This window comes from Triticum aestivum, chromosome 2B (assembly GCF_018294505.1).
Source record: "Triticum aestivum cultivar Chinese Spring chromosome 2B, IWGSC CS RefSeq v2.1, whole genome shotgun sequence".
Taxonomy (NCBI): domain Eukaryota; kingdom Viridiplantae; phylum Streptophyta; class Magnoliopsida; order Poales; family Poaceae; genus Triticum; species Triticum aestivum.
This window is the reverse complement of record NC_057798.1, coordinates 801,089,461-801,161,549: the sequence shown is the minus strand read 5'-3', so window position 1 is coordinate 801,161,549 and position 72,089 is coordinate 801,089,461. Positions and strand designations below refer to the sequence as shown.

The 72,089-nt window shown below is 47.1% G+C and overlaps 1 pseudogene; it reads right to left on the bottom strand.

Moving 5' to 3' along the window:
* Positions 1-16,548: 16,548 nt before the first annotated feature.
* LOC123039723 (receptor kinase-like protein Xa21) lies at positions 16,549-57,511 on the bottom strand (annotated as a pseudogene).
* Between the last annotated feature and the right edge of the window lie 14,578 nt (positions 57,512-72,089).

Here is a 72,089-nt window from a genome sequence, read left to right as displayed (position 1 = left end):
CCGCGACCCTCTTTGCTGTCTATGTTTGCCGTCAGCCGGCTGACGGCAAACTCTTTGCCGTCTGTACTCGCTAGACGGCAAACTAGCTGATTCCTGTAGTGATGACTGATCTGCGCCAGTGTCGAAAGGGCGAAGGGAGCGGGCTTGATCAGCTTCGGCTTGACAGCCAGCTTGAGCATGGCCATGCAGTCTCCAAAGGAGGCCATGTGGGGGTGCAGGAAGGCCCTGAAGGCCCTATCTGCCATCCCGTCTCCCCGCTCCGAGCGGGCCAAGGAAGGCCTAGGGCGGGCGTGGCCTTGCCGAGGCAGAGTGGGAGGGAGCGACCTGCCGACGCCCTCCTCCACTGGCCAGACGGCTGTGGCGGTGCGGTGGGAGCACCTAGCGAGCGGGCCACGTCCCAGATTTCGTTGATGGTGATGTCAGCATAGATGTCGTTGCCGTCCACACGGTGGAAGGTGAGGTGGTGAGAGATGTGATGAAGTGCTTCCACCTTGATGAGAGCAAAGATGCAGGAAAACTCGCTGCCGTGAAGGCAAGCATGCTCCACACGGAAAAGGTTGGCGAAGCCGGTGATGCTCGCCGCCACTCCCCGCCTGTTCCACAGCTCCAACGGTAGCTTCTCCAGCGAGATGCTCACCACATGGCGATAGGAGAAAGAGAAAGCCTTGTCGTTGTGTTGTGAGGCAGGACCCAGACCATGCGATTACCCAGGCATATGGGGTTAGCCCGCATGGTGGCGACCATCTCGGACTCCCACTTGAACACCACAAAGACGGTGCCCACGGCACTGCCGGTGAACCGGATGGCCGAGATACCGAGGTGGTGGCGGAAGACACGTTTGAGCCAAGGCAGGTAAGCAGGCCTGGGAGGGGTGATGTTGACGAGGCAGACGAGAGAGTTCTGGTCAGAGACCATAGGGTAGTGGACGTCGAGGGAGGTTGGGCGGCCATGCACAACCGGCTCCATAGCCATGGAAGGGTGCGGCTGAGAGCTAGCAGCAGGCACAGGGGTGCTGGGGTGAGCAGGAGGGTCAAGAGCAGAAGCAGGTGAATGAAGGCTAGCGCCAGAGACCCCAAAATTTAAAGAGGTGGGACGATTGTTGGAGGAGTGGCACAAGAAGCGTAAAGGGCATTGAAACCTAAGATGGGCAACCGAGCGGCAACGCCAGCAAATAACCGGATCCCGGCAATCCTGCCGGTGGTGACTATAGGAGAGGCTGAAGGAAATATGCCCTAGAGGCAATAATAAAGTTATTATTTATTTCCTTATTTCATGATAAATGTTTATTATTCATGCTAGAATTGTATTAACCGGAAACATAATACATGTGTGAATACATAGACAAACATAGTGTCACTAGTATGCCTCTACTTGACTAGCTCGTGAATCAAAGATGGTTAAGTTTCCTAGCCATGGACAAAAGAGTTGTCATTTGATTAACGGGATCACAACATTAGGAGAATGATGTGATTGACTTGACCCATTCCATTAGCTTAGCACTTGATTGTTTAGTATGTTGCTATTGCTTTCTTCATGACTTATACAAAGTTCCTACAACTATGAGATTATGCAACTCCCGTTTATCGGAGAAACACTTTGGGGGCTACCAAACGTCACAACGTAACTGGGTGATTATAAAGGTGCTCTACAGGTGTCTCCAAAGGTACATGTTGAGTTGGCATAATACGAGATTAGGTTTTGTCACTCCGATTGTCGGAGAGGTATCTCTGGGCCCTCTCGGTAATGCACATCACTATAAGCCTTGCAAGCAATGTAGCTAATGAGTTAGTTACGGAATGATGCATTACGTAACGAGTAAAGAGACTTGCCGGTAACGAGATTGAACTAGGTATTGGATACCGACGATCGAATCTCGGGCAAGTAACATGCCGATGACAAAGGGAAAAAAGTATGTTGTTATGCGGTTTGACCGCTAAAGATCTTCGTAGAATATGTAGGAGCCAATATGGGCATCCAGGTTCCGCTATTGGTTATTGACCAAGAATAGTTGTAGATCATGTCTACATAGTTCTCGAACCCGTAGGGTCCGCACACTTAAGGTTTCGATGACAGTTATATTATGAGTTTATGAGTTTTGATGTACCGAAGGAGTTCGAAGTCCCGGATGAGATCGGAGACATGACGAGGAGTCTCGAAATGGTCGAGACGTAAAGATCGATATATTGGCCGACTATATTCGGAGTTCGAAAAGGTTCCGAGTGATTCGGGTATTTTTCGGAGTACCGGAGAGTTACGGAAATTCGCCGGGGAGTATATGGGCCTTATTGGGCCATACGGGAATTGAGGAGAGAGGCCGAAAGGAAGGAGGCGCGCAGCCCCCCTCTGGTCTGAATTGGACAAGGGGTGCAGCCCCTCTTTCCTTCCTCCTCTCCCCCTCTTTCCCCCTTCTCCTACTCCAACAAGGAAGGAGGGAGTCCTACTCCCGGTGGTTGTAGGACTCCCCTTTGCGCGCCCCTCCTAGGCCGGCCGCCCCCTCCCCCCTTGCTCCTTTATATACGGGGGAAGGGGGGCACCTCTAGACACGACAACAGAAGTTGATCTACGGATCGTTCCTTAGCCGTGTGCGGTGCCCCCCTCCACCATATTCCACCTCGGTCATATCGTCGTGGAGTTTAGGCGAAGCCCTGCGCCGGTAGAACATCATCATCGTCACCACGCCGTCGTGCTGACGGAACTCATCCCCGACACTTTGCTGGATCGGAGTCCGGGGATCGTCATCGAGCTGAACGTGTGCTGAACTTGGAGGTGCCGTACGTTCGGTACTTGGATCGGTCGGATCGTGAATACGTACGACTACATCAACCGCGTTGTCATAACGCTTCCGCTTACGGTCTACGAGGGTACGTGGACAATACTCTCCCCTCTCGTTGCTATGCATCACCATGATCTTGCGTGTCCGTAGGAAATTTTTTGAAATTACTACGTTCCCCAACAGTGGAATCCGAGCCTAGGTTTTATGCGTTGATGTTATATGCACGAGTAGAACACAAGTGAGTTGTGGGTGATACAAGTCATACTGCTTACCAGCATGTCATACTTTGGTTCGGCGGTATTGTGAGATGAAGCGGCCCAGACCGACATTACGCATACGCTTACGCGAGACTGGTTTCACCGTTACGAGCACTTGTGCTTAAAGGTGGCTGGCGGGTGTCTGTCTCTCTCACTTTAGTTGAATCGAGTGTGGCTACGCCCGGTCCTTGCAAAGCTTAAAACAGCACGAACTTGACGAACTATCGTTGTGGTTTTGATGCGTAGGTAAGAACGGTTCTTGCTCAGCCCGTAGCAGCCACGTAAAATTTGCAACAACAAAGTAGAGGACGTCTAACTTGTTTTTGCAGGGCATGTTGTGATGTGATATGGTCAAGACGTGATGAGATATAAGTTGTTGGATGAGATGATCATGTTTTGTTGAAGTTATCGGCAACTGGCAGAAGCCCTATGGTTGTCTCTTTGTTGCATAAGATGCAAGTACCAAATAATTGCTTTACTTTATCGCTATGCGATAGCAATAGTTGCAAGAGCAATAGTTGGCGAGACGACCATGTGACGACACATTGATATAGATCAAGATGATGAAGATCATGGTGTCGTGCCGATAACGATAGAGATCATGACAATACTTTGGAGATGGAGATCAAAGGCGCAAGATGATCATGGCCATATCATGTCACATATTTTGATTGCATATGATGTTTATCTATTATACATCTTATTCTGTTTTGTTTGACGGTAGCATTTTAAGATGATCTCTCACTAATTATCAAGATGTGTTCTCCCCGAGTATGCACCGTTGTGAAAGTTCTTCGTGCCGAGACACCACGTGATGATCGGCTGTGATAGGCTCTACGTTCAAATACAACGGGTGCAAAACAGTTGCACACGCGGAATACTCGGGTTAAACTTGACGAGCCTAGCATATACAGATATGGCCTCGGAACACGGAGACCGAAAGGTCGAGCGTGAATCATATAGTAGATATGATCAACATAATGATGTTCACCATTGAAACTACTCCATCTCACGTGATGATCGGACATGGTTTAGTTGATTTGGATCACGTGATCACTTAGATGACTAGAGAGATGTCTGTCTAAGTGAGAGTTCTTAAGTACTATGATTAATTAAACTTAAATTTATCATGAACTTAGTCCTGGTAGTATTTTGCAAATTATGTTGTAGATCAATAGCTTGCATTGTTGCTTTCATATGTTTATTTTGATATGTTCCTAGAGAAAATTGTGTTGAAAGATGTTAGTAGCAATAATGCGGATTGGATCCGTGATCTGAGGTTTATCCTCATTGCTGCACAGAAGAATTATGTCCTTAATGCACCGCTAGGTGACAGACCTATTGCAGGAGCAGATGCAGACGTTATGAACGTTTGGCTAGCTCAATATGATGACTACTTGATAGTTTAGTGCACCATGCTTAACGGCTTAGAATCGGGACTTCAAAGATGTTTTGAACATCATGGACCATATGAGATGTTCCAGGAGTTGAAGTTAATATTTCAAGCAAATACCCGAGTTGAGAGGTATGAAGTCTCCAACAAGTTCTATAGCTAAAAGATGGATGAGAATCGCTCAACTAGTGAGCATGTGCTCAGATTGTCTGGGTACTTCAATTGCTTGAATCAAGTGGGAGTTAATCTTCCAGATAAGATAGTGATTGACAGAATTCTCTAGTCACGACCACCAAGTTAGTAGAACTTCGGGATGAACTATAATGCAAGGGATGACGAAAACGATTCCCGAGCTCTTCGTGATGCTGAAATCGACGAAGGTAGAAATCAAAAAAGAGCATCAAGTGTTGATGATTGACAAGACCACTAGTTTCAAGAAAAGGGCAAAGGGAAAGAAAGGGAACTTCAAGCAGAATGGCAAGCAAGTTGTCACTCCCGCGAAGAAGCCCAAAGCTGGACCAAAGCCTGAAACTGAGTGATTATACTGCAAAGGAAATGGTCACTAGAAGCGGAAATGCCTTGAATATTTGGTGGATAAGAAGGATGGCATAGTGAACAAGGGTATATTTGATATACATGTTATTGATGTGTACCTTACTAGTGTTTATAGTAACCCCTGAGTATTTGATACTTGTTCGGTTGCTAAGATTAGTAACTCGAAACAGGAGTTACAGAACAAACAGAAACTAGTTGAGGGTGAAGTGACGATGTGTGTTGGAAGTGGTTCCAAGATTGATATGATCATCATCGCACACTCCCTATACTTTCGAGATTAGTGTTGAACCTAAATAAATGTTATTTGGTGTTTGCGTTGAGCATGAATATGATTTGATCATGTTTATTGCAATACGGTTATTCATTTAAAATCATAGAATAATTGTTGTTCTGTTTAAATGAATAAAACCTTTGATGGTCATACACCCAATGAAAATAGTTTGTTGGATCTCGATCGTAGTGATACACATATTCATAATATTGATGCCAAAAGATGCAAAGTTGATAATGATAGTGCAACTTATTTGTGGCACTGCCGTTTGGGTCATATCGGTGTAAAGTGCATGAAGAAACTCCATAAAGATGGATTTTCGGAATCACTTGGTTATGAATCATTTGATGCTTGCGAACCGTGCCTTTTGGGCAAGATGACTAAAACTCCGTTCTTCGAAACAATGGAACGAGCAACAAACTTGTTGGAAATAATACATACTGATGTATGCAGACCAATGAGTATTAAGGCTCGTGGTGAGTACCGTTATTTTCTGACCTTCACAGATGATTTAAGCAGATATGGGTATATCTACTTGATGAAACATAAGTCTGAAATAGTTGAAAGGTTCAAAGAATTTCAGAGTGAAGTGGAAAATCATCGTAACAAGAAAATAAAGTTTCTGCGATCTGATCGTGGAGATGAATATTTGAGTTATGAGTTTGGTCTTCAATTAAAACAATGTGGAATAGTTTCACAACTCACGCCACCTGGAACACCACAATGTTATGGTGTGTCCGAACATCGTAACCGCACTTTATTGGATATGGTGCGATCTATCATGTCACTAATTGATTTACCATTGTTGTTTTGGGGTTATGCATTAGAGACAGTTGCATTCACGTTAAAAGGGCACCATCTAAATCCGTTGAGACGACACCATATGAACTGTGGTTTAGCAAGAAACCCAAGTTGTCATTTCTTAAAGTTTGGGGCTGTGATGCTTATGTGAAAAAAGTTTCATCCTGATAAGCTCAAACCCAAATCGGAGAAGTGCGTCTTCATAGAATACCCAAAGGAAACTGTTGGGTACACCTTCTATCACAAATCCGAACGCAAGACATTCGTTGCTGAGAATGGATCCTTTCCAGAGAAGGAGCTTCTCTCGAAAGAAGTGAGTGGGAGGAAAGTAGAACTTGATAAGGTAATTGTACCTTCTCCCTTATTGGAAAGTAGTTCATCACAGAAATCTGTTCATGTGACTACTACACCAATTAGTGAGGAAGCTAATGATGATGATCATGTAACTTCAGATCAAGTTACTACCGAACCTCGTAGGTCAACCAGAGTGAGATCCGCACGAGAGTGGTACGGTAATCCCATTCTGGAGGTCATGTTACTTGACCATGACGAACCTACGAACTATGAGGAAGCGATGATGAGCCCAGATTCCGCAAAATGGTTTGAGGCCATGAAATCTGAGATATGATCCATGTATGAGAACAAAGTATGGACTTTGATGGATTTGCCCGATGATCGGCAAACCATAGAAAATAAATGGATCCTCAAGAGGAAGACGGACGTTGATAGTAGTGTTACTATCTACAAAGCTCGACTTGTCAAAAAAGGTTTTTGACAAGTTCAAAGTGTTGACTACGTTGAGAGTTTCTCACTCGTATCTATGCTTAAGTCTGCCTGAATCATGTTAGCAATTGCCGCATTTTTATGAAATCTGGCAAATGGATAGACAAAACTGCATTCCTTAATGGATTTATTTAAGAAGAGTTGTATATGATGCAACCAGAAGGTTTTGTCAATCCTAAAGGTGTTAACAAAATGTGCAAGCTCCAGCGATCCATCTATGGACTGGTGCAAGCATCTCGGAGTTAGAATATACGCTTTGATGAGTTGACCAAATCATATAGTTTTATACAGACTTGCGGTGAAGCATGTATTTACAAGAAAGTGAGTGGGAGCACTAAAGCATTTCTGATAAGTATATGTGAATGACATATTGTTGATCGGAAATAATGTAGAATTATTCTGCAAAGCATAAAGGAGAGTTTGAAAGGAGTTTTTTCAAAGAAAGACCTCGGTGAAGCTGCTTACATATTGAGCATCAAGATCTATAGAGATAGATCAAAGACGCTTGAAAAGTTTTTTCAATGAGTACATACCTTGACAAGATTTTAAAGTAGTTCAAAATGGAACAGTCAAAGGAAGAGTTTCTTGCCTGTGTTACAAGGTGTGAAATTGAGTAAGACTCAAATCCTGACCATAGCAGAAAATAGAAAGAGAATGAAAGTCATTCCCTATGCTTCAGTCATAGGTTCTATAAAAGTATGCCATGCTATGGACCAGACCTATTGTATACTCTGCCCTGGTTTGGCAAGGGAGTACAATAGTGATCTAGGAGTAGATCACTGGACATTGGTCAAAATTATCCTTAGTGGAATAAGGATATGTTTCTCGATTATGGAGGTGACAAAAGGTTCATCGTAAAGGGTTACGTCGATACAAGTTTTAGCACTGATCCAGATGACTAAGTCTTAATCTGGATACATATTGAAAGTGGGAGCAATTAGCTAGAGTAGCTCCGTGCAGAGCATTGTAGACATAGAATATTTGCAAAATACATACAGCTCTGAATGTGACAGACCCGTTGACTAAACTTCTCTCATGAGCAAAACATGATCATACCTTAGTACTCTTTGGGTGTTAATCACATAGCCATGTGAACTAGATTATTGACTCTAGTAAACCCTTTGGGCGTTGATCACATGACGATGTGAACTATGGGTATTAATCACATACAGATGTGAATATTGGTGTTAAATCACATGGTGATGTGAACTAGATTATTGACTCTAGTGCAAGTGGGAGACTGAAGGAAATATGCCCTAGAGGCAATAATAAAGTTAATATTTATTTCTTTATTTCATGATAAATTTTTATTATGCATGCTAGAATTGTATTAACCGGAAACATAATACATGTGTGAATACATAGACAAACATAGTGTCACTAGTATGCCTCTACTTGACTAGCTCATGAATCAAAGATGGTTAAGTTTCCTAGCCATGGACAAAAGAGTTGTCATTTGATTAATGGGATCACAACATTAGGAGAATGATGTGATTGACTTGACCCATTCCGTTAGCTTAGCACTTGATCGTTTAGTATGTTGCTATTGCTTTCTTCATGACTTATACAAAGTTCCTACAACTATGAGATTATGCAACTCCCGTTTACCGGAGGAACACTTTGGGTGCTACCAAACGTCACAACGTAACTGCGTGATTATAAAGGTGCTCTACAGGTGTCTCCAAAGGTACATATTGAGTTGGCATAATTCGAGATTAGGTTTTGTCACTCCGATTGTCGGAGAGGTATCTCTGGGCCCTCTCGGTATTGCACATCACTATAAGCCTTGCAAGCAATGTAGCTAATGAGTTAGTTACGGAATGATGCATTACGTAACGAGTAAAGAGACTTGCCGGTAACGAGATTGAACTAGGTATTGGATACCGACGATCGAATCTCGGGCAAGTAACATGCCGATGACAAAGGGAACAAAGTATGTTGTTATGCGGTTTGACCGATAAAGATCTTCGTAGAATATGTAGGAGCCAATATGGGCATCCAGGTTCCGCTATTGGTTATTGACCAAGAATAGTTCTAGGTCATGTCTACATAGTTCTCGAACCCGTAGGGTCCGCACGCTTAAGGTTTCGATGACAGTTATATTATGAGTTTATGAGTTTTGATGTACCGAAGGAGTTCGAAGTCCCGGATGAGATCGGGGACAAGACGAGGAGTCTCGAAATGGTCGAGACGTAAAGATCGATATATTGGACGACTATATTCGGAGTTCGGAAAGGTTCCGAGTGATTCGGGTATTTTTCGGAGTACCGGAGAGTTACGGGAATTCGCCGGGGAGTATATGGGCCTTATTGGGCCATACGGGAATTGAGGAGAGAGGACAAAAGGAAGGAGGCGCGCAGCCCCCCTCTGGTCCGAATTGGACAAGGGGTGCAGCCCCTCTTTCCTTCCTCCTCTCCCCCTCTTTCCCCCTTCTCCTACTCCAACAAGGAAGGAGGGCCGGGAGTAGGACTCCCCTTGGCGCGCCCCTCCTAGGCCGGCCGCCCCCTTCCCCCTTGCTCCTTTATATACGGGGGCAGGGGGCACCTCTAGACACGACAACAGAAGTTGATCTACGGATCGTTCCTTAGCCGTGTGCGGTGCCCCCCTCCACCATATTCCACCTTGGTCATATCGTCGCGGAGTTTAGGCGAAGCCCTACGCCGGTAGAACATCATCATCATCACCACGCCGTCGTGCTGACGGAACTCATCCCTGACACTTTGCTGGATCGGAGTCCGGGGATCGTCATCGAGATGAACGTGTGCTGAACTCGGAGTTGCCATACGTTCGGTACTTGGATCGGTCGGATTGTGAAGACGTACGACTACATCAACCGCATTGTCATAACGCTTCCACTTACGGTCTACGAGGGTACGTGGACAATACTCTCCCCTCTCGTTGCTATGCATCACCATGATCTTGCGTGTGCGTAGGAATTTTTTTGAAATTACTACGTTCCCGCCTGTGCAGATCTTTGGGCTTACCATATCTGAAAAGCAGATTTGGTGCGGCCCGCGAGGCGCCAGGAGATGAAAGCCTACACACAGGAGAGAGCAAAGCCTCCTTGTAGGGGGGCGTAGAATTGCACAAATGGGGAGGTAGGCTGGGAGCGAGAGAGGTCAGTCGAAAAGTTACAAACGGGCTCGGCGAGATCAGAGCTTTGAACGCCCAACGATTGGCCAGAAGACGGCGGCGCCAAGGCGTTGGGGGCAATTAAGGGGGGGGGGAGCCATCAGAAAATCGAGTAATTTCGGGTGACGCGCTGCATGAGGCGGAGCGGCCCGCATGCAAGCCAACACCAAGCCTCTCAGAAACCTGGGCATGCGCGGGCGGGGGCAATCGATTGGCCACCCCCCTGGGCCGAGCGGGACATGCACAGACAAGGCCCCAGGACTGACGGCAGGAGCGCGTTAGTGCGCCAAGCTTGGCGACGTGCATCAGAGCGTGCATAGCGGGATACACGCAACACATCATGACAGGAAGAAGGATCTAAGCTAGAAAGAGACATGCTAACGGTGATGATACCCGACCTTCAGGAATCGGGGAGCACAATCTCCTTGGTGATGCACTCGTGTGCCACCTGGAAAAGGAAAACGCCACGCTGGCACGGCTTGACACAGTAGCCATTGGCGAAACCGCCAAACCAGCTGACCAAGAGGGAGGCGAAAGCCCTAGATGAGAGCAGGATGCCTTCGTTGAGAACGACGGCGAGCACGCCGGCGGGCCTGCTGCGGCCAGCCACCGCAGCGACGGTGCCACTGTCGTACCTTGCCAGCATGGCACTCTCGAAAGAACAACCATCCATGGAACTAGCTTCAGACGAGAGGGCGGCCAATGAACCAGGGGGGACTAGTGCAGGTTGCTAATGCATCAAGGAGTGGGACAATGGAATGCATCAAGGGAAGGGGTTGTGGCTCTGTCTACACCAAAGAGGAAACTAACCTGGGTGTCAGCTGTACCTGTGCAACGAAACCAGAAGCTCATATAATTCACGGCAAAACCCCTAGTTGCACGGCGAAACTCCAGAGAGGGTGGCTGTTGTGCCCGGGGTGGCACACGACAGGAGGGTGAATGCCGCGCCCGCGCAGGCAGTGGCGATGCGGTGGCCGCTGGTGCCAGAGTGGCAGTCAGCGGAGGAGCTCACGCAGCACCAGCCTCACCAGCAGGAGGAGCTCACCAAGCCGCCACGGCAAAACCCCTAGCTGCACGGCGGACCTCCAGAGAGGGTGGCTGCCGTGCCCGGGGTGGCACACGACAGGAGGGTGGACTCCGCGCCCGCGCGGGCAGCGGCAGTCAGCGGAGGAGCTCACTAAGCTGGTGCCGAAGCTTAGGATAATAATTTATAGTAGGACCTCATGAACAAAAAATAAATCGCAGGCATATAAGAAAAGAAAATGGAGAGTAGAATTAATAGTAGACGCTGGGGGCAAATGGAGACGATGTGAAATGTGCGGCCGATGTAAATATTATGTCAGTTTCATTGATGCCTACAGTCGCTTTATGTGGCTTTATCTTCTCAAAAACAAAGCTGATGTGTTTAATGTGTTTTTACAATTTCAATTGCATGTTGAGAGACTTCTACAACATAAGATCATTCATGTTCAGTCTGATTGGGGGGGGGGGGGGGGGGGTGAACACTGCAACCTCAATTCTTTCTTTAATAAGATTGGGATATCTCATCGTGTTTCTTGCCCACATACACATCAGCAGAATGGTACCATTGAGCGCAAGCACCGTCACATAGTTGAAGCTGGCTTTACACTTCTTGCTCATGCCTCCGTGCCGTTCCGGTTTTGGAGTGATGCTTTTACCACTGCTTGTTTCTTGATTAATCGAACTCCTACTCGAGTATTAAAAATGAAGACACCACTTGAACTGTTGTTTAATGAACTTCCTGACTATACTTTCCTCAAAGTTTTTGGTTGTGCTTATTGGCCGCACCTTCGGCCCTACAACAGTCGCAAGCTTGAGTTTCGCTCCAAAACGTGCATCTTCCTTGGTTATAGTGCTCTTCACAAAGGCTACAAATGTCTCCATGTTCCTACAAGTAGAGTCTATATCTCCCGTGATGTCGTGTTCGACGAAAATCTGTTTCCTTTTTCGAATATGCCATCTTCCCCAACGTTGTCATCACCCACTAATATCTCTTGTATTTCGCCTGATCAACTTGAGGATGTTGCATATTCGCCTGTGCTATTACCTAACCACGGTGCAGGTACTGGGCGTGGCGCTCGCCTCGAGCTCCTTGACACACAGGAGTCGCCCGAACTTGCTTCTGCTGACTGCGACGTCGATCGCTGCATGGGACATGCAGTGGGCGCACGTCCCGAGGCCGCCTCCTCGGTTCCTTCTGGCCCAGCCGCTACGGCGCCCGACCGGTCGGCTGGCACTGGGCCTCCCATGCCTCCCGCCTCTCTGATGCGGTCCCCACCGCCCACGTCACCACCGCCTGCCTCGCCGGGTTCCGCTTCCCCGCCTGGGTCGGACTCACCAGCGTCTGCCTCACCTTCGGCCTCGCCGCTCGGGAGTCCGTCTCCTGCGTCATCGCCTGTATCTGCTGACACGGTAGCTGATGAACCACCTCCAGCTCCTGTGGTTCTTCGGCCGCATACACGTAGCCGGAGTGGTATTCACCGGCCCAAGGTACGCAAAGATGGCACTGTTGCATGGATTGCTGCTTGCATGGCTCAAGCGCAGTCTGATCCTACTGTGGAACCCCGAGACTATCATGCAGCGATGAGTATTCCTCACTGGCGTGCTGCTATGGACCTCGAGATTCAGGCTCTTCGTCATAATGGCACCTGGCAGTTGGTCTCTCCCCGTCCAGGTATCAACGTCATTGATTTTAAATGGGTTTTTAAGGTCAGACGATATGCAGATGGTTCTATTGAGCGGTACAAGGCTTGGCTGGTTGCTAAGGGCTTCAAGCAACGGTATGGTCTTGACTACGAGGATACCTTCAGTCCAGTTGTGAAGCCAACCACTATTCGACTGCTTCTGTCGCTAGCTGTCACACGAGGTTGGTCCCTTCGTCAGTTGGATGTTCAAAATGCGTTTCTGCATGGCGTTCTTCAAGAAGAGGTCTACATGCGTCACCCCCCTGGGTTTGTTGACCCTGATCGCCCTCAGCATCTCTGTCGCTTGGTGAAAGCGCTCTATGGTCTCAAACAGGCGCCTCGTGCTTGGTATGCTCGCCTGGGTTCTGCACTTCGCGCTCATGGATTTGTGCCATCCACTGCTGATACTTCACTGTTTATTCTTCAGCGCCCGGAAGTCACTATGTATATTCTGGTCTATGTTGATGATATCATCCTTGTCAGCTCCTCTGTTGCGGCGACTGATCGTTTGATTCTGGCTCTCAGTTCTGATTTTGCTGTCAAGGATCTAGGTAAACTTCACTATTTTCTTGGCCTGGAAGTCACATATCCACCAGATGGTCTTGCTCTATCTCAGCAGAAGTACTCTCGGGATCTCTTGCGGCGTGCTGGCATGTTGGAGTGCAAGGCTGCTACTACTCCCATGTCCTCTACTGAGATTATTTCTGCCACTGATGGGACTCTCCTCTCCGCTGATGATGCTACAAAGTACAGAAGTCTTGTTGGGGCTCTGCGGTACCTTACCATCACACGGCCCGATCTTTCATATGCAGTTAACCGTGTCTGTCGGTATCTTCATGCCCCTCGAGAGCCTCACTTGACTGCCGTCAAGCGTATTCTGCATTATGTTCGCTCTACTGCCTCTTATGGACTTCATCTTCGGTCGGCGCCCTCTAGTATGCTCTCGGTCTTCAGTGATGCGGACTGGGCTGGTAACCCAGATGACCGGCGATCCACGGGGGGATATGCAGTATTCTCTGGTCCTAATCTGATCGCCTGGAGTGTTCGGAAGCAGGCTCCAGTTTCTCGAAGTAGCACTGAAGCTGAGTACAAGGCAATTGCTGATGCCACTGCTGAGCTTATTTGGGTCCAGTCCCTTCTTTGAGAATTGAAGATCTCTCATAGTCAGCCTCCTATTCTTTGGTGTGACAACATCGGCGCTACATACCTCTCATCGAATCCGGTATTTCATGCCCGAATGAAACACATCGAAGTTGATTATCATTTTATGAGAGAACGCGTTGCACAGAAGTTCCTGCAGATCAAGTTCATCTCCTCCAAGGATCAACTTGCTGATGTCTTCACCAAACCGTTGTCTCTTCCTTTGTTCACAGGCTGTAGACGCAATCTTAACTTACTGAGTACCCCAGACCACAGTTAAGATTAAGGGAGGGTGTTAGACTGTATATTGTACGACAACTGTATTTGTATCTGTATTGTACCTTTTGGTAGATAGGCCACGCACCAGATGCGTTGAGCCAGTTTCCACCAAATCATAGTTTAACAGTGAGCGAGCTCCGTCGGCCCATGCGACCACTGGCGCGAGGGTGAGTGAGCTCCGAAGATCTCGTCCGCGCGGCCTCCCTTCGTGCTTCCTTCTCAGGCGAGCCCGCTCGGCGCGGCTTTCCCACTCCCTTCAGCGCGGTGTCTCCATCCAAACATAGGTGCATACAGTGATCTCGTCTCGTACTTCATTTTGAATCCGTGTGAAGAATCGGTTGCCTCCTTGCCTTGATCCGTGGTTTGTGATTGATGTACTCCGATCTGATCTGAATTTGTGAGGTAGAGTACGTTATACGTAAGTATTAATCGGTTTGATTCATTGGCGCTTGCAGCCGTGGAGTATGTAGGCGTGACCATTTACATCAGAGAAAAAGTTCACATTACAACTCTGAACTAACCACTCGGTTTGATATTCAACCCTGAACTTCAAAGCCGGTCGACCTACACCCCCAACTAACCACACGGGTCTGAATTCAACCCTCCTCTTGGTTTTGACTCAGTCAAGTGGTTTTGACCGCGTTGACTGTTGACTAAGCACCGCCATGTCACCTTTTCACACGTCCTTGCATGTGGGAGCCATACAGGAAATAAAAAAAAATCCCCTCACTCTCTCTCTGGCCTCTGCTCGGCCGCCTCTGTGCGCCTCCCACATCCTCCAGCACCGATAGCTCGCTGCTTCCCCTCCGTCGGTGGTCGTTAAGAGGCCCGGTGCCCCTCGCTCATAGTATGTGCCTAATCGACCAACGAGACAACCAACGTTCATCCCCTTTCTACACACGACATGACAACAGAGCGAAGAGCTCCTCCTGTCCACCCGGAACGACGACGCGCAACAGGCGGGGACTTAGACTACAAGAGTGACGGTGCTCGCCACATTGAAGGACACTGCTGGCCGCCACCGTGGCCTCTGAAAGCATGGCGAGCGTCCGTCCCAGGCACGTGACGGCATCGCATAGAGGCAGCTAGGATGCGGCGAAGCAATATCCTCAGGAGCTTGATCTTGGCCATCTGCCCGTTGCTTCCCTGGTGGCTAGAGCCGATGGCGGCACAGGGCGGGGCGATGCCCTCCGGAGCGCACCGCCTGGTCTCTTCATGGTCATCGGCCATGAGTCCGTCACTCCTCTGCTCAAGGCGGGCATAGCTTGGTCCCGACCATCGGCCGGCTCAAGCACACCGCAGCACGGCCGTGCCCTGTTGGTAGCCAACAGACGAAGCGCGGCGTCCAGCAGTGCCTTGCAGCACTATGCCGACGTCCTGCAATGGCATTACGCGGTGCGGCACCACGGGAAGGATGACGTCGCTCCGCAGGGATCTAGGGGATGCACCATCGCTCGCGGCTCGCCACGGGAAGGGCGTCAGAGAGCTGCAGAAGCAGTGGAGGTGGGGAGGCGCATGGCCGGCGGCTGTGGGAGGCGCGCTGCCCCTCTGTCTTCGGTTGCGGTGCTCATGGTGGCGAGAATGGCGAGGCAGAGGGACCGGGCATGGGCGAGCAGCAGACGACAGCGCAGCCAAGGGAGGCCGTGCTGGGGATGGGTGAACCGGTACCGGTGGCGGACGGAGGCTGGGTCTCCCGCGGTCACGGGATTGGGAAGAGAGAGAGATCCCAGGGGATAAGAACGAGAGAGAGAGAGAGACGGCGCTGCTGGGGCCGAGCAGAGAAAGAGAGGGCATTTTTTATTTTCGTTTTTTTCTTGTATGGATCCCAGATGGTCTAAGGGTGACATGAAAGTGCCTAGTCAGCAGTCAACGCGGTCAAAACCACTTGACTGAGTTAAAAACGAGAGTAGGGTTGATTTCTGGACCAAGTGGATAGTTGAGGGTGTAGGTTGACCGGTTTTGAAATTCGGGGTTGAATATCAAACCACGTGGTTAGTTTAGGATTGTAACATGGACTTTTCTCTTTACATCATGAGATCATTACACCAGTTGAGTTAATGGACATTCAGACCTTTAATCGGTTGGACTCCCGCAGGAAATAAAGTTGATCTCAGTCTGTCAAAAGTTAAAACATGTTTAACTCAGCTCTTGACGAAGTATCTTAATTGCATTTCCCATCGCTGACAAGGAGTTAGTTTTTCGAGAATGATCACTGACAAGTAGTAAAGCAGGGACTAAACTTCTACTTCCTCCGTTCCTAAATATATGTCTCTTTAGAGATTCCACTATGAACTACATACGGAGCAAAATGAGTGAACTACACTCTAATATATGTCTATATACATCCGTATGTAGTTTGCAGTGAAATCTCTTAAAAGACATACATTTAAGAACGGAGGAAGTACTACACTACAACACCAGCAAGTCATCATGAACAGGAGGCTTATGAACCGGTCACTGTTATGATTCTAATTACACATAACAGACGTCGTATTCCACTATCCCGTACTCTGATACATACTCCAGAAGGCTACTACTTCAACACAAGTTGTTGGGAATATCACTGTAGCAATCAGCTCCTACACAAAAGGAGCTTAATGATATCCATGAACATATCATCCACACAAAATATTTGTAATTATTACATTAACACGCTTAATATTCACGGTCTTCATTGTGTTGACAAAGATTCTTTGATGGCCTTCAGTTCCTTGATGATACCCCGTGTTGGCATTCTAGACGATGGTGATTCCTGAGAGCAAGATATTCCAAGTCTAAGTACTGAAACGAGGCAATCATTTCTCTTATTTGAATGATAATCAATGGTCTGATGGTCACTTTTGAGGTCCAAAGGCAGCCTTGAGTCAACAACGCCCATCACACTGTTATTATGTAGGGCCAGCTCGACATACTCACATAGACCCAGTCCTTGTCCAAATCTGCTATCAGTGGGCCTCTTAGCAGTTATAGTTTCCAAGACAAGAATTCCGAAACTGTAAATATCTCCGTGTGTTGACACCATATTTCCAGCACCATACTCTGGATTGATGATTTGGAAAAAATATTAGACCCTTTAGGATGCAAATAATTGTAAATCCGCATTGCAACATTATACTGATGTTTTTAGAAATACACCACAACTTTTGATTGCGAAATCCTTTTTTCAGTAAAGAAAGAGCGAGCGATGGAGAATCCAAGCAAAATAAAAAGTGGGAAGCAAACATGTTAGGCTAACCTGGAGCGGCATAACCAATTGTTCCTCTAAGACCCATTGAGCTCGATGAGTGCTGGCACAACGAACTTTCATCAACAAGAATCCTAGCAAGTCCAAAGTCTCCAACGTGGGCTACCATATCAGCATCCAAGAGCACGTTACTTGGCTTAAGATCACAATGTACAACAGGTGCAGGGCCTTGGCAATGAAGATAATCCAATGCATAAGCCACATCGAGTAGTATGGTCACTCTTTGAAGTAGATCTAGGTACATACGCTCTGTTTGCTCATTTGTATAAGGATGTAGCCAAACATCTAAACTACCATTTGGCATGAAGTCAAACACAATAGCTTTGAAGTCATTCCCCTTGTTATCGTTGCTTGAGCAAGCCGTAATTATCTTCACAAGATTTCGGTGCCTCACATTTCTTAGTGCTTCACATTCAGCAATGAAACTCTTAAGTGCCCCAGGAGTGTGAACTTTCAACACCTTGACTGCAACAAGGTTTGTACTTTCTTCAGCTTGGTCATCTATGACTCCTTTGTACACTGACCCAAATGATCCAGAACCTATTAAATTTGTTGACGAGAAACCATCCGTTGCTTTTGCCAACTGCAAATAAGAGATCATTGGGAGGCCTTGTCTGGTTGTTGTGGAAGGTATCTTTTGTTTGCTTTTCTTGTGCACTATGCAGAGCTTGCATAGCAATGCAAGTACGACAATTGTTGTAACAAGAGAAAGGGAAATAGGAATTATAAGAAATCTATGCCTTTTCTTTGGTATGTCCAATGAACAAGGAGGCAAATGTAGTGTAGGTATGCCTCCGCAGAGTTTTCCATTGTTTTCAATTGACATCGCCGAAGAATTTGCAAAAACACCAAAGGTTGGCACTTGGCCGGCAAAGTTATTGAATGAAAGATTTAGTTGATAGAGCGTGCTAAGGTTGCCTAAGAAGCTAGGTATCAGACCTGAAAGGTTGTTGTTTGAGAAGTCGAGATTTTGAAGACCTTTGAATTGACTAAGGAGTGACGGGATAGTACCATTTAGAAAATTGTTTTGGATATAGATATTCTGAAGAAGCTGGCACTCACCCAAGCCAACAGGAATTTCACCTGATAACATGTTGGACTCAGCATGGAATTCTACAAGATTTTTTAGATGTCCTATTTCTTGTGGTATTGATCCCTCAAAGTTGTTGTACGACAGATCCAAAATTAGGGAAAGTGTGGAGATGTTGAATACCGCAATAGGAATTTGGCCTGAAAATTTGTTGCTGGCAAGGTTCAGTGTCGACAACTTGGTCAGGTTTCCTACGGTGCTTGGTATATTGCCACTAAAAGCATTTGCTTGGAGTTCTAAACTGATCAATTCTGTGAGATTTCCAAACGTCAATGGGATTGACCCACTAATTTTGTTGTTTTCTACAGAGAAAAGCTGAAGTTTGTTGAGCCTCCCAAAGGTGGAGGGAAGAGTCCCTCTGAAAGAGTTACTATCTAATACAAGATATTCTAAGTTGGCGAGATTGCCAATATCTTTTGGTATGTTTCCTGAAATTGTGTTGGATTGAAGGTCTAAACGTTTTAGCGAAGTGGAAAGGTTAGACACTGAGGAAGGAAGGACACCCCCAAACTTTGAGGAACCTAATTCCAAATTTTGTAACTGGGAGCAATTTGTTAACGCAGTTATGAATTCCCAGTCGTTGGGTTCTTTGGCCTCAAGGGAAGTGCTTGAGAGCTCTAGGGACAAGAGATATCCTAACCTTCCAAGGCCGGCAGGTACAGTGCCGCTGAAGAAGTTCGGGCCAAACTGAAGCCGTTTCACATTAGTGACATTTGCTACTGAGGCTGGTAGGCGGCCATGAAAGAGATTATTGTCCATCAGTATAAACTGGAGATAGGAAAGTGAGCTGAATGCATCTGAAGGCATTGTGCCACCTGGCATATTGTGCTCGACACTGAGACCCATCAGAGAGGAAATGTTCCAAATAGACACCGGAATCGGTCCACTTAGATTATTGTAGCCTAAGCTGAGCCATGATAAGCTGGACATCATTCCGAGAGATGGAGGGATAGGTCCCGATAGGTTGTTACCCATGAGATCAAGATTCATAAGGGAGAGGTTCCTAGTGATGATGGTATCTCGCCAAATAATCTACTATTGGATAAAAACAAGAATTCGAGCGACGGCAAGTCTGCCAGAGAATGAGGGATCCCTCCGGAGAATCCATTCTCTTGTAGGTTCAAGATGTACAGATTTTTCAAGGCACCAATCTCAGTTGGGATCTCGCTTGGAGAAAATTCGCGCTAAAGTTGAGCAGTTGAAGTCTGCCGAGACGGCCAAGTTCTGGAGGTACCTGCCCGATGAGCTGGTTGTCGCCGAGGTCAAGCTCTCTGAGAAAGGACAAGTTGCCCAAGAATGGTGAGATGTGCCCCGACAGATTGAAGGAGCCCATCTGCAACGAGATGACCCTGTCAGGGTGACGACGGCCGCATGCAACCCCTGGCCAGCTGCAGTAGTGGCTTGACGTGTTCCATGAATCCAGCAAGCGGGAGGATAGCATGGACTTGAAAGAGAGGAGTGCGAGCTCGTCAGCCGTGGCATTGCTGCTCCTTGGAGAGGGAGGGAGCCGAGCATGGGAGCATATGCACGACAAGGAGAACACTACCGGAACAGGGCCATACCCCGACGGCCAGAACAATGCCGACGGCCCCCGTCGGCTTCTCCGGAGATATGCCGACAGCCTGGTTCTGGCCGTCGGCGTACAAAGGCCGTCGGGCTACGCAGAGATAAGCCGACGGCACCCGTCGGCATAGAACGGCCGTCGGCCTAGCTACATATACGCCGACAGCTACCGTCGGCTTACGAAGGCCGTCGGCATACACGTGGGGCCCGGCCACCCCCTGGCAAACGGCGTCAGAGCTATGCCGACGGCCTAGACGGGGGGCCGTCGGCATAGGTCCGCAGGCCACGTCATTGATCCAGGCCGCACCATGCAGAGGCTATGCCGACGGCTGCCGTCGGCATATCTGCCACGTCAGTGATCCGCGGCACGCTGGTCGGATCTATGCCGACGGCTAGGCCGTCGGCATAGTTAGATTTTTTTCCGTACATATTTTTTAATGCTTTTTTGTGTACTATTATATCAACTAACATGTAGCATGTTAAATATAAACATACATATGAATATATATGTAGTTTGTATTTTTTCATATATTATGAATATATATATATATAGTTTGTATTTTTTCGAGCACGTTAATAAAGTGCGGTCATGTTCTTTTGAATATAGATCCTTATATTTTATTAAAATCAAAAACAGCTATGCCGACAGAAGTTTTGTGGCAGTTGCAAACGCCCGACACCCGTCTCCAGAGAGTGACCCCCCTCACATCCGCGGTGTGCCCCCCCTCATGGACGGCGCCGCCGCCGGCACCTGGAGGGGGGAAACGGACGCGTCGGGTCTACACGGAGTGGATGTAGCTGTGGTTTTTGCCCGGATGTTGCTCCCGGGTGTCCCTCTGGGCCGACCTAACACAACCGGGTGGAGAGGTCCACTGGTCAAAGCCCGTCCGTGGGAAGTCAGAAGGCTAGATATCGTGGTTAACCGCTCCAGGGTTAGGCGGGACGGGGGGCCTGGGGGGTAGCAATGCCACCGGAGCATCGTAGCGGGCCCTCATACATGCGGGGTGGTGTTGTGGCATGTCCGAAGAGGCGGCACGCGTCTCCGGTGCGTGCCCCCCCACGGACAGCGCCGCCGCCGGCACCTGGAAGGGGGAAACGGACGCGTCGGGTCTACACGGAGTGGATGTAGCTGTGGGTTTGGCCCGGATGTTGCTTCCCGGTGTTCCTCTGGGCCGACCCGACACAACCGGGAGGAGAGGTCCACTGGTAAAAGCCCGTCCGTGCAAAGTCAAAGGGCTAGATCCCGTGGTCAAACGCTACAGGGTTAGCCGGGACGGGGGCCCTGGGGGTAGCAATGCCACCGGAGCGTCGTACCGGGCCCTCATACATGCGGGGTGGTGTTGTGGCATGTCCGAAGAGGCGGCACGCGTCTCCGGGTTGTGGCCCCCCTCACGGACGGCAATGAAACGGTAGTAGACGTTCTGCGGTAACGATGCAGCGTGAATATTATTAAATACTTGGAGCGCGATAAAATCATGAGTTTTTTACACAACGTGGGCACATGTGCTATAGGACTGATGGTAATTTTTCATAATTTTTTGTGATGGAGAAGTATCTGAACACTTCCCTCTACGCGGATTGCTCTTCGCACGTCTACGACTGTGGCCGGCGGCCTCCGGGGGCTAGCATACCGTCAAATCTTGCGTAGGCGGCCTCTCACAAATCTGGAAGTGTTGAGGCGGTTGCAAACGCCCAGCACGCGTCTCCGGGGTGTGCCCCCCCCCTCACGGACGCCGCCGCCGGCACCTGGAGGGGGGAAACGGACGCGTCGGGTCTACACGGAGTGGATGTAGCTGTGGGTTTGGCCCGGATGTTGCTCCAAAGTGTTCCTCTGGGCCGACCTAACACAACCGGGTGGAGAGGTCCACTGGTCAAAGCCCGTCCGTGCAAAGTCAAAGGGCTAGATCCCGTGGTCAAACGCTACAGGGTTAGCCGGGACGGGGGCCCTGGGGGGTAGCAATGCCACCGGAGCGTCGTACCGGGCCCTCATACATGCGGGGTGGTGTTGTGGCATGTCCGAAGAGGCGGCACGCGTCTCCGGGTTGTGGCCCCCCTCACGGACGGCAATGAAACGGTAGTAGACGTTCTGCGGTAACGATGCAGCGTGAATATTATTAAATACTTGGAGCGCGATAAAATCATGAGTTTTTTACACAACGTGGGCACATGTGCTATAGGACTGATGGTAATTTTTCATAATTTTTTGTGATGGAGAAGTATCTGAACACTTCCCTCTACGCGGATTGCTCTTCGCACGTCTACGACTGTGGCCGGCGGCCTCCGGGGGCTAGCATACCGTCAAATCTTGCGTAGGCGGCCTCTCACAAATCTGGAAGTGTTGAGGCGGTTGCAAACGCCCAGCACGCGTCTCCGGGGTGTGCCCCCCCCCTCACGGACGCCGCCGCCGCCGGCACCTGGAGGGGGGAAACGGACGCGTCGGGTCTACACGGAGTGGATGTAGCTGTGGGTTTGGCCCGGATGTTGCTCCAAAGTGTTCCTCTGGGCCGACCTAACACAACCGGGTGGAGAGGTCCACTGGTCAAAGCCCGTCCGTGCAAAGTCAAAGGGCTAGATCCCGTGGTCAAACGCTACAGGGTTAGCCGGGACGGGGGCCCTGGGGGGTAGCAATGCCACCGGAGCGTCGTACCGGGCCCTCATACATGCGGGGTGGTGTTGTGGCATGTCCGAAGAGGCGGCACGCGTCTCCGGGTTGTGGCCCCCCTCACGGACGGCAATGAAACGGTAGTAGACGTTCTGCGGTAACGATGCAGCGTGAATATTATTAAATACTTGGAGCGCGATAAAATCATGAGTTTTTTACACAACGTGGGCACATGTGCTATAGGACTGATGGTAATTTTTCATAATTTTTTGTGATGGAGAAGTATCTGAACACTTCCCTCTACGCGGATTGCTCTTCGCACGTCTACGACTGTGGCCGGCGGCCTCCGGGGGCTAGCATACCGTCAAATCTTGCGTAGGCGGCCTCTCACAAATCTGGAAGTGTTGAGGCGGTTGCAAACGCCCAGCACGCGTCTCCGGGGTGTGCCCCCCCCCTCACGGACGCCGCCGCCGCCGGCACCTGGAGGGGGGAAACGGACGCGTCGGGTCTACACGGAGTGGATGTAGCTGTGGGTTTGGCCCGGATGTTGCTCCAAAGTGTTCCTCTGGGCCGACCTAACACAACCGGGTGGAGAGGTCCACTGGTCAAAGCCCGTCCGTGCAAAGTCAAAGGGCTAGATCCCGTGGTCAAACGCTACAGGGTTAGCCGGGACGGGGGCCCTGGGGGGTAGCAATGCCACCGGAGCGTCGTACCGGGCCCTCATACATGCGGGGTGGTGTTGTGGCATGTCCGAAGAGGCGGCACGCGTCTCCGGGTTGTGGCCCCCCTCACGGACGGCAATGAAACGGTAGTAGACGTTCTGCGGTAACGATGCAGCGTGAATATTATTAAATACTTGGAGCGCGATAAAATCATGAGTTTTTTACACAACGTGGGCACATGTGCTATAGGACTGATGGTAATTTTTCATAATTTTTTGTGATGGAGAAGTATCTGAACACTTCCCTCTACGCGGATTGCTCTTCGCACGTCTACGACTGTGGCCGGCGGCCTCCGGGGGCTAGCATACCGTCAAATCTTGCGTAGGCGGCCTCTCACAAATCTGGAAGTGTTGAGGCGGTTGCAAACGCCCAGCACGCGTCTCCGGGGTGTGCCCCCCCCTCACGGACGCCGCCGCCGCCGGCACCTGGAGGGGGGAAACAGACGCGTCGGGTCTACACGGAGTGGATGTAGCTGTGGGTTTGGCCCGGATGTTGCTCCAAAGTGTTCCTCTGGGCCGACCTAACACAACCGGGTGGAGAGGTCCACTGGTCAAAGCCCGTCCGTGCAAAGTCAAAGGGCTAGATCCCGTGGTCAAACGCTACAGGGTTAGCCGGGACGGGGGCCCTGGGCGGCACGCGTCTCCGGTGCGTGGCCCCCCTCACGGACGGCAATGACACGGTTAATAATATTTGAAGACAGTTAATAATATTTGAAGACAGTTAATGCCACGTGGCGCCTTCACCTCCCTTCTGTGTATAGAAATATAACTGATGACTATAAAAACATCAAAAATTTATATGAAATAAAAAAACGGAAGGAAGAAAAAATATAAGCTATTAAAATCATTAAAAAAATATGCCTACGGCTAAGCCGTCGGCATAGCTGCCACGTGGCGACCTCAGCTATGCCGACGGCTTAGCGGTCGGCATAGGGTGGCCTTATCTACCCACCAACGCGCAGCAGCCTGCAGCCACTCGTTCTTTGCCACCCCGACGACGACCTGCGCTGCCGCCGCACCCCACGACCTGCGCCGCCGCGCCCCCCCTCCCCCACCCCGACCTGCGCCGCCGCGCCCCCCCACCCCGACCTGCCGCCGCCGCCGCACGGCCCTCCCCCGACCCCAACATCGCCCCGGCCTCCCCCCGACCGCGCGACCCTCCCACCCCGTCGCTGTCTCCACCCGCCGTCGCCCCGGCCTCCCCCGGCTGCGCTGCGCCGCCACGGCCTCCCCCGACCCCAACACCGCCACCGGGTGACTTGCCACCGGGTGCTCCGCAGGGGTGGCTGCGTGGTAATGCCGGACTACCTACACCACCTTCTATCGAGGAGCACAAGTGGATCATTGAACCTGTGGGGACAGAGTAAGTGCCTCTCAATCATATTTTCAACACATGACAACATTTTCTTATTGTACACATGGCAATCATTTGATTCTTTTGCAGAAATTGGATCCTTCGCGGAAATGGCCGTAAACCGAACGGCCTTATCACTGTCCTGTTGAAGCACTTTTGGCCTGGCCTATTCTGCCCGCGGCCAGACAGGGACCCGCAGCTGCGGGTTTTGGCCACGAGCTGGGCCCACTATGAGGCTTGCAGCAACACGGAGTACGGGACAGCCGCTAAGGCCGTGATCACCAAATTTTGGGTAAGTTCTCTTCTTAATCACTTGTCTTCAGTTTCGTTCATAGTTTATCATTGGATCACTCAACTCATGCCTTGTTTGCTTCTGGTTTATGCAGCAACTCTATAGAGTTCTTGACGAGCACAAGGCCAGAGCCGACGTGGTCTTGCTTGCGGCTGCGAAGAAGAAAGCTCGTTAGTTGCAGTATGAGGTGCGCTGGGTTGCCGTCTCGCAGTACTACCACTACTACCTGCACCAAAAGATGACCAAAAGTCAAGCGCAGAAGCAGCGACTTACCTTGAACAGGGAGCAATTCATGATGGTAACTATTACTAACTTTTCATTGTTTCAAGCAGTCAACTCTATGTTTCGTGTTCACATGTCATGCTTCCAAAATTTGCATAGGTTGTTCCTCGTTGGTGCTATGGAAGGCATGACAGATGGGCGAGTTTGGTGGATAGGTGGCTCGGCGCCGATGCAGAGTTTGCTGCCAAGAGCATCAAGGGCCGGGCTAACCGTGGAGCCGACGGGACACACGGCCAAGGAAACAGGAACCACTGGAGCTTCAAGGCCATGAAGATATATCTATGTGCATGATGCATTTTTGTTCTTCTTTACCGTCATGTTCTTATGTATGGCTAACTTCTATTTGACGTTGTAGGAGGACAAGTTGAAGAGGCCGCTCTCAGACATGGAGTCGTGGAAGCTGGCCCGCGAGCGGAGTCGTCGCAAGGAGGGCGAGAGCCAGTACTACGGCAAGACCGAGGAGCACCTGGGGTCTTACATTCATCACTATCAGGAGTTGCATCCGGATGTTCCTGTTGCCGAGGTCGCCCAGTCTCAGATCGACGACACGGCGGTGGTGGCCATCCAGGGGAAGAAGAATGGCCGGTATCCGTGTTTCGACGGCTTGATCACTCCTTCGATCTCGTACACACAGCTCCGGGCTAGCAACCCGAGCCAGTTAGAGAGTACGGGGCGTTCACAGACTCCTTTAGCCCGCCAGCATGCTGTAAGTACTTCCTCTTTATCTTTTTCTATCTAGCATTCTCAGTTTATTTTCAGCATTGCTCACTTAGAAACAATCTAAATTATGTAGGCATATAAGGAGTTTGTCGAGCATAGGAATCTCGAGGTGCGGGAGTACTTGAAACGAGTGAAGGCAAACGATGATTACAACCGTCTGATGATGACGGTTAGTTCTGCCCTCTTAAAACCAAGCTAAATTTTTGCACTTTCATTCCTTCTGATCTTCTAGTTTGCTTGTTTAACTAACATTCAGGCTATGTTGGCGGCTTGGAGTAACGGCACGGGTCCACCACAAATGGGACCCCCACCACCACCTGCGGGAGAACCCCCACACGTGCCCACGTTCGATGAATGGGTGGCACTAGGTAGTGATGGTCCGGTTAGTACATTTGCCTAACTACTGACAAACTAGTTCTCGTTCATTCAACACTATCATATCATATTTACTGTTAGAATCTTTTCTGAAACATGTAGGGGACCGGTGGGTCGACTCCTGCTCCGTCGACCCCAGTCACTCCGATCTGGCAGAGTGGTGGTGGTTTTGGTGGAGGTGGTGGTTTTGGCGGAGGTGGTGGTTTTGGTGGAGGTCGTGGTTTGGCGGAGGTGGTGGTTTTGGTGGAGGTGGTGGTTTTGGCGGAGGTGGTCTTGCTTGATGATTCCGTGCATGTGGCCGTCGTGCCATGCCTTTCATATTCCTACTTTTATGATGTTTCATGTCTTGCACAACTTTTATGTTCATGAACTTGAGTCGGTGATGATCTTTAGATGATGTGATGAACTTGAGTATGTTTAGATGATGATGGTGAACTTGAGTATGTTTAGATGATGAACTGTCATATTTCTGCATAATTTCATATTGTTCTGTTTTGAAATGCTGTCAAATGAATTGGAAAAGAGAAAAAACAAGGGAAAAAAAACTATGCCTACGGCAAAGCCGTCGGCATATATAAGCCCAGGAGTCACCAGTCACCAGGGCTCGCCACGTGGCGGATCTATGCCGACGGCTTTGCCGTAGGCATAGGTGAAAATCTATGCCGACGGCAAAGCCGTAGGCATACCTCTGCTGCCAGGAGTAACCAGAAGAAGACACGTGGCAGGGCTATGCCTACGGCAAAGCCGTCGGCATAGATTCATCTATGCCGACGGCTTTGCCGTAGGCATAGGCCTGCCACGTGGCCTTGCATGATTCGTCCCCGTTTTTGACGGCGCCGTCCGTTGCCGTCAGACGAAAAAGACCGCCGACGGCTATACTATGCCGACGGCTGACGCCAGGCCGTCGGCATAGGCCCCTATGCCGACGGCTTTACTATGCCGACGGTCTGACAAGACTACGCTGACGGTATCTACGCCGACGGGTCTATGCCGACGGCAGCCGTAGGCATAGACCTATGCTGGCGGCTTGGGGGCCTATGCCGACGGCCCTTGGCCGTAGGCATAGACCGCGAGTCCGGTAGTGGAAGAAGCAGAAAAATGCTAATATTCTGGCCATGAGAACAAATTGGGGGCACTACTTAGATGTAGCATGCACTACACTTGACTGAAGCGATACAAGGGATGTTATAAATAGAGAGAAAATCTGAAGGAGAACAGGCAACACTACACTTGACTTCTTATGGGAGTTGACCTGATCGAGTTAGTTCCATGATATTAATTTTGAGGACTTCGATTATAACATTCGCTAGATACAAAAAATGTTGATTTTTTTTTTGCACTGTTAGACCTACTTGAAAGTTACAAAAGAAATTTCTACTTGCATGTTTGATGTAACACATGTGCACAAAACATGAAAGATACCAAAATCTGATGGAAAAACACACACATGCACAAGTCATCCGTAGAGGTCTGTAAATTTTGAAATAGAAATACATATACTTTTGCATGGCTTCATGACGACTGTAACTCTATTTATCTTGTGGGATATAAAATCGATAATCTCATAGGAAATCTTCATTTAACGGTATGATTAGGATGTATATTTTCTCAATGACATGTGGGGATGAGCATTTGTTTTGCTTGTTTTGATGATCAGTAGGAGCAACCTGTCACTGTTTTTTTTTTTGCTTCCCTGGGAAGCCTTTGTTGTCTAGTTTTTTTGTCCTGCTGTTGCAGCAGTGATGTAGGGTTAGACTTTGGGCGTCTGGTGTATCTCGAATCTGCTCTCCAGGATTCTTTCTTAGTGGTACTGATTATATATATTTTTTCTTTCAAAAAGAGGTTAAACCCCTTGCCCTCTGCATTAGATGATGCACACAACCATCTTTGTTGAAGTTATGTAGCAACGAGTTATTATACAAAGTGACTAAACCCACAAGGGCACTATTGGCAGCTAATATGATTATATAACTCATTTGTGGGTCACCATCCAAACCGATTAAATATAGCTCATGCAACCATCTCCCCATTTGTTGCTCGACCAACCAGTTCCCGAAAATATTCACTATGCTATAGCTGTTGGAGATCATGAATCAAAGGCTACATGGATATTTTCAGGAACACATGATGTATTGTCTTCTCTCGGTCAAAATACATATTTTTTTGCATCCCTCACATCAGCGCTTTGGCAAATTGTCCTTTGTTTATTAGCCCAATCGGACAAGATGTATTCGTTTGGACCAAAGTTCTTAAATTGCCGGCCCAGCTATAACCCCGCAATAGCGGTTTGAGCACGGTGCCGTTAAATAATACGCTATAGAATTCATGTATATTTTCTTGAAAAGGTTTTTAAATAGCAGACTATAGCCTCGCTATAGCTTTTATTTTTTTGACATCATAGCCCCGCTATAATTTATTTAAAGACCGTAGCTATTTGACATAGCTAGCTATTTAAAACAAGGGTTTGGACGGACGTCCTGCCTCCGGTAAGATGCTTCTTCGCGACAATGACTGGAGTAGATGAGACACGAGAGCGTGTGGGCTGGAGTACTCCTTTTCTCCTCGCCGTGGTGGGCACTCCCGCCACCAGTTGGCCATGTACTTCACCACCACTCGAGTCTAAATCGGCAAGTCTTCTGTCCCGAGTCATCTTTGCCTTCTTCTCCGGGCTGGGCAGATGATACCTGGGTCTTGGGAGCGTGTGGGCTGGAGTACCCATTTTTCCACGCGGTGTTGGGCACCCTGGTCAGTAGCTTGATGTTGAGCTGGACAGACGAGACTTGGGTCTTGGGTCTTGGGTCTTGTGATCGTGTGGGCTGGAGTAATCCTTTTCTCCACGCCGTGTTGGGCACTCCGGCTAGCAGCTTGATTGTTAAGTTCGTCCTTGGGGCGCGCGTACTGTTTGTCTACAGTTTCCTGGTCTCAACCAGTGTACGCGTTCTTTTTCAGAATCACATCCTTGCAAAGTTTACTTCTGATTGTCCCTACTAATGACGCGTGATACAATGCATGTCCGTCACTTTGCACATATTAAAAAGTTTTTGTGAGATTTACAATTTTTTTGATGGAGTGGGATTTACAATTGGATCAAGGATGGGAGGATGTTCCGCATGTGCTTTTTTAGTGGGATCTACATTCAAAACTAAATATCCTTTGAACTGGTACCCGTTTAGATTGGGTTATCAGAAACGGTTTAAAATTCCGCATGCACAATGTTTAAAATGCCATGATCTCAAAAGATGGCAATCTTTAGTTTAGTTCCCTGGAAATGGTTCACTTAAGGTCATGTCTATGCCCACTCCGGTGTCTATATAAACCCGGGGTTAGATCGGAGGCAGGATCACAACATTGCTAGGCTAGCTATCTAGGGTTAGCCAAATCGATTTCGAGGTAGATCAACTCTTGTAACCCTTATACCCTCAAATATAATCAAGTAGGAGTATGGTTTTACCTCCATTAAGAGGGCCCGAACCTGGGTAAACACTGTGTCCCTTCTCCATAGTTACCATTGATCCTTAGACGCACAACTTTGGCCCCCCTACCCGAGATCTGCCGGTTTTTACACCGACATTAGTGCTTTCATTGAGAGCTCCGCTGTATCGTCGACAGAAGGATCGATGGCTCACCTCTTCGTCAACAATGACGCAGCGTCCAGGGAGATCTTTCTTCCTGGACAGGTTTTTGTGTTCGGTGGCTTTGTGCTTCGTGCCAACTCGATCGGCCGCCTCGAGCAAGTCAATAGTTACGCCCCGGCCACCAGATCAGGTTCGGAAACCTGAATTATGTCGCTGACATCTAGGAGACCTAGTCTTTGACGGGTTTGCGGCCTCTACCGCCGCCTCATGTCCCCACCAAGAATACTCCTCGGATCCCCTGATAGATCCCGTCCAGGGGTCAGCACTCGTACCCACCTTGGCCTTAGAGCCGGGGCAGGTCTCATCGTCCGAGGACGGGAGCATGAGCCCCGCCGGACTTCTTCCCCTTTTGGAACTCTCGACCGAAGACCCAGATGCAATCTTAGACTTGACTCCGGGCAATCACCTCGAGCTGCCGAGGTCTGCACTCAGCGGGTCCAACCAGGTGTCCCATGCTGAACTCAGCCCAGCAGATCCGTAGTTCCCGGTCCCACTTTCGCTCTTAGATGAAACATTGGGTTTGATGCAGTCTCTCGCCATGACGGAGGCCTTACCTCCGAACTGTACCCAACTCGGACTGGGGGCTGAGAGAGTGGAATTTTACGCCCCACCCACCACCCACTTGATAGCCATTGTCGAAGACTTAACCGACATGTTGGACTATGCGTCCGAAGACATCGACGGCATGGACGACGATGCCGACGCTGAACCAAGCCAGGTCCCACACGTTATGGGGCATTGGACGGCCACCTCAACCTACGACGTGTACATGGTGGACACGCCGAAGAACGATGAGGATAACCCAAGCCCAGATGAGCACAATCCCCGCCAATAAACCACCAAAGCACCGACGTCAGTGGCGCCATTCAAGATCGCGTCGGGCAAAGGATAGCAATATCGGCATCGAAGATAATGAGAGTCCGGACGATGCGAAAGATCCCGAATACCCCATCGAACCCACGTCCGAATAGGACAAAAGGGAAGAGGGTGAATACAACTCCGGACATGCTGACAAGGAAGATGCGGAGGACATCAACTACATGCCAGAATCTGAAGAGGAGGTTAGCCTTGGTGACGAAGACTTCATTGTCCCAGAAGAACCCCTCCACCAAGAACGCTTTAAGAGGCACCTCATTGCTAAAACCCGGAGCCTGAAGAAGAAGCAGTAGCAGCATCAGCTCAAAGAAGAACAAGACACACTGAATGAAAGGTGGACTAAGGTCCTGGCCGCTGAGGAATACGGCCAAGAGCGACCTGTCAAAAGTTACCCTAGGCGCAAGCTGCTGCCTCAATTCGACGAAGAAGTCCTTGAACCAATACCTTCAAAATATAATCAGGCAGACCTACCGGACCGACCACCACGTGGACGGGACAAAACAACATATCAAGCTGAACACCAACCAACACCCCCTCTCTGAAGAGGCAGGGAGACGGCAGCCGCCGGATACACGTACAACTTGCAACGTGACCTAGCCAATAAAGCTGGTTAGATCAGATCAATCTACGTATCAAGGGGGCATGCCCCAACACGAGACAATGGCTATGAAGCCCGGCATGACGATCGTTACTATGCTCGGGGTCAGAACCAAACTCAGATGTCAGCCGATCTCTGCCACAACATTGCGCGGTATAGAGGGGCCGCACACCCCTATGCTTTACCGACGAGGTTATGGAACACCAATTTCCGGAAGGGTCTAAACCCGTAAACATCGAACAGTATGGTGGGACGACGGATCCAGCCGTCTGGATTGAAGATTTCCTTCTCCACATTCATATGGCTCGAGGAGATAATCTCCATGCCATTAAATACCTTCCCCTAAAGCTGAAAGGCCCAGCACGGCGCTGGCTAAACAACTTCCCAGAAAACTCCATTGGAACCTGGGAAGACTTGGAAGATGCTTTTAGGGCCAACTTTCAGGGTACTTATGTCCGGCCACAGGATGCTGACGACTTGAGTCACATAATCTAGCAGCCTGGTGAATCAGCTCGCATGCTTTGAAATTGGTTCTTAACTAAAAAGAACCAAATTGTAGACTGTCCGGACGCTGAAGCCTAAGCGGCCTTCAAGCACTGTGTCCATGACGAATGGCTCGCCCGACACCTTGGGAAGGAAAAATCGAAGACCATGGCAGCCTTAACGGCACTCATGACCCACTTCTGTGCGGGCGGAGACAGCTGGTTGGCTAGTAGAAGCAACAGCTCAGGCGACCCCGGCACACCCGAAGTGCGGGACGGCAATGGTAAACCTCGCCGAAATAAAAATAAACATCGGAACAACAACAATGACGACATGGACGATACGACAGTCAATGCCGGATTCAGTGGTCGTAAGTCCGGTCAGTGGAAGAAACCTTTCAAAGGCAATAAAGACGAGCCATCCAGCTTAGATAAAATCCTTGAGAGGCCCTGTCAGATTCATGGCACATCCGATAAGCCTGCCAATCATACTAGTAGGAACTGTTGGGTTTTCAAACATGTCAGTAAGTTACATACTGAACACAAGGGAAAAGGGCCTCCGAGCGAAGACGATGACGAGCCCCTTCAGTTGAATACCGAGGGTTAGAAACAATTTCCCCCCAAGGTGAAGTCAGTGAACATGATATGTGTCACTCATATCCCCAAAAGGGAGCGCAAACGTGCATTACAGGACGTCTATGCCATAGAGCATGTCGCTCCCAAATTTAACCCATGGCCAGCCTGCCCGATCACCTTTGAGCACAGGGACCACCCAACCAGTATCCGTCACGGGGGTTCGGCCGCCCTTGTTCTTGATCCAATCATTGATGGATACCACCTCACTAGAGTTTCTTATGGATGGAGGAAGCAGTCTCAACTTGATCCATCAAGATACTGTCCGTAAGATGGGGATCGACCCATCTCTTGGGGAACGTAGTAATTTCAAAAAATTTCCTACGCACACGCAAGATCATGGTGATGCATAGCACCGAGAGGGGAGAGTGTTGTCCACGTACCCTCGTAGACTGAAAGCGGAAGCGTTAGCACAACGCGGTTGATGTAGTCGTATGTCTTCACAATCCGACCGATCAAGTACCGAAGGCACGGCACCTCCGAGTTCAGCACACGTTCAGCTCGATGACGTCCCTCGAACTCCGATCCAGCCGAGCTTTGAGGAAGAGTTCCGTCAGCATGACGGCGTGGTGACGATGATGATGTTCTACCGACGCAGGGCTTCGCGAACCGCTACAACATTATCGAGGTGGATTATGGTGGAGGGGGCACCGCACACGGCTAAGAGATCTCAAGGATCTAGAGGTGCCCCCTGCCCTTGTATATAAAGGAGCAAGGAGGGAGGGGGCGGCCGGCCAGGGAGGAGGCGCGCCATGGGGAGTCCTACTCCCACCGGGAATAGGACTCCCTCCTTTCCTTGTTGGACTTGGAGAAGGGGGGAAAGAGGAGAGAGAGAGAGGAAGGAAGGGGGGGGGCGCCGCCCCCCTCTCCTTGTCCTATTCGGACTAGGGTGAGGGGCGCGCGGCCCACCCCTGGCTGCCTCTCCTCTTCTCCAATAAAGCCCACTATGGCCCCATTAAGCCCCGGGGGGGGGGGGGAGGGGGGTTCCGGTAACCCCTCGGTACTCCGGTAAAATCTCGATTTCACCTGGAACACTTCCATATCCAAATATAGGCTTCCAATATATCAATCTTCATGTCTCGACCATTTCGAGACTCCTTGTCATGTCCGTGGTCACATCCGGGACTCCGAACAACCTTCGGCACATCAAAACTCATAAACTCATAATATAACTGTCATCAAAACCTTAAGCATGCGGACCCTACGGGTTCGAGAACTATGTAGACATGACCGAGACACGTTTCCGGTCATTAAGCAATAGCGGAACCTGGATGCTCATATTGGCTCCTACATATTCTACGAATATCTTTATCGGTCAAACCGCATAACAACATACGTTGTTCCCTTTGTCATCGGTATGTTACTTGCCTGAGATTTGATCGTCGGTATCCAATACCTAGTTCAATCTCGTTACTGGCAAGTCTCTTTACTCGTTACGTAATGCATCATTCCGTAACTAACTCCTTAGCTACATTGCTTGCAAGGCTTATAGTGATGTGCATTACCGAGAGGGCCCAGAGATACCTCTCCGACAATCGGAGTGACAAATTCTAATCTCGAAATACGCCAACCCAACATGTACCTTCGGAGACATCTATAGAGCTCCTTTATAATCACCCAGTTACGTTGTGACCTTTGGAAGCACACAAAGTGTTCCTCCGGTAAACGGGAGTTGCATAATCTCATAGTTATAGGAACATGTATAAGTCATGAAGAAAGCAATAGCAACATACTAAACGATCAAGTGCTAAGCTAACGGAATGGGTCAAGTCAATCACATCATTCTCCTAATGATGTGATCCCGTTAATCAAATGACAACTCATGTCTATGGATAGGAAACTTAACAATATATCTTTGATTAACGAGCTGTCAAGTAGAGGCATACTAGTGACACTATGTTTATCTATGTATTCACACGTGTATTATGTTTCCGGTTAATACAATTCTAGCATTAATAATAAACATTTATCATGAAATAAGGAAATAAATAATAACTTTATTATTGCCTCTAAGGCATATTTCCTTCAGTCTCCCACTTGCACTAGAGTCAATAATCTAGTTCACATCACCATGTGATTTAACACTGATATTCACATCTGCATGTGATTAACACCCACAGTTCACATCGTCATGTGACCAGCGCCCAAAGGGTTTACTATAGTCAATAACCTAGTTCACATCGATATGTGATTAACACCCAAAAAGTACTAAGGTGTGATCATGTTTTGCGCGTGAGAGAAGTTTAGTCAACGGGTCTGTCACATTCAGAGCCGTATGTATTTCGCAAATATTCTATGTCTACAATGCTCTGCACGGAGCTACTATAGCTAATTGCTCCCACTTTCAATATGTATCCAGATTGAGACTTATAGTCATCTGGATCGGTGTAAAAGCTTGCACTGTTGTAACTCTTTACGACGGGCTCTTTTATCATCTCCATAATCGAGAAATATTTCCTTAGTCCTCACTAATAATTTTCTTGACCACTGTCCAGTGATCTACTCTTAGATCAAAATTGTACTCCCTTGCCAAACTCAGAGCAAGGTATACAATAGGTCTGGTACACAGCATAGCATACTTTATAGAACCTATGACTGAGGCATAGGGAATGACTTTCCATTCTCTTTCTATTTTCTGCCATGGTCGGGTTTTGAGTCTTACTCAACTTCACACCTTGCAACACAGTCAAGAACTCCTGCTTTCACTGTTCCATTTTGAATTACTTCAAAATCTTATCAACGTATGTACTCATTGAAAAATCTTATCAAGCGTCTTGATCTATCTCTATAGATCTTGATGCTCAATTTGTAAGCAGCTTTACCGAGGTCTTTCTTTTAAAATTCTCTTATTCAAGTATCCTTTTATGCTATCCATAATTTCTATATCATTTCCAATCAACAATATGTCATCTACATATAGTTTTAGAAATGCTACAGAGCTCCCACTCACTTTCTTGTAAATACAGGTCTTTATCCAAAAGTCTGTATAAAACAATATGCTTTGATCAAATCATCAAAGCGTATATTCCAACTCCGGGATGCTTTCACCAGTCCATAGATGGATCGCTAGAGCTTGCACATTTTGTTAGAACCTTTAGGATTGATAAAACCTTTTGGTTGCATCATATACAACCCTTTTGTAATAAATCCATTAAGGAATGCAATTTTGACATCCATTTGCCAGATTTCATAAAATGTGGCAATTGCTAACATGATTTGGACAGACTTAAGCATCGATACGAGTGAGAAAATCTCATCGTATTCAACACCTTGAACTTGTTGAAAAACTTTTTGCTACAAGTCAAGCTTTTTAGATAGTAACACTACTATCAGCGTCTGTCTTCCTCTTGAAGATCCATTTATACAATATGGCTTGCTGATCATCGGGCAACTCCACCAAAGTCCACACTTTGTTCTCATACATGGATCCTATCTCAGATTTCATCGCCTCAAGCCATTTCACAGAATCTGGGCTCATCATCGCTTCCTCATAGTTCATAGTTTCATCATGTTCTAGTAACATGACTTCCAGAATAGTATTACCGTGCCACTCTGGTGCAGACTGTACTTTGGAAGACCTATCAGGTTCTGTAGTAACTTAAACTGAAGTTTCATGATCATTATCATTAGCTTCCTCACTAATTGGTGTAGGAATCACTGAAACTGATTTCTGTGATGAACTACTTTCCAACAAGGGAGTAGGTACAGTTACCTTATCAAGCTCTACTTTCCTCCCACTCACTTCTTTCGAGAGAAACTCCTTCTCTAGAAAGGATCCATTTTAGCAAAGAATATCTTGCCTTCGGATCTGTGATAGAAGGTGTACCCAATAGTTTCCTTTGGGTATTCTATGAAGACGCACTTCTCCGATTTGGGTTCGAGCTTATCAGGTTGAAACTTTTTCACACAAGCATCGCGGCCCCAAACTTTAAGAAATGACAACTTTGGCTTCTTGCCAAACCACAGTTCATAAGGCGTCGTCTCAACGGATATTGTTGATGCCCTATTTAAAGTGAATGCAGCTGTCTCTAATGCATAAGCCCAAAATAATAGTGGTAAATCGGTAAGATACATCATAGATCGCACCATATCTAATAAAGTGCGGGTATGACGTTCGGACACGCCATTAAGCTGCGGTGTTCCATGTGGAGTGAGCTGTGAAACTATTCCACATTGTTTTAAATGAAGGCCAAACTCGTAACTCAAATATTCTCCTCTACGATCAGATTGTAGAAACATTATTTTCTTGTTACGATGATTCTCCACTTCACTTCTGAAATTCTTTGAACTTTTCAAATGTTTCAGATTTGTGCTTCATTAAGTAGATATACTCATATCTGCTCAAATCATTTGTGAAGGTCAGAAAATAACGATACTTGCCACGAGCATCAACACTCATTGGACCGCATACATTGGTATGTATTATTTCCAACAAGTCAGTAGCTCGTTCCATTGTTCCCAGAGAACGGAGTTTTAGTCATCTTGCCCAAAAAGCATGGTTCGCAAGCATCAAATGATTCATAACCAAGTGATTCCAAAAATCCATATTTATGGAGTTTCTTCATGCGCTTTACACCGATATGACCCAAACGGCAGTGCACAAATAAGTTGCACTATCATTATCAACTTTGCATCTTTTGGCATCAATATTATGAATATGTGTATCACTATGATCGAGATCCAACAAACTATTTTCATTGGGTGTATGACCATCAAATGCTTTATTCATGTAAACAGAATAACAATTATTCTCTAACTTTAAATGAATAAACGTTTTGCAATAAACATGATCAAATCATATTCATGCTCAACGCAAACGCCAAATAACATTTATTTTAGGTTTAACACTAATCCTGAAAGTATAGGGAGTGTGCGATGATGATCATATCAATCTTGGAACCACTTCCAACATACATTGTCACTTCACCCTCAACTAGTCTCTGGTTATTCTGTAACTCCTGTTTTGAGTTACTAATTTTTAGCAACCAAACAAGTATCAAATACCCAAGGGCCACTATAAACACTAGTAAGTTACACATCAATAACATGTATATCAATATACCCTTGTTCACTTTGCCATCCTACTTATCCACCAATTATTCAGGGAATATCTGCTTCCAATGACCATTTCCTTTGCAGTATAATCACTCAGTTTCAGGCTTTGGTCCAGCTTTAGGCTTCTTCGCAGGAGTGACAACTTGCTTGCCATTCTGCTTGAAGTTCCCTTTCTTTCCCTTTGCCCTTTTCTTGAAACTTGTGGTCTTGTCAATCATTAACACTTGATGCTCTTTCTTGATTTCTACCTTCGTCAATTTCAACATCATGAAGAGCTCGGGAATCGTTTTCGTCATCCCTTGCATACTATAGTTCATCATGAAGTTCCAGTAACTTGGTGATGGTGACTAGAGAACTCTGCCAATCATTATCTTATCTGGAAGATTAACTCCCACTTGATTCAAGCAATTGTAGTACTCAGACAATCTAAGCACTTGCTCACTAGTTGAGCAATTCTCCTCCATCTTTTAGGTGAAGTATTTGTCAGAGGTCTCATACCTCTTGACACGGGCATGTGTCTGAAATACCAATTTCATATCATGGAACATCTCATATGTTCCGTGACGTTTCAAAAACGTTTTTGTAGTCCCGGTTCTAAGCCATAAAGCATGGTGCACAAAACTATCAAGTAGTCATCATATTAAGCTAGGCAAACGTTCATAACGTCTGCATCTGCTCCTGCAATAGGTCCGTCACCTAGCGGTGCATCAAGGACATAATTCTTCTGTGCAGCAATGAGGATAAACCTCAAATCACGGACCAAGTCCGCATCATTGCTACTAACATCTTTCAACATAGTTTTTCTCTAGGAACATATAAAAACATAGGGATGCTATAACGCGAGCTATTGATCTACAACATAATTTGCAAAATACTACCAGGACTAAGTTCATGATAAATTAAAGTTCAATTAATCATATTACTTAAGAACTCCCACTTAGATAGACATCTCTCTAATCATCTAAGTGATCACGTGATCCAAATCAACTAAACCATGTCCGATCATCACGTGAGATGGAATAGTTTTCAATGGTGAACATCACTATGTTGATCATATCTACTATATGATTCACGCTCGACCTTTCGGTATCCGTGTTCCGAGGCCATATCTGTATATGCTAGGCTCGTCAAGTTTAACCTGAGTATTCCGCGTGTGCAACTGTTTTGCACCTGTTGTATTTGAACGTAGAGCCTATCACACCTGATCATCACGTGGTGTCTCAGCACGAAGAACTTTCACAACGGTGCATACTCAGGGAGAACACTTACAGCTTGAAATTTAGTGAGAGATCATCTTATAATGCTACCGTCAATCAAAGCAAGATAAGATGCATAAAGGATAAACATCACATGCAATCAATATAAGTGATATGATATGGCCATCATCATCTTGTGCTTGTGATCTCCATCGCCGAAGCACCGTCGTGACCACCATCGTTACCGGTGCGACACCTTGATCTCCATCGTAGCATCGTTGTTGTTTCGCCATATATTGCTTCTACGACTATCGCTACCGCTTAGTGATAAAGTAAAGCAATTACAGGGCGCTTGCATTTCATACAATAACGCGACAACCATATGGCTCCTGCCAGTTGCCGATAACTCGGTTACAAAACATGATCATCTCATACAATAAAATATAGCATCACGGCTTGACCATATCACATCACAACATGCCCTGCAAAAACAAGTTAGACGTCCTCTACTTCGTTGTTGCAAATTTTACGTGGCTGCTACGGGCTGAGCAAGAACCGTTCTTACCTACGCATCAAAACCACAACAATAGTTCGTCAAGTTAGTGCTGTTTTAACCTTCGCAAGGACCAGGCGTAGCCACACTCAGTTCAACTAAAGTTGGAGAAACTGACACCCGCCAGCCACCTATGTGCAAAGCACGTCGGTAGAACCAGTCTCGCGTAAGCATACACGCAATGTCGGTCCGGGCCACTTCATCCAACAATACCACCGAACCAAAGTATGACATGCTGGTAAGCAGTATGGCTTGTATCGCCCACAACTCACTTGTGTTCTACTCGTGCATATAACATCAACGCATAAAACCTAGGCTCTGATGCCACTGTTGGGGAACGTAGTAATTTCAAAAAAATTCCTACGCACACGCAAGATCATGGTGATGCATAGCAACGAGAGGGGAGAGTGTTGTCCACGTACCCTCGTAGACCAAAAGCGGAAGCGTTAGCACAATGCGGTTGATGTAGTCGTACGTCTTCACAATCCGACCGATCAAGTACCGAACGCACAGCACCTCCGAGTTCAGCACACGTTCAACTCGATGACGTCCCTCGAACTCCGATCCAGCCGAGCTTTGAGGAAGAGTTCCGTCAGCACGACGGCGTGGTGACGATGATGATGTTCTACCGACGCAGGGCTTCGCCTAAGCACCGCTACGATATTATCGAGGTGGATTATGGTGGAGGGGGGCACCGCACACGGCTAAGACATCTCAAGGATCAATTGTTATCTCTAGAGGTGCCCCCTGCCCCCGTATATAAAGGAGCAAGGGTGAAGGGGGCGGCCGGCTAGGGAGGAGGCGCACCATGGGGAGTCCTACTCCCACCGGGAGTAGGACTCCCTCCTTTCCTTGTTGGACTTGGAGAAGGGGGAAAGAGGAGGGAGAGAGAGGAAGGAAGGGGGGGGGCGCCTCCCCCCTCTCCTTGTCCTATTCGGACTAGGGGGAGGGGCACGCGGCCCAGCCCTGGGTGCCTCTCCTCTTCTCCACTAAAGCCCACTATGGCCCATTAAGCCCCCGGGGGGTTCCGGTAACCCCTCGGTACTCCGGTAAAATCTCCATTTCACCCGTAACACTTCCGATATCCAAATATAGGCTTCCAATATATCAATCTTCATGTCTCGACCATTTTGAGACTCCTTGTCATGTCCGTGATCACATCCGGGACTCCGAACAACCTTCGGTACATCAAAACTCATAAACTAATAATATAACTCTCATCGAAACCTTAAGTGTGCGGACCCTACGGGTTCGAGAACTATGTAGACATGACCGAGACACGTTTCCGGTCAATAACCAATAGCGGAACCTGGATGCTTGTATTGGCTCCTACATATTCTATGAATATCTTTATCGGTCAAACCGCATAACAACATACGTTGTTCCCTTTGTCATCGGTATGTTACTTGCCCGAGATTTGATCATTGGTATCCAATACCTAGTTCAATCTCGTTACCGGCAAGTCTCTTTACTCGTTACGTAATGCATCATTCTGTAACTAACTCATCAGCTACATTGCTTGCAAGGCTTATAGTGATGTGCATTACCGAGAGGGCCTAGAGATACCTCTCCGACAATCGGAGTGAAAAATCCTAATCTCGAAATACGCCAACCCAACAAGTACCTTCGGAGACACCTGTAGACCTCCTTTATAATCACCCAGTTACGTTGTGACGTTTGGTAGCACACAAAGTGTTCCTTCGGTAAACGGGAGTTGCAGAATCTCATAGTTATTTGTGTTGGGGAACGTAGTAATTTCAAAATTTTCCTACGAACACGCAAGATCATGGTGATGGCATAGCAACAAGAGGGGAGGGTGTTGTCCATGTACCCTCGTAGACTGTAAGTGGAAGCGTTATGACAACGCGGTTGATGTAGTCGTACGTCTTCACGATCCGACCGATCCAAGTACCGAACGTACGGCACCTCCGAGTTCAGCACACGTTCAGCTCGATGACGATCCCCGGGCTCCGATCCAGCAAAGCTTCGGGGATGAGTTCCGTCAGCACAATGGCGTGGTGACGATGATGATTCTCTACCGGCGCAGGGCTTCGCCTAAACTCCGCGACGATATGACCGAGGTGGAATATGATGGAGGGGGGGCACCGCACACGGCTAAGGAATGATCCGTAGATCAACTTGTGTGTCATGGGGTGCCCCCCTGCCCCCGTATATAAAGGAGGGAGGGGGGAGGCCGGCCGTCCCTTGTGGGCGCTCCAAGGAGGAGGAGTCCTCCTCCTAGTAGGAGTAGGACTCCCCCTTTCCTACTCCTACTAGGAGGGGGGAGGAAGGGGGAGAGGGGGGAAGGAAAGAGGGGGGCTCCGCCCCCCCTCCTAGTCCAATTCGGACCAGAGGGAGAGGGGGCGCGCGGCCCACCCTGGCCGCCCCTCTCTCTTTCCACCAAGGCCCATGTGGCCCATTATCTCTCCCGGGGGGGTTCCGGTAACCCTCCGGCACTCCGGTTTTCTCCGAAAACATCCGGAACACTTCCGGTGCCCGAATATAGTCGTCCAATATATCAATCTTTATGTCTCGACCATTTTGAGACTCCTCGTCATGTCTGTGATCACATCCGGGACTCCGAACAAACTTCGGTACATCAAAACTTATAAACTCATAATAAAACTATCATCGTAACGTTAAGCGTGCGGACCCTACGGGTTCGAGAACTATGTAGACATGACCTAGAACTATTCTCGGTCAATCACCAATAGGGGAACCTGGATTCCCATATTGGTTCCTACATATTCTACGAAGATCTTTATCGGTCAAACCGCATAACAACATACGTTGTTCCCTTTGTCATCGGTATGTTACTTGCCCGAGATTTGATCGTCGGTATCCAATACCTAGTTCTATCTCGTTACCGGCAAGTCTCTTTACTCGTTACATAATGCATCATTCCGTAACTAACTCATTAGCTACATTGCTTGCAAGGCTTATAGTGATGTGCATTACCGAGAGGGCCCAGAGATACCTCTCCGACAATCGGAGTGACAAAACCTAATCTCGAAATACGCCAACCCAACATTTACCTTTGGAGACACCTGTACTACTCCTTTATAATCACCCAGTTACGTTGTGACGTTTGGTAGCACCCAAAGTGTTCCTCCGGTAAACGTTAGTTGCATAATCTCATAGTTACAGGAACATGTATAAGTCATGAAGAAAGCAATAGCAATATACTAAACGATCAAGTGCTAGGCTAACGGAATGGGTCATGTCAATCACATCATTCTCCTAATGATGTGATCCCATTAATCAAATGACAACACATGTCTATGGTTAGGAAACATAACCATCTTTGATTAATGAGCTAGTGAAGTAGAGGCATACTAGTGACTATATGTTTGTCTATGTATTCACACATGTATCATGTTTCCGGTTAATACAATTCTAGCATGAATAATAAACATTTATCATGATATAAGGAAATAAATAATAACTTTATTATTGCCTCTAGGGCATATTTCCTTCAGTCTCCCACTTGCACTAGAGTCAATAATCTAGTTCACATCATCATGTGATTCAACACCAGTATTCACATCTGTATGTGATTAATACCCATAGTTCACATCGTCATGTGATCAACACCCAAAGGGTTTACTAGAGTCAATAATCTAGTTCACATTGCTATGTGATTAACACCCAAAGAGTACTAAGGTATGATCATGTTTTGCTTGTGAGAGAACTTTAGTCAACGGGTCTGTCATATTCAGAGCCGTATGTATTTTGCAAATATTCTATGTTCTACAATGCTTTGCACGGAGCTACTCTAGCTAATTGCTCCCACTTTCAATATGTATCCAGATTGAGACTTAGAGTCATCTGGATCAGTGTAAAAGTTTGCACCGATGTAACCTTTACGACGAGCTCTTTTATCACCTCCATAATCGAGAAACATCTCCTTAGTCCTCACTAAGGATATTCTTGACCATTGTCCAGTGATATACTATTAGATCAAAAAATTGTATTCCTTTGCCAAACTTAGAGCAAGGTATACAATAGGTCTGGTATACAACAGAGCATACTTTATAGAACCTATGACTGAGGCATAGGGAATGACTTTCATTCTTTTTTTTCTGCTTATGGTCGGGTTTTGAGTCTTACTCAACTTCACACCTTGCAACATAGACAAGAACTCCTTCTTTGACTGTTCTATTTTGAACTACTTCAAAATCTTATCAAGGTATGTACTTATTGAAAAATCTTATCAAGCATCTTGATCTATCTTATAGATCTTGATGCTCAATGTGTAAGCAACTTCACTGGGTTCTTTCATTGAAAAACTTTTATTCAAGTATCCTTTTATGCTATCCAGAAATTCTATATCATTTCCAATCAACAATATGTCTTGCACATATAATATCAGAAATGCTACAGAGCTCCCACTTACTTTCTTGTAAATACAGGCCTTTCCAAAAGTCTGTATAAAACCATATGCTTTGATCAACTCAACAAAGCATATATTCCAACTCCGAGATGCTTGCACCAGTCCGTTGATGGATTGCTGGAGCTTGCACACTTTGTTAGCATCCTTAGGATTGACAAAAACTTTCCGGTTGCATCATATACAACTCTTCTTTAAGAAAGCCATTAAGGAATGCAGTTTTGACATCCATTTGCCAGATTTCATAAAATGTGGCAATTGCTAACATGATTCGGACAGACTTAAGCATCGCTACAGTTGAGAAAATCTCATTGTAGTCAACACCTTGAACTTGTCGAAAAACCTTTCACAACAAGTCGAGCTTTGTAGATAGTAACACTACTATCAATGTCCGTCTTCCTCTTGAAGATCCATTTATTTTCTATGGCTTGCTGATCATCGGGCAACTCCACCAAAGTCCACACTTTGTTCTCATACATGGATCCCATCTCAGATTTCATGGTCTCAAGCCATTTCGCGGAATCTGGGCTCATCATCGCTTCCTCATAGTTCGTAGGTTCATCATGATCTAGTAACATGACTTCCAGAACATGATTACCGTACCACTCTGGTGCGGATCTTTACTCTGGAAGACCTACGAGGTTTGGTAACAACTTGATTTGAAGTTTCATGATCATCATCATTAACTTCCTCACTAATTGGTGTAGGAATCACTGGAACTGATTTCTGTGATGAACTACTTTCCAATAAGGGAGAAGGTACAATTACCTCATCAAGTTCTACTTTCCTCCCACTCACTTCTTTCGAGAGAAACTGCTTCTCTAGAAAGGATCCATCTTAGAAACGAATAACTTGCCTTCAGATCTGTGATAGAAGGTGTACCCAATAGTTATCTTTGGGTATCAAATGAAGACGCACTTCTCCGATTTGGGTTCGAGCTTATCAGGTGAAAACTTTTTCACATAAGCATCGCAGCCCCAAACTTTAAGAAACGACAACTTTGGTTTCTCGCCAAACCATAGTTCATAAGGCGTCGTCTCAACGGATTTTGATGGTGCCCTATTTAAAGTGAATGCAACTGTCTCTAATGCATAACCCCAAAACGATAGTGGTAAACCGATAAGAGACATCATAGGTCGCACAATATCCAATAAAGTGCGGTTACGACATTCGGACACACCATAACGTTGTGGTGTTCCAGGTGGTGTGAACTGTGAAACTATTCCACATTGTTTTATATGAAGGCCAAACTCGTAACTCAAATATTATCCTCCACGATCAGATCGTAGAAACTTTATTTTCTTGTTACGATGATTCTCCACTTCACTCTGAAATTCTTTGAACTTTTCAAATGTTTCAGACTTGTGTTTCATCAAGTAGATATAGTCATATCTGCTCAATTCATCTTGTGAAGGTCAGAAAATAACGATACCCGCCACGAGCATCAACACTCATTGGACTGCATACATCGGTATGTATTATTTCCAATAAGTCAATAGCTCGTTCCATTGTTCCGGAGAACAGAGTTTTAGTCATCTTGCCCAAAAGGCACGGTTCGCAAGCATCAAATGATTCATAACCAAGTGATTCCGAAAATCCATCTTTATGGAGTTTCTTCATGCGCTTTACACCGATATGACCCAAACGGCAGTGCCACAAATAAGTTGCACTATCATTATTAACTTTGTATCTTTTGGCATCAGTATTATGATTATGTGTATCACTACTATCGAGATCCAATAAACTATTTTCATTGGATGTATGACCATTGTCGGTGTCAAAACCGGCGGATCTCGGGTAGGGGGTCCCAAGCAGTGCGTCTTAGGATCAATGGTAACAGGAGGCAAGGGACACGATGTTTTACCCAGGTTCGGGCCCTCTTGATGGAGGGAAAACCCTACGTCCTGCTTGATTAATATTGATGATGTGTGTTACAAGAGTGGATCTACCACGAGATCAAGGAGGCTAAACCCTAGAAGCTAGCCTATGGTATGATTGTTGTTGTATATCTATCGACTAGCCTGGCCCTGGTTTATATAATGCACCACAGGCCTAGGATAACAAGAGTCCTAGCCGAATACGCCGGTGGGGGAGGAGTCCTTGTCTTGATCGCCAACCTTGTTGATTCTTCCTTGTATGCGGCAGCTGTTCGGACTGGCCCATGAGTATACGGCCATGGGGGTCCTCGGCCCAATCCAACTGATCGGGAGATGACGCGTTGAGTACCCCCTAGTCCAGGACACCGTCAGTAGCCCCCTGAACCGGTCTTCAAGTTAGGGACGCTCCTCGATTCTTCCGAACTATTCTTCATCTTCGGTTGCCGGTCTTGAAAACTGGTTCAACAAATCTTCTCATCTTCTATCTTGAGGATCGCCGAAATGCATTCGACGAGTTTACGAGTTGGGTATCCGAGGAGCCCCTTTAAGTTTACGGCCTTTATCAATGCCTTGTTATTTTTATGCGATGCCTCGGGTTTGAAGTTGTTCCCGGATGGCAACGTCCTCTTGCGTCCGAGCTCCAACGCCGGACTGCATTCGAGGTATCTTTTGCAGCCGAGCACCAATGCCGGACTGCTTCCCAGCCCTAACGCCGGACTATGTATCCGAGCTCCAACGCCGGACTGTATCCGAGCTCCAACGCCGGACTATGTATCCGAGCTCCAACGCCGGACTTTATCCGAGGTGTCATAAATCACCTTGGTTCAAAGAAGTTTGAAGGAGTTTAACCGAGCTTAATGCCAGAAATGCCCTCTAAGGAGCCATCCACTTGTATCCGAGCTATATGTCGAACTGCTTCCAAGGTGGTTAAGCACCTCGGTCATGGGCTGATTTTTGGTCAATGTTTTTTATTGATGTAATTTATTCTCTGACGAGATATATAGCCAGTAGCCCTCAAGGTATGTATCGGTCTAAAACCCGAGATGCACCTGAAGGATGACATAAGACCGCTGATCCCCGTAGCCGCTGAGACTCAAGTTGATTTGCAAAATCGGTCTGAGGATCAAGTCCTAGCTCGGCAGAATACTTCGGGACACAAAAAGCGGCGTGCTCAGTCCTCGAGACTCAGGTTGGGTGCGGCCGACCAACCTGAGGATCAAAATCTCCTCGGAAACTATATTGCACTTAACATTTTTTGCATAGAACAAGCAATGCAGTAGCCCCCGAGACACTGGTCGGGTGGCAACACCAGATCAGGGGATCATTGTGCCCGTTTAATATTTGTAAATAATAAGCCCAAAGCCCAGTAGCCCCCGAGCCTTAATGCGGGCACGGGTGGCCGAATTAAGGATCAATATCCATAGTAAAATCACAAATTATGTGTAATGACTCAATGTATGCAAGTACTTTATGTCATTAATGCTCGGATCCGCATTGTACAAAACTTTGTTGACCGACCATCGGCTTCCACCTCCTCGGCCAATAGCCGATGACTGTTTGTCCTTCTTTATAAAGCCTTTATGAGGGCAAATATTTACAACAAACAAGGCAATCTGGCCATACGGTTTTATAAACAAAGGTACGCGGAGAGACATGTTATATTGCTGTTTAACAGAAGAAATGTCTTCCAGAGAAAATAGTCCCGCTATCGGTTCCTTTCTTTGGGTTGTCATGCTAAGCATGATCATGAAACCTCTGCTCCAATGTAAGAGCAAAATATCGAGGATTTAGTTTGGGAGGCCAGTTAATAGCCCCCGATAGTGTTCGGCGACAGTCGAGGTCAAGCGGGAAACACTTCGGCCAATGAATGGCCCGTCATTTAATATAGTCATCGGATCACTGACCAGTTTACACCTATTGTGACAGTCAGTTTTCGGCTTTCTCCACTGAGGTGCTTGACCCTGCAAGCTGGAAGCACAATCGCAGTGGTTCTCCCTTTGCACACCTAGCCGAACAAAGCGGAACGTAGGAGGCAAGCGCGGGAGCCGGGCAACCCAACTATTGACCGAAGACACAATTCGAAACTGATGCATATATAGCAATATCCGAGAATGTTTTTGCCGAATCTCAAAAAGGTGTCCGACGTTGCACTACGAGACTTGTGCTGAAAACACACAAATAGTTAAAAGTGCCAAAAGCTTGGAAAACCAAAAAACATCAGTGAAAACATGACGTTCGAACAAGATCAAGTGTTCGGTGCCAATCCGAAAATTGGACTTTAGAAAAAAATGCTTCTGCCGTGCTTTAACTTTGCAACGACTAAGAAGAAAAACACTTAGTATGAAATGGCTCAAATAAACATAAGAATCCCCAAGCGACTTGGGTAAAAGTTGACTATAAAATGTAAGGTGACATGTAGAATGCCTTCTAGCCGGATTGTAGATCGTTTGTCGTAGCGGACATTTTTGCTTCAACCTCTGGACCCAATAGTCCGGAGTGTGTCCGAATACCCTCGCGGTTATAAAAACCGGGACATGCGTGGAGACCAGGCGTAGGGGTCATTAGTGCTTTATCAGACAAGTGCCCAACTAGTTATGTTATATTACATGGTTAGTAAGAAACATCTTTCAGGGAGAATAGTTCCGTTAGGGGTTCCTTTCCCTGGGAGGCATGCCCTAAAGTGCATGTCCGGACTGCGAAAAGAGCAGAAAAACATCTGGGGGCAGGTAAATAAATATGTAAGAAATCATCTTTTAGTTCACCGACCGAGTATTCCCTTAAGAACGCTAGCTTTCGGCTTCACCCAGTCTGAGGTACACATCCGGCTGACCCGGCAGTAACAATCGTAGAGGTGCTCCCTTTACCACCTAGCCGAACAATCGGGAACGTAGGGGTAAGCACAGGAGCCAGGCAACCCAGCTTGGCCAAAACTTAAGTCATATCGATGCATATAATGGTGAATAAAAGGTACATGCGGAAGTGTGACACATGTGTTGGGCATAAAGCCCGTATTAATAAGCTTCTGTTAAAGAAGCCCCCAGGTATAATGAGCGCGGGTGGCGCGTCAAGTATGTGCAAACAAAGTTCGGACAAGAAAAATTTTTACACGCAACTTTTTTTTAAAAAAAAAGTATAATGCTTGGTCGAACCGAACACAAGTTAGAAATTTAAAACTTTGAGCATGAAGGCAACTTAGCTGGTTAATGTGTTCGGTATTGACGACGCGGTCCGAGCTTGATGCGGGACAAGGTTCCATCCCCCAAGCCGGTCCCGAGGTGGCGGAGCAAAGAGCTCGGCACGTCGAAGTGGTGACATAGCACGGTCGATGCAGACCGGCGGAGTGACGCCGAAGTCCCCGGATCATTTTCCTGTGCACAAAAAATAGTGCACACGGGAGATGATAGTAATAATGATAATTAAAGAAAATCGTTGCATAATGAATAATTTATGCAAAGTGAGTAATAAAAGAAATATGGCATGGCGCCGAGGTCGATGTCGATGCAGGGCGTTGGCGTGATGCGGTAAAGGCGTGGCAAAGCCTGAATTCACAGGTCGGTCCGTGCTCCGGATGCGGCGTTCGCCGGACTATGTACGGAGACTGACCGAACCATCATGCGACCGTCGTTAATGCGGCCACCATTTGATAGACCTGTGAACATATGATGGACAAACCAGAATAATAATTCCTTGGGAAAAATGAACCCAAACAAGCAAAAAATAATAGGGATTGATAGCACCTGGTTTATCTGTTGTAGCAGTCCGAAGGAAGGTGGTTCCCAAAATTGGGACTCGCTCCGCACACCCATTGCCTGATGGGTGATAAAACGATGGCATGGTAATGCTGGTAAAGGTTGGCTCGCCGAGGCAAAGCCCTCGGACCAGCTAACGTGACGGAGCTGGTCGGCTAGTGACGCCGAAGAGTCTGGAGTAGGTTGATGAAGAGATGGCGAAGCCCCCGGTCCAGCCGAGATATTGAAGTAGGTCGGCGTGATGGACAGCAGCTTGAAGAAGCAATAGTGCGGCCCTGCCGATGCAGGTCGTGACGTGGTCGATGCCGGCTTGATGAAGCGACCGTGCGGCGATGCCGATATTCCCGCTCCGTGTAATCCGTGGGGCGGCGATGTTGACGATGATTTGTCCTTCGCGATGCCGGACTCTTGATCGGCTTGCCAAGATGATGATCCGAAGGAGTTGAGCTCGGCTCAACAAAGTGACGACGTGTCTAGCGCAGGTCGGCAGCCGTGGAGCAATATTGCCGGACTGGTTTGACACCAGCAATGATGTTGAAGATCATGTTCAAAAGATCTTAAGGTTAGTGGGATGTGTTTAGGAACAATACACAATATCCCATACAAAACTTCCTTCAAAAAGGATGTCTGAAATCCCGTTCATAAAAAAGATGAATTCGGGTCGGATTCGTTCTCGCGCAGAAAATGGATCCGAAAAGTGATGCACTAATCGGAAGGTTCCCGGTGTTCTGACGGTCGGATCGAGCTGAAATTTGGAGGGGTGGTAGATATAGGAATTCCGCAGCCGATCAACGGTTGGATCTTCCAAAGGACATCCGAGCTAGAAGCTGGACACCAAGCCCTAAACTCGTCCAGATTCCCGTCCAGATTTGACAGGGCTCCGGTATATCGTGGATTGCAAGAGATTCCTCCATCGGAACTCGACGAAATTTTCCAGGGTTGTTGTAGACTCAATTCCGCACAATTCCACCAAAGCGATCGTCAAAGCGATACTCGAGGAGGTGGTGGCGGCGGATACAAGTTTGCTGTCCAGAAAAACAGCACGGTCGCCTGAGGGCAATGTTGACGTTGAGCCCCCGAGCTCCATGGATGACTCCTCCATGATCTTGATAGAGATCGGAGTTGGTGTTGATGAAGGCCTTCATCCGAACATGACGATCGGAGGTAGGGCGCAGTCCTTGGTCAAGCCAAGGTGACCAGCCGAGCTGGCGATGAAGAAGCCGACGTCGCAGTTGACCTACAGTCGAGCCATTGATCCTTTCGCCGAAACTATTCCACATTGTTTTATATGAAGGCCAAACTCGTAACTCAAATATTATCCTCCACGATCAGATCGTAGAAACTTTATTTTCTTGTTACGATGATTCTCCACTTCACTCTGAAATTCTTTGAACTTTTCAAATGTTTCAGACTTGTGTTTCATCAAGTAGATATAGTCATATCTGCTCAATTCATCTTGTGAAGGTCAGAAAATAACGATACCCGCCACGAGCATCAACACTCATTGGACTGCATACATCGGTATGTATTATTTCCAATAAGTCACTAGCTCGTTCCATTGTTCCGGAGAACAGAGTTTTAGTCATCTTGCCCAAAAGGCACGGTTCGCAAGCATCAAATGATTCATAACCAAGTGATTCCGAAAATCCATCTTTATGGAGTTTCTTCATGCGCTTTACACCGATATGACCCAAACGGCAGTGCCACAAATAAGTTGCACTATCATTATTAACTTTGTATCTTTTGGCATCAGTATTATGATTATGTGTATCACTACTATCGAGATCCAATAAACTATTTTCATTGGATGTATGACCATTGTCGGTGTCAAAACCGGCGGATCTCGGGTAGGGGGTCCCAAGCAGTGCGTCTTAGGATCAATGGTAACAGGAGGCAAGGGACACGATGTTTTACCCAGGTTCGGGCCCTCTTGATGGAGGGAAAACCCTACGTCCTGCTTGATTAATATTGATGATGTGTGTTACAAGAGTGGATCTACCACGAGATCAAGGAGGCTAAACCCTAGAAGCTAGCCTATGGTATGATTGTTGTTGTATATCTATCGACTAGCCTGGCCCTGGTTTATATAATGCACCAGAGGCCTAGGATAACAAGAGTCCTAGCCGAATACGCCGGTGGGGGAGGAGTCCTTGTCTTGATCGCCAAGTCTTGTTGATTCTTCCTTGTATGCGGCAGCTGTCCGGACTGGCCCATGAGTATACGGCCATGGGGGTCCTCGGCCCAATCCAACTGATCGGGAGACGACGCGTTGAGTACCCCCTAGTCCAGGACACCGTCAACCATCGAAGGTTTTATTCATGTAAATAAAATAACAATTATTCTCGGCTTTAAATGAATAACCGTTTTGCAATAAACATGATCAAATCATATTTATGCTCAACGCAAACGCCAAATAACATTTATTTAGGTTTAACACTAATCCCGAAAGTATAGGGAGTGTGCGATGATCATATCAATCTTGGAACCACTTCCAACACACATCGTCACTTCACCCTCAACTAGTTTCTGTTAATTCTGTAACTCCTGCTTTGAGTTACTAATCTTAGCAACCGAACAAGTATCAAATACTCAGAAGCTACTATAAACACTAGTAAGGTACACATCAATAACCTGTATATCAAATATACCCTTGTTCACTTTGCCATCCTTCTTATCCACCAAATATTCAGGGCATTTCCGCTTCCAGTGACCATTTCTTTTGCAGTAGAAGCACTTAGTTTCAGGCTTTGGTCCAGCTTTGGGCTTCTTCACGGGAGTGACAACTTGCTTGCCATTCTACTAGAAGTTCCTATTTCTTTCCCTTTGCCATTTTCTTGAAACTAGTGATCTTGTCAACCATCAACACTTGATGCTCTTTCTTGATTTCTACCTTCGTCGATTTCAACATCACGAAGAGCTCGGGAATCGCTTTCGTCATCCCTTGCATACTATAGTTCATCACAAAGTTCTACTAACTTATTGATGGTGACTAGAGAACTCTGTCAATCACTATCTTATCTGGAATATTAACTCCCACTTGATTCAAGCGATTGTAGTACTCAGACAATCTAAGTACTTGCTCACTAGTTGAGCAATTCTCCTCCATCTTTTAGCCATAGAACTTGTTGGTGACTTCATATCTCTCAACTCGGGTATTTGCTGGAAATATTAACTTCAATTCCTGGAACATCTCATATGGTCCATGGCGATCAAAGCGTCTTTGAAGTCCCGATTCTAAACCGTTAAGCATGGTGCACTAAACTATCAAGTAGTCATCATATTGAGCTAGCCAAACGTTCATAATGTCTGCATATGCTCCTGCAATAGGTCTGTCACCTAGCGGTGCATTAAGGACATAATTCTTCTATGCAGCAATGAGGATAAACCTCAGATCACGGATCCAATCCGCATCATTGCTACTAACATCTTTCAACATAATTTTCTCTAGGAACATATCAAAATAAACATATGAAAGCAACAACGCAAGCTATTGATCTACAACATAATTTGCAAAATACTACCAGGACTAAGTTCATGATAAATTTAAGTTCAATTAATCATATTACTTAAGAACTCCCACTTAGATAGACATCCCTCTAATCCTCTAAGTGATTACGTGATCCATATCAACTACACCATGTCCGATCGTCACGTGAGATGGAGTAGTTTTAACGGTGAACATCAATATGTTGATCATATCTACTATATGATTCACGCTCGACCTTTCGGTCTCCGTGTTCCGAGGCCATATCTGTATATGCTAGGCTCGTCAAGTTTAACCTGAGTATTCCGCGTGTGCAACTGTTTTGCACCCGTTATATTTGAACGTAGAGCCTATCACACCCAATCATCACGTGGTGTCTCAGCACGAAGAACTTTCACAACGGTGCATAATCAGGGAGAACACTTCTTGATAATTAGTGCGAGATCATCTTAAAATGCTACCATCAAACAAAACAGAATAAGATGTATAACAGATAAACATCATATGCAATCAAAATATGTGACATGATATGGACATGATCATCTTGCGCCTTTGATCTCCATCTCCAAAGTACTGTCATGATCTCTATCATTACCGGCACGACACCATGATCTTCATCATCTTGATCTATATCAATGTGTTGTCACATGGTCGTCTCGCCAACTATTGCTCTTGCAACTATTGCTGTCGCATAGCGATAAAGTAAAGCAATTATTTGGCACTTGCATCTTATGCAACAAAGAGACAACCATAGGGCTTCTGCCAGTTGCCGATAACTTCAACAAAGCATGATCATCTCATACAAAAACTTATATCTCATCACGTCTTGACCATATCACATCACAACATGCCCTGCAAAAACAAGTTAGACGTCCTCTACTTTGTTGTTGCAAGTTTTACGTGGCTGCTACGGGCTGAGCAAGAACCATTCTTACCTACGCATCAAAACCACAACGATAGTTCGTCAAGTTAGTGATGTTTTAACCTTCGCAAGGACCGGGCATAGCCACACTCGATTCAGCTAAAGTTGGAGAAACAGACACCCGCTAGTCACCTGTGTGCAAAGCACGGCGGTAAACCAGTCTCGCGTAAGCATACGCGTAATGTCGGTCCGGGCCGCTTCATCCAACAATACCGCCGAACCAAAGTATGACATGCTGGTAAGCAGAATGACTTGTATCGCCCACAACTCACTTGTGTTCTACTCGTGCATATAACATCAACGCATAAAACCTAGGCTCGGATGCCATTGTTGGGGAACGTAGTAATTTCAAAAATTTCCTACGCACATGCAAAATCATGGTGATGGCATAGCAACGAGAGGGGAGAGTGATGTCCACGTACCCTCGTAGACCGTAAGCGGAAGCGTTATGACAACGCGGTTGATGTAGTCGTACGTCTTCACGATCCGACCGATCCAAGTACCGAACGTACGACACCTCCGAGTTCAGCACACGTTCAGCTCGATGACGATCCCCGGGCTCCGATCCAGCAAAGCTTCGGGGATGAGTTCCGTCAGCACGACGGCGTGGTGACGATGATGATGCTCTACCGGCGCAGGGCTTCGCCTAAACTCCGCGACGATATGACCGAGGTGGAATATGGTGGGGGGCACCGCACACAGCTAAGGAACGATCCGTAGATCAAATTGTGTGTCATGGGGTGCCCCCATGCCCCCGTATATAAAGGAGGGAGGGGGGAGGCCGGCCGGCCCTTATGGTCGCGCCAAGGAAGAGGAGTCCTCCTCCTAGTAGTAGGACTCCCCCTTTCCTACTCCTACTAGGAGGGGGAAGGAAGGGGGAGAGGGGGGAAGGAAAGAGGGGGGTGCCCCCCCTCCTAGTCCAATTCGGACCAGAGGGAGAGGGGGCGCGTGGCCCACCCTGGCCGCCCCTCTCTCTTTCCACCAAGGCCCATGTGGCCCATTATCTCTCCCGGGGGGTTCCGGTAACCCTCCGACACTCCGGTTGTCTCCGAAAACGTCCGGAACACTTCCGGTGTCCGAATATAGTCATCCAATATATCAATCTTTATGTCTCGACCATTTCGAGACTCCTCATCATGTCCGTGATCTCATCCGGGACTCCGAACAAACTTCGGTACATCAAAACTTATAAACTCATAATAAAACTGTCATCGTAACGTTAAGCGTGCGGACCCTACGGGTTCGAGAACTATGTAGACATGACCTAGATCTATTCTCGGTCAATAACCAATAGCGGAACCTGGATGCCCATATTGGTTCCTACATATTCTACGAAGATCTTTATCGGTCAAACCGCATAACAACATACGTTGTTCCCTTTGTCATCGGTATGTTACTTGCCCGAGATTTGATCGTCGGTATCCAATACCTAGTTCAATCTCGTTACCGGCAAGTCTCTTTACTCGTTACGTAATGCATCATTCCGTAACTAACTCATTAGCTACATTGCTTGCAAGGCTTATAGTGATGTGCATTACCGAGAGGGCCCAAAGATACCTCTCCGACAATCGGAGTGACAAAACCTAATCTCGAAATACGCCAACCCAACATGTAACTTTGGAGACACCTGTAGTACTCCTTTATAATCACCCAGTTACGTTGTGACGTTTGGTAGCACCCAAAGTGTTCCTCCGGTAAATGGGAGTTGCATAATCTCATAGTTCCAGGAACATGTATAAGTCATGAAGAAAGCAATAGCAATATACTAAACGATCAAGTGCTAGGCTAACGGAATGGGTCATGTCAATCACATCATTCTCCTAATGATGTGATCCCATTAATCAAATGACAACACATGTCTATGGTTAGGAAACATAACCATCTTTGATTAATGAGCTAGTCAAGTAGAGGCATACTAGTGACTATATGTTTGTCTATGTATTCACACATGTATCATGTTTTCGGTTAATACAATTCTAGCATGAATAATAAACATTTATCATGATATAAGGAAATAAATAATAACTTTATTATTGCCTCTAGGGAATATTTCCTTCAATATGAACATGTATAAGTCATGAAGAAAGCAATAGCAACATACTAAATGATCAAGTGCTAAGCTAACGGAATGGGTCAAGTCAATCACATCATTCTCCTAATGATGTAATCCCGTTAATCAAATGACAACTCATGTCTATGGTTAGGAAACTTAACCATCTTTGATTAATGAGCTAGTCAAGTAGAGGCATACTAGTGACACTATGTTTGTCTATGTATTCACACATGTATTATGTTTCCGGTTAATACAATTCTAACATGAATAATAAACATTTATCATGAAATAAGGAAATAAATAATAACTTTATTATTTCCTCTAGGGCATATTTCGTTCACCATCACGAATCAAGCCTAGTAACACTACCTTTAAAGGTGTGATACCACGAGTGGAGGCCCGTTGTACGGGATCAATCACACCGGAGGGAAAGTACTAAAGCCGCATAGTCTGATTGCCTAGTTCACTCCGCAAGACGCCTCCTATATCGGACCAAGACGTTGGATTAAGTGATGTCATGCGTTCCCGGACACCCCTGTAATATCTACGTGGGGGTTGAAGTCGACGACTGGTAAACTTTCAGTCATATAAACAACATAATAGGAGGATAAATTATATCATAAATATCATACACCATGAGTTCGTTACATGACACTGACAAACTGTACTCAACTACTCAAAGTTGACGTCCTTCGAACACTGCCCTTCCACAATGCGGGCAACCTCAAGGACCTCATCAAAGTACTTCTTCGGCCGCCAGTGCTCTTTCCCTTTAGGCGGCCCTGCGTTAGCAATCTCGGTGGCCTTCATCTTTGCCCACTGCACCTTGACACGGGCAAAGGCCATCCGGGCACCTTCAATGCAGGACGACCGCTTGAGGGCATCGATCCGAAGGAGCGCTTCCACTAGCCTCATCACGAGTCTGAAGTGACTATTAGGGATGGAGTTGTCCGGCCACAAGCGGACTATAACATCCTTCATAGCCAGTCTGGCCACCCTGTGCAGCTCGGACAACTACTTCAGCTGGTCGCTTAGGGGCACGGGAAGTTCTAGCACAAGGTAGTGCGACTAGAATAACTTCTCCGTGGAACTCCCCTCTTCGGCTCGGAAGAATGCGGCGGCATCCGAAATACTCACTACAAGAAATCTGTTAATCCATGACGGATTTGTGGTGACGTTCCCAAAATCCGTCACAGAGATCGTCATAGATCAGCAAGATGCGAATGGCACCCCAAAACACTAGCCCTTAACGACGGACATCGATAGCCGTCACGAAAATCGTCATGAATCAACAAGATGCGCTCGTTTTTCCTTTCTTTATGCACCATCCGATCCGTCATGGATGGCTCCTTATGATGTGTCGTTTGTGCCTCCTTATTTGGTTCACTTGTCAGCCGGTCAACATTATATTATATAGAAGTTGGAAAGAAAACATTATATAGAAGTTGGAACGAAAGGGGGGGGGGGCGGAACTTTAACAGAGCACGCGGCGATGCAAAATTTCGAGAAGCCAACGCGGCAGGGTGGAAAATTTTCGACCTAGCCCTTTTTAACTCCACGGCCACACACACACCTAACCCTAGTTCCCATCCTCTCCTCCCGTTCCCTCGGCCGCCGCCACTCCACCAATATCCATCTGCCCGCTCCACGCCGGTGCCGGCGCCGGCGCAGAACATGCCTTACCTCTCCCGATCCACCACTCCCCTCTCTTCTCCGCTCTATATGCCTCAGCCACCTCCTCATCTTCCCCCCCCCCGCCATGGCCACGAGCCCATACACCCCGGTCCAGATCACGGCCTCGATCTGCGGCGGTAGTAGTGGCAGCGAGACCGACTGTTGTGGCTGGACGACGGTCGACGTCGTCCATTACCTCCCGTCGCACATCAATCTGCCTTCTTCGGTCGTACTCGAGCAGCGTACGTGCCGTGGTGAACCCCATGATGCGCTGGCCATCTCAACCAGATCCAGGCCGATGAGAAGGCCAAGGTGGAGGGCTGCAACCGGATTTGGAAGTCGCTAATGTCCCGTGCGGCAGCCACGGATCCATCTTCGGTCAATGCCGAGCACTGGCGAGGTACAGGTGGCGCCGCTGGCACGGATGCAGTGTACAGGGGCGCCGACGCCACGAAGATGGCCACTGGCACGGATGCAGTGTATAGGGGCGCCGACGCCACGAAGATGGCCACTGGCTTCTTCCGGCCGCGCTGCAGCGATGGGCGCCGCCTCCTCGGCTTTGCCCCAGTCCTCCCGCCCTGCAATTAGGTGCTGCTGCTCGTAGCCATCTCGGTGGGTGAGTTTGTCCCCTTGAAGCTCTGATCTTACCTGCTGCAGGGTTAGTAGATTGGTGGGTGGAACATTTGTATTCTTTCAAAATTTGTTGGTGATGTCAGTCTTTATCTGCTTAGTTATTTCTACGTACATGTGTACTAGATAGGTTCTGGGTATATGTCCACTAGATATGTTCTGTTTCTTTGTACTCTGGAATTGGAAGATATGTTGTATTAGCAAATGCAAGTCTGTATGTCATGGTCCTGTCATCGATCTGCAGGCATAAGTCCTTGTCATGTTGTTTGTCCATGTGTCCTATATATCCACTCTTCTTCCTTGCATATGAGGAGGGGTTCGTCAATATGAATTTCATGTCTGGCTCTGCTTGGATTTAGATTGGCCTGGTATTGGATTTAGATTGTTTTGCGTGCATTAATTGGCATGTTATTGGATTTGAGTGCATTAAATTTGCCCTGATATTATATTCATATTGTTTGAGTACACATTTCCCTGGTAATTAGATTCAGATCTCATGTATATGTGTTGAGTAATGTTACTGATCCAAGGGATGCTCTTATGCAATGGTCCTCATGTGTTAGGCTGTAGTATATTTTCTGGTTATCTTACTCCTGTATGCTGGTTATTTTAGTGCTTAAATGGATGGTGTGGCAAACTATGCTTCATATGGCATTTTCATTGAATTAATGTGATTGCACTGTTTCACAGTTCAGGAATGGCTTTCTTGGAGATTGGTGTTGCAGCATTTCTACTTGAAGGAAATGAAGCCAGTGGTCATGATCTCTTCAGCGCAGAACTTAATTTGTTATCTTTGAAGCTATAGGAAGTATTGATGAACTGCTCAAGGTATGTTACTGCTCAGTCTTTATGATGTAGCCAGATTTTTTGTGATTTTGTGATGTACTTGCATGCTTCATTCTTAATTCAGATATATTGTGTTGCCGATCCTTCCCTCGCTGGGCGTGCCCTAAGATACACGACGTGCTCTTAATTAAGATATACTGTATCGGAGTATGAATCTGTTGTGTGAGAAGCCTGATTTGTTTAGCATCAGGGCATACCAATTCATTCATTAATTTGACATATATGTTCTGTTCAGCATGATAATGGTAGATTTGGCATGTGGAAACTCCATGTCTGCGTAGATGTTTTTTTAGCACGAACTGACAGTAGGCATCGCCTTCTGACTTTATATTATCACCAAAATGTATACAAGATTTTTACATTGTGGTTTCCAAGATGGTGTCTCCTAGTCTCTAAACTAGCCCAGGAGGTTGGCAAGAGTCAACGAGACACAGCGAGGATAAGTTAATTGCTAGGTTACAGAGTTGGAGAATCTCTCCACAAAATGGACTAGAGGGTTAACCCTGTGAGCTACTAGTGCAAAGTCCTTGAATCTCTCTCTCTCCATGCTTCATGGGAGTTGGGGGGGGGGGGTATCCTTTTGAATATTTTCCCGTTGCGCTCTTTCTAGATGCTCCATGCCGACGTTATAAATATTTCCATGAACATTTGGCCAGTCCACCCCCTTTTTCCCATCTGAAGTAGGTGTAGCCCTGAACTATTCAGTATATTATCAACACTGTGACAATAGTATTCCCAGTGCTAGAATGCATGGATACTTCATGGAACCCGCGTATCCTTATTGGATCCATTTTAAAATTGTTTGAGTGAAATATAGAAGAACCAAACAATTCACATTCTGTTCTTGAACTCATTGCAGGTGCATCTCTCTAGCTTTTTAAACAATTGATTTGTAAAAGGTAAAAGGACTAAGATTCACGCAGCTACGCCGCAGGTAATTGTCCATCTTCCACAGGGAAAGTATTTCTTCTATTGATCATAATATTCAATGGAGCTTGGAGCATGGTAATTAATATGTATCATTTTATATCTAACTTGACTTTTCCATGGAGTAATCCAACCAAAGGTTTTAACTAAAAAGTGATTGTGGTGGCTCTACATGTATCCACATAAATATTAACAAAATAAAAATTATCACATTAATTAAAAAGGATTAATCTCAAGATTCATGATGTAGTCCATCAAGACTATATGTCGTTCGTATAACACGTTCCTGTAACATGTTCCTATAACAAAAGTATTTGATGTAACATGATAATTGTAGTTTAGAGACCATTGTTCGTATAGAAACCTGAGCTTGCTTGCTTCTACAATTAACTTTCAAGATGTAATTGTCCATTAGTGAGCATGGTCATTGGAAAACGTCTTTCTACTTATAAACTAACTGAAGAATATTATATTTTTTTAGAAATAAAATGAAGAATAATTAATATGTGAAACAAGAGCTCACACGGACCATGCTGTTGGGAGATGCGCAGTGCTTGGACATGTTAAATTTTTAGGCTGTCTTAACGTTTGTGAATGCGCAGGCAATGTCGACCATGGGTTGAGGCTAGACTTTGCTGGATAAGGTTCTCCCTCGGATAATGACGGCATGGATGGCCGGATCTTTGTCCAGTGAGCACAATCGATGGCCGAATATGCATCCAGCGAGCGCCAAGCCGGGTGGTGGTGGCTGCAGAATTAGCATAGGGGTTTGTAGATTTTAGTTTCTTGTGTTTTGCTAGTCCATACGGATGAATTATTTGGAAATATATGTAATTTTAAGGTTTTGTGTAAAAAAACCTGCTTGTGTTTATGATTTTTTTCTTTTAGTTAATGACATGAGTTTATATTTTTGAGAAAATAGAATTTCCATGGGCCATGAGAAATGAGATGGGCTAGTCGGGATTGAAACTAGTGGGCGTTGGATGTATTGAAACATTAATGGGCCTACATTTTAATTGGGCTGATTACTACATTGGTGTTGGTCTTGGATTGAGCTAAAATTTAATGGGTCGAAAATCATATTGGGCTGATTACTTCACGGGCCGCCATGTCAGATCCAGGTCAGATGCTGATGTGGCAGACAAGTTAACGTCGTTATGAGCACATCAGTTTAGTATTCCATGACGGTCAAGAACCGTCATGGTCCGTGACGGTTCTTGATGATCCGTCATGGAGCGTACCATGTTCAAATTATGACGCGATATACATGACGGATTTCAGGTCCGTCACGTATGCCCTCTCATGACAATTTTGCGCATGTCCATGACGGATTAGAACTGTCATGTATTAACAGATTTCTTGTAGTGACTCCCCGGCAGATCAGCAAAGGCGCCTCGAAAACTCCAAACTCGGGTCAGTAAAATATATCTCTTACTACTATATCTACTCTGCGTGATAAAGGCCTTACCAGCCACAATGTGCTTCGCCTCTTGTATCTCCTGGCGAGCGCCCTGGGCATCAACCCGGGCCTCCTTCAGGTTCTCAAGAGCTTTGGCAGGTTCGGAGGCTTGCTCCGAACTATTCTGCTCCAAGGACTCGCCCCTTGCGATGGCGTCCTTGAGCTCCTGTTCTACTTCTCCCACTCGCGCCTCATGTTTTTGGTGGGTGGTTTTCTCTTCCTCTAGAGCCTTGGCCACCTTGTCCGCGGACACCTTCCTCACCTTTGCCTACTTCTTGGATTTGGCAAGGGCGATCTTGAGGGACTCAACCTCGGCTGCGCTAACTGCGAGTATAATCACAACATCCTTAGTTAGTTTCAAACCGACTACACACGAATATAATTTTCAGATATACTGAAATACCGCATACCTTGGGTTTCGTCGAACCGCTTGTTGGTACGGTTGAGTTCCTCATCAGATAGTCGAAGCTTCCGATTGAGCTCGGCAATTTCTGCGGCCTGGGTAGTAGTCACCAGCTTCGAAGCCTGTCAAAAACAAACACAGTGCATTATCTACTTGTTGATGATCCTCTATTCGGTTTGTTCTAATCCGGACAGAGTGTCAGGGGATACTGTCTACACATGGGCTTTGCCTCACACATATATACATAGAATACTTATGAAGAATATTACGCCACTTACCTTGAAGCCTATCAGTAGGATGTGGAAGGCTTCGGTTAGTCCGCTCTTCACAGACTGAACCTTCTTCATAGCCGCACCAATAAGGGTACAGTGTTCCTCTACGATGGAGGCACGTTCCAGTGCCTCCCGCATAGTGTCAGCAGCCTCCGGATTGACAGAGGCCGTCGACGGAGCTCCTGCTCCTCCACCCTCCTTCGAAAGAGGATGTTGATCTGATCTCGGTGACGTACTTGTCTCCGGGACGGTGTTCAGCGAGGGCCCGGACTGCTGAAGTCCTCCACCCTTGATGGTTGTGGGGGTCACCGTGCCCCGCTCTACAACGTCTGAGGTGTTGTCCTCGGGCGCCTTCCGTACCGTCTCATCCACCCCTCCCCGGACAGGAGATGGCTTTGGGATGACACCTCGGTGTCCTCCATGGCAGGGGGGAGAGGGCACGAGATGGGTCGTTACTCTCCTCCTCGCCAGGGGCTAAAGAGTTCCCCATCGAAGAAGAGGGGATCGGGACCTCGCGCGGAGGGCTGAAAAGCATAAAGGAAATTGAGCATGAAAAAGGCAGGTTAAAGAGATAATCAAACGAGTGAGTTTCTAATACTTACGTCTCGGCTAGGGGCTTCTCCCTTTGGACCCGCTATGGGTTGTGTTCAGAATCCATGTCTGAACTGTCCGAGAGGATCACTCGCCCTTTCTTCGGTGTCGCCCCCTCCATGTTCTTGGGGGCTGTCCTTCTCCCCCTCCTCGTCTTGAGGGGGGGTCGTTCTCCGCCTCCTCATCATCATCCTCCTCCTCTTCTTCGTCCTCGTCTCCCTCGCGGGAGGAGACGGGCTCGGCCTCTCCGGACACTGCTTTGGGAGGGCCTTTGCGTCGGGGCCCGTTCTTGGGCCCATTGCTCTTTTTCTTGGCCTTCTTCTCCAGCAACTGATAAGGCGCCGGAACCAGCATCTCCTCCAGCTGAGGAGTGACTGGGTTTTTGGCCAGTGGAGCCGGACACTTGATCCGCTCTGACTTCTTGGTCAAACCCTGCAACGAAAGACGGGTTGATGAGTTCGGTATAAACCGAATATATATATATATATATATATATATATGTGTGTGTGTGTGTGTGTGTGTGTGTGTGTGTGTGTGTGTGTGTGTGTGTGTGTGTGTGTGTGTGTGTGTGTATAACTAGATATGTCTTTGGAGATATCGGATACTTACTGGAGAGGCCGGATACGCGACGTTGATGCCGATGTCTTCGATCTCCATGGGCCAGCTGCTCTTTTGCGCCTTGAAAGCAGTTTCCACATTCCCTCGTGTGTGGTGCCGAGGAAGTGCTGCAGCGTCCATGGAACGTCCGACTTGAACTCTCATATGGGGAAAGCCCAGCGCTGGCAGGGGAGAATGCGGCGGACGAGCATGATATGAACCACGTTGGTTAGACCAACGTTCTTTCCCAACACGTTGGTAATGCGCGTCTGCAGCGTCAACACCTCCGTCTGGGACCCCTAGTCAAGGCCCTTCGCGTTCTAGGAGGTGAGCCTCATGGGGGGTCCGGATCTGAACTCCGAAATGGCCCCCCAGTTAGGGCAGCGTGGCTCGGTGATGTAGAACCACTCCTATTACCAGATCTTCACGGTCTCCACAATGGCCCCCTTTCGCCAAGTGGTGTTCGACAGGTTGCTAATAATAGCTCCGCCGCATTCCGCGTGTTGCCCGTCGACCATGTTCGGCTTCACATTGAAGACCTTGAGGCATAGGCCGAAGTGTGGGCGGACGCGGAGGAGAGCCTCACACACGACTATGAACGCCGATATGTGGAGAAATGAGTTCAGGGCTAGATTGTGGAAATCTAGCCCGTAGTAGTACATAAGTCCACAGACGAACGGGTGGAGTGGAAAACCTAAGCCTCTAAGGAAGTGGGGAAGGAAGACGACCCATTTGCCGGGCTCTGGAGTGGCAAGGACTTGACCTTCAGAGGGAAGCCAGTGCTTAATATCAGCGACGAGGTACCCCACACTCCGGAGATCTTTTATGTCCTTCTCCGTCATGGAGGAGGCCTCCCACTTTCCCTTGGAGTTAACTCCGGCCATGGTCGGGGTAGGTGGTGGTGGTGGAGAGAAAGACATAGACTTTGCGGGTGCAGAGAGCTTGGGAGATTGGAAGGCTGAGGAGATGTGAAGGCGTGGGGAGGAAAGTGGGTTCCCTTGCGCTCTTATAGGCAGTAAAAATACCAACCGCCCCCCACTCGTGCCTTGAATCTCGCCTATTCCCAATGAAGGCGTGCGCCACAAACGGTTGGATTACCCAAATATCATTGATATGCAATCCCGTATTAAGTGGGCATGATCTCTATTTTGACAGGACGTGCCAATGGGGCGTGGCCTCGAAATACGAAACGCGGGGCGTGAAAACGGTTCAAAATGCCGAAGGGTCAAGTTTGACGCTTCATCGAAAAAAGTTGCCAGTAAAAGATATTATTCTTATTTTTGATCTTGCCTTCCTGGCTAAGGGTTGTGTTTATTATGTCGGATACAATTCTTTTATAGAGGAAAGCCGATGTGTATTCTTTAAGGAACCCGCCTTGCAATGTCGAAGACTATCTGAGCGCCGAATATATCATCATTGAAGATTAGTTCAGGGGCTACTATGGGAGTCCTAGATAAAGGGGTCCTCGGGTGTCCGGTCTATTGATGTGGGCCGGACTGATGGGCCGTCAAGATACAAGACAAAAGGTTATCTCTCGTCTCCGGTGGGGACCCTCACATGCGTTGATGGCAAGTATAGGTGTTCGAATATGTTATTCCATTCTATAAAACCAACTTTGTACAACCCTAGGCCCCTTCGGTGTCTATATACACCGGGGGGTTAGATCGGAGGCAGGATCACAACATTGCTAGGCTAGCTATCTAGGGTTAGGCGAATCGATCTTGAGGTAGATCTACACTTGTAAGTTGTAACCGTTATACCCTCGAATATAATCAAGCAGGAGTAGGATTTTTACCTCCATTAAGAGGGCCCGAACCTGAGTAAACATTGTGTCCCTTTTCCATAGTTACCATTGGTCCTCATACGCATAGCTTGGGCCCCCCTACCCGAGATCTGCCGGTTTTGACACCGACAACATTCCTCAACAAAATCCTGCAGGGAGTCTGGGAAGGATACTTTGATGCTGGGAACTAAAGAGGAGCACAACCTCGTTGGAACTGAGGTGATGTCTGTTGAATTTGTGGAGTTATTCCAGTAATACAATCAAATGGCCCTCGACAAACAACTCGTGACTTGCTACTGTCTGTAAGTATTTCTTCTGTAATTAAGTCTCTATAGCTCAGCTCTTTCATTGCATGTATATATAATTATCCTCATTATATTATGCAGATTGAAGATCGTCGAATGCAAAAAAGCACAAATCTATGACATTGGGTTCAGTAACCCAAATACCATAAATGAATGGTCGGTTAAAAATAGAGTCAAAGATACTGAGAAAAACATGCTACAATCCTTACTTCGAAATCAAAACAAAGGGAAAATACTCCTTCCTTACAACTTCAAGTGAGTGTTACTGTCTTGTGCATATTCGGTTGCGCTTACTCGAGATTATAGTAATGTAAAATTGATGAGTTATGCATGCGTGCACAGATTTCACTTTATTCTGCTAGAGATTAAGCTTGACCGCGGAGTAGTAACTGTCTTAGACTCGAGACGAAAAGATCCCCACGACTATGCAAACATGACTGCAATGCTCCAGAAGTAAGTTCAATCGATCATTATCGCACCATATTGGCAACTTTATTAATTTCCTGATATCAAGTAATTATTTTCTTTGTCTCGCGGGGTTTAGAAAGAGTTCACCGGAATTGCTCCAAGACTGCCGGGGGAGCTGCAATTTACACACCCGAAAGTAAGTAGTACTAGCTAGTTCCGCACATCTCCCTCTAGTTTCATCAATACCATTTACCATGCTTGATTATCAGTTTGATTGAACTCTATTTCCTGTATAAAGTGCTTGTGGCAGGAAGTTGGGAATGATTTTTGTGGATACTACGTTTGCGACTTCATCCTCCACTCGACCTCTGAGCGGGGCTACTCTGACCGACAATATGAAGTATGTAAACAATATTTTTCACAATTTTATTTTATTACCATCATTTGTGTTGAGTTTCATTCATATATATGAATTGACCCCCTTCTTTAAATTATTTCTGCCAGATGCGGGATGAACTCCTACCACATGGTCGCATACGAGCAATTCAAGAGGAATTGGCGGGATACTTTCTTCACCATGTCATGAATGAGAAGGGAGAATACCATCTGGAAATTGATATAGACTTTAGATGTTAGGGATTGTGAGAGATGTTATATTGTATATATGTAGCTAGTAGCGTCAGATAGATATACAAAAACTTATTGTTGGACCAATCTCTCGGAGAAAGAGAGGTCACTTCTCTTTGTCTATGTTCATGACGATCTTGTGTTATTAATGGTTCCTTCATTTGCTTACTAGCTAGCATGCCGAGTTCCCTCTATATGTATAGTAGCTAGCGTCGATCAAGCACGGAGAAAGAGAGGTCACTTCTCTCTATTAGCTAGCTAACACAATATGAAACCCCTAAATTAACCCTCCAAAACCCTCTACCCCCCCCCCCCTCCTCTAAAAAAACCACTAGCTGCTTACGCATGGATGCCTTTTGGTCCCGGTTGGTGTTACCAACCGGGACTAAAAGGCCTCCTGCCTGGGCGCCCCGTAGCGGCCACGTGGAGCCCCTTCTGTCTCGGTTCGTAAGCGAACCGGGACTAAAGGTTTTGGGCTTTAGTCCCGACCTTTTTGTCTCGGTTTTAGAACCGGGACTAAAGGCCCTCTTGAACCAGGACTAGTTCCATGTTTTCCACTAGTGCATTGGGAACTGACTGTTATACTTTAGTGTTTCATTAAGTTATTCTGTATCGTATGACTATTATTGGTGCATCACAATTTTATGTCAGATACAGTGGTGCAATAGTGGCCTAGTTGGATATTCGTTTTTTTTCATTTATGAATGGTGAGATTGCCCACCTGAATTTTCATTTCTTTTATTTTTTTAAATAATCCAGATATATTATCAAAATTCACTGAAAGTACAAATCATCTCAAACATAACAAAAATTACAATAAGATTCCGAGACCAACGAACAACCACTAAATAGTTGATCCCCACTATTTCTATTATCTTGGCATGCACACATGGCACCTCATCAATGAAAACCGACAACATGCATGAAAAACAGTTTTCCATAATTAGTTGATCTCATGCACACATTCCATCTCACCACACATGCTATCTCATCAATGATTCACTCAATATGGATGATTTTTTTTACATTGTATTATGACACTTATATTCAATAATTATTCTCAACCATTACAATAATAAACTACAATATATAATTTGTTTTAGTTCATATATTATTAATTCAAATATTTATGTTTCATACAATCAAATCGCTTCAAAAATATCACAATCTATTCCCATAGCAACATGCGGGGTGTCATCTAGTTATACAAAGGAATATTCAAACCTACAAGCGCGTCGCTATCATGAAATAAATAAGTAAAGTACTATGTAAAGCAGGGTAGACCATTTCACAAATGAGGTAGTCGCCTTCTCTATGATAAATCATCGTAATATTTTCATATTATTGGAAGACTACCTTGAGTTTTAAATGGTCTAAAATCTCTTGAAATTAAATAACCATAAATATTCTGGAAAGCATATGAGAATGTATGTTACTAAAATATAACCGCATAATAAGTTAATAACATTGGAAAATGAAGAAACCAGTCAGAATCATTATGGAATGAAAAGTGATGTGGGTAAGCAATTGCAAGGTTGATGTGGGTAAGCAAGGACACAAGTCAATCGGACGTGTGTCAGGGGGCAATAATTTAATACTAACTGGACAGTACTACTGAACCGGCGAGTTTGTTGTCCGTTGATCTTATTTTCCAGTCAAAAGTATGACCGGAAGCACACGTCGAGGAGACTAGACTCGTCGTCGATCTGCACCCAAAATAAAAAAAAACATGGTATATGTGTCTATAAAAAATACATGGGTTGGACAATCACAAGATCGACCTCATCGACGGGGAGCAGTATGTATGCGGTAGCCTTGCCGAGGAGAGTGGTGGTCCTTGTTGTGGTGCTTATAGCCGCGGTGCTACTCGCCACGGGCGCCGGCGGTGTGGATGGCCGGAGGATGCTTGGCGACCACCACGGTTGGGCGCCAAGCCCGCCGATTCCGGGCGGCCGCTTCAACCATGGCTAGTCTCTGCATGCATGCATGCATATGTGGAAATCGATGAATTGGGCCGGTGTGATCTACTGAATCATTTTTAGGTCACAACTCCTGGTTCGAGAAGCAGAAGGAAATTGTCCACGTACTATTGAATAGGCACGCAAGCTCTCGTACAGTTTGATAGCTTCACATCTTATATTAGGCATTTGGGAACTGGAAGTTGTATTGTTTTTATAGCATATTCTGTATCATACTATTGATGTATCAAAATCTTATGTCAGATTCAGTGGAACGGTTGTGGCTGATTGGACATGCGTTAGAGATTCAACGATTCCCCGAACTACTTTATAGTTTAGCTCAACAAGGTCGAAGCTACTTGCACATAGGAGAGGACAGTGAGACATTATCACTTTTTTTTTCCTCGGGCGTATGCAATCTATGTATCTTATGTAAAGAAACTGGAGTGCTGGATGCACTGTAAGTCATTGAATGGCTATTTTGCTAAGCATGCGTGCTTTAGTGTGTAGAGTATAACCTTAGGTATTCATAGCTGTTCGATCGAAGCATTGTGATGCAATGTCGGATTTAACAGTACACTTCTACCCCTCCCTCCGGTCTAGGTCGAGAGGAGGTGTAATTTCTCCTTCCACACTCATGCCAGTAACCGAAGTGGCCCTCCTCTTTTTATTTTCATCTCCCCAGCCACCGACGAGTCAAACGAAAAGTACTCACGCGGTCCCAAGAGTTTGCATTCTCACGAGCAATTGGTGTGGATTTCGCCGGTGGTCATCGATGATGTTGTGTGTTATGAGCAGGCATGCCAGTAAGCTCCGGCAAACGGAGGAGACTATAGTGCAAAGAGACGACCGTGCCAGCTCCTCATTCTTCGCCTCTGGCGGTATCATGCGATGTGCAGCAAGGGAAGAAGTTCCTGGCCGGAATTTTAATGTCAGCGTCGACTTAGTTGGCCTCGCACGATACTGAACAGGTGGAGGATCCCCAGGCCATACGTGTGACAATGATCATCTCATCCCCATCGCCTTCCTCCGCCTTTGGACGTGAGGATGTCCTGCACATGGCGATGAGGTGTGCCTCCTCTACGCCGCTTTGGCATAAGCATGAGGATGAGCTGCCAATGGTGGCCTATGGAACGACAAAAGAAATGTCCATGTGTTGTTTGGCTTTGGACATGCGCCCCCTTGCGTCGAGTCGCGTTCAAGCATATGAAGGCAGCACACGAAAATGGAAAATTGCGCCGTACCTACCGTACCAATAGGTACCGGCAACATGCTAGCCAATCCGATTGTGCCACCTCGCGCCGGATGTTATGGCCCTCCATTGTCCTTCCCACTATCTCTCTTCTCCCACACAATAAATCCAACTTTTTTTTCATCGGCTAATTTTAAACATCCATATCTTTTAACTAGGTATTAGTTTTCGAAACTTCTTTTTTATATTTGAACTCTTTGCATCAAAACCGTTAAAATGAGACAGGACTTGTGCCGGTTGCAGTACCTATCACTACCGGAAACTAGCCCTACCCCGACGGCCAAATCAATGCCGACGGCTGCCGTCGGCCTACTTTGCGCTATGCCGACAGCCACGTCTTGGCCGTCGGCGTACCTTGGCCGTCGGGCTACCACGAGCTAAGCCGACGGCACCCGTCGGCATACATATGTCGTCGGCCCAGCTGCGAACAAGGCGACAGCAGCCGCCGGCATAACCAGGCCGTCGGCATACCCGTGGGCACGGCGACCCCGCCCGTGACCAGCGGCTAACGTCGTCAAATCTATGCCGACGGCCTGGACGGCCGGCCGTCGGCATATATCGTCATGCCACGTCACAGATCCGCGGCGCACCGTCCATGAGCTAAGCCGACGGCTGCCGTCGGCATACATGCCACGTTAGCGATCCGCGGCCCGCCGCCCGCCGCCTAAAACCTGGCCGTCTCTATGCCGACGGCATAGCCGTCGGCATAGGTAGACTTTTTTTTCATATGTCTTTTTTAAGCTTTTTTATGTATTATTATATAAACTAACATGTAGCATGTTAAATATAAACATACATATGAATATATATGTAGTTTGTATTTTTTTCATATATTATGAATATATATATATATATGGTTTGTATTTTTTCGAGCACGTTAATAATGTGCGGTCATGTTCTTTTGAATATAGATCATTATATTTTATTAAAATCAAAAACAGCTATGCCGACAAAAGTTTTGTGGCGGTTGCAAACGCCCGACACCCGTCTCCAGAGTGTGACCCCCCTCACGTCCGCGGTGTGCCCCCCTCATGGACGGCGCCGGCACCTGGAGGGGGGAAACGGACGCGTCGGGTCTACACGGTGGATGTAGCTGTGGGTTTGGCCCGGATGTTGCTCCTGGGTGTCCCTACGGGCGACCTGACACAACCGGGTGCAGAGGTCCACTGGTCAAAGCCCGTCCGTGGGAAGTCAAAAGGCTAGATCTCGTGGTCAACCGCTCCACGGTTAGGCGGGACGGGGGCCCTGGGGGGGGGGGGGGTAGCAATGCCACCGGAGCATCGTACCGGACCCTCATACATGTGTGAGGTGGTGTTGTGGTATGTTCAAAGAGGCGGCACGCATCTCAGAGGCGTGGCCCCCCTAACGGACGGCGGCGCCGCCGGCACCTGGAGGGGGAAAACGGATGCATCGGTTCTACACGGAGGGGATGTAGCTGTCGGTTTGGCCCGGATGTTGCTCCCAGGTGTCCCTCTGAGCTGACCTAACACAACCGGGTGGAGAGGTCCACTGTTCAAAGCCTGTCCGTGGAAAGTCAAAGGGCAAGATCTCGTGGTCAACCGCTCTAGGGTTAGGCAGGACAGGGGCCCTGGGGGGTAGCAATGCCACCGGAGCATCGCACCGGGCCCTCATACATGCGGGGTGGTGTGGTGGCATGTCCGAAGAGGCGGCACGCGTCTCCGGGGTTTGGCCCCCCTCACGGACGGCGCCACTGCCGGCACCTGGAGGGGGGAAACGGACGCGTCGGGTCTACACGGAGGGGATCTTGCTGTGGGTCTAGTCCGGATGTTTCTCCAAAGTGTTCCTATGGGCTGACCTAACACAACCGGGTGGAGAGGTCCATTGGTCAAATCCCGTCCGTGCAAAGTCAAAGGGCTAGATCCCGTGGTCAAACGCTACAGGGTTAGGCGGGTCGGGGGCCCTAGGGGGGTAGCAATGCCACCGGAGCGTCGCACTAGGCCCTCATACATGAGGGGTGGTGTGGTGGCATGTCCGAAGAGGCGGCACGCGTCTCCGGGGCGTGGCCCCCCCTAACGGACGGCGATGACACGGTAGTAGCCATTCTGCGGTAATGATGCGGCGTGAATATTATTAAATACTCGGAGCACGATAAAATCATGAGTTTTTTTTTGCACGACATATGCACATGTGCTATAGGAACGATAATATTTTTTCATAATTTTTGGTGATGGAGAAGTATCCGAAAAATCCCCTCTACGCGGATTGCCCTTCGCGCGTCTACGGCTGTGGCCGGCGGCCTCGGGGGCTAGCATGCCGCCAAATCTTGCGTAGGCAGCCTCTCATGTGTTTGGAAGTGTTGTGGTGGTTGCAAACGCCCGGCACGCGTGTCCGGGTGTGCCCCCCCTCACGGACGGCGCCACCGCCGGCACCTGGAGGGGGGAAACGGACGCATCGGGTCTACACGGAGGGGATGTAGCTGTCGGTTTGGCCCGGATGTTGCTCCCAGGTGTCCCTCTGAGCTGACCTAACACAACCGGGTGGAGAGGTCCACTGTTCAAAGC